Source organism: Aspergillus thermomutatus (genome assembly GCF_002237265.1).
Source record: "Aspergillus thermomutatus strain HMR AF 39 chromosome Unknown NODE_135, whole genome shotgun sequence".
Lineage (NCBI taxonomy): Eukaryota > Fungi > Ascomycota > Eurotiomycetes > Eurotiales > Aspergillaceae > Aspergillus > Aspergillus thermomutatus.
Genome location: NW_020798184.1, coordinates 1 through 68,695, shown reverse-complemented (window position 1 = coordinate 68,695; position 68,695 = coordinate 1). Strand labels below are relative to the sequence as shown.

The 68,695-nt window shown below is 48.9% G+C and overlaps 15 protein-coding genes across 15 annotated transcripts in view; 9 read left to right on the top strand and 6 right to left on the bottom strand.

The window, feature by feature from the left end:
• The window catches only part of CDV56_106860 (NACHT and Ankyrin domain protein), a gene marked incomplete at both ends in the record, with an annotated part of 3,853 nt that extends 2,645 nt beyond the window's left edge, over window positions 1–1,208 (bottom strand). The window contains 5 exons of the mRNA XM_026760479.1: window positions 1–257; window positions 322–346; window positions 406–597; window positions 651–715; window positions 781–1,208. The exon at window positions 1–257 is cut by the window's left edge and continues 298 nt beyond it. Of these exons, the coding sequence (XP_026613253.1) occupies window positions 1–257; window positions 322–346; window positions 406–597; window positions 651–715; window positions 781–1,208 (967 nt within the window). The remainder of the gene's footprint in view (window positions 258–321; window positions 347–405; window positions 598–650; window positions 716–780) is intronic.
• Window positions 1,209–2,646: 1,438 nt separating this feature from the next.
• Window positions 2,647–5,213, bottom strand: CDV56_106639 (SAM and PH domain-containing protein; the record flags this gene model as incomplete). Its single annotated transcript, XM_026760258.1, has 3 exons — window positions 2,647–4,893; window positions 4,957–5,151; window positions 5,211–5,213. The coding sequence occupies 3 exons, from the start codon at window positions 5,211–5,213 to the stop codon at window positions 2,647–2,649; spliced, it is 2,445 nt and encodes an 814-aa protein (XP_026613252.1).
• A 3,979-nt stretch (window positions 5,214–9,192) lies between these two features.
• Window positions 9,193–11,337, top strand: CDV56_106244 (fungal specific transcription factor domain-containing protein; the record flags this gene model as incomplete). Its single annotated transcript, XM_026759863.1, has 4 exons — window positions 9,193–9,325; window positions 9,381–9,505; window positions 9,559–9,622; window positions 9,683–11,337. The coding sequence occupies 4 exons, from the start codon at window positions 9,193–9,195 to the stop codon at window positions 11,335–11,337; spliced, it is 1,977 nt and encodes a 658-aa protein (XP_026613251.1).
• Window positions 11,338–20,257: 8,920 nt separating this feature from the next.
• Window positions 20,258–23,522, bottom strand: CDV56_105394 (uncharacterized protein; the record flags this gene model as incomplete). The annotated part of the gene is made up of 5 exons (XM_026759013.1): window positions 20,258–21,428; window positions 21,482–22,181; window positions 22,232–22,452; window positions 22,508–23,195; window positions 23,267–23,522. The coding sequence occupies 5 exons, from the start codon at window positions 23,520–23,522 to the stop codon at window positions 20,258–20,260; spliced, it is 3,036 nt and encodes a 1,011-aa protein (XP_026613250.1).
• A 6,480-nt stretch (window positions 23,523–30,002) lies between these two features.
• Window positions 30,003–32,056, top strand: CDV56_104692 (glycoside hydrolase family 154 protein; the record flags this gene model as incomplete). Its single annotated transcript, XM_026758311.1, has 3 exons — window positions 30,003–30,484; window positions 30,539–30,837; window positions 30,894–32,056. 3 exons carry the CDS (start codon window positions 30,003–30,005, stop codon window positions 32,054–32,056), a joined length of 1,944 nt encoding a protein of 647 aa, XP_026613249.1.
• Window positions 32,057–33,216: 1,160 nt separating this feature from the next.
• CDV56_104438 (sugar porter family MFS transporter) lies at window positions 33,217–35,095 on the top strand (the record flags this gene model as incomplete). Its single annotated transcript, XM_026758057.1, has 6 exons — window positions 33,217–33,312; window positions 33,362–33,438; window positions 33,494–33,718; window positions 33,782–34,765; window positions 34,825–34,898; window positions 34,956–35,095. 6 exons carry the CDS (start codon window positions 33,217–33,219, stop codon window positions 35,093–35,095), a joined length of 1,596 nt encoding a protein of 531 aa, XP_026613248.1.
• A 382-nt stretch (window positions 35,096–35,477) lies between these two features.
• CDV56_104122 (uncharacterized protein) lies at window positions 35,478–38,169 on the bottom strand (the record flags this gene model as incomplete). The annotated part of the gene is made up of 3 exons (XM_026757741.1): window positions 35,478–37,094; window positions 37,150–37,986; window positions 38,056–38,169. The coding sequence occupies 3 exons, from the start codon at window positions 38,167–38,169 to the stop codon at window positions 35,478–35,480; spliced, it is 2,568 nt and encodes an 855-aa protein (XP_026613247.1).
• Window positions 38,170–38,651: 482 nt separating this feature from the next.
• On the top strand, window positions 38,652–39,565 carry ALG14 (glycosyltransferase family protein; the record flags this gene model as incomplete). The annotated part of the gene is made up of 2 exons (XM_026757602.1): window positions 38,652–38,726; window positions 38,789–39,565. 2 exons carry the CDS (start codon window positions 38,652–38,654, stop codon window positions 39,563–39,565), a joined length of 852 nt encoding a protein of 283 aa, XP_026613246.1.
• A 504-nt stretch (window positions 39,566–40,069) lies between these two features.
• Window positions 40,070–41,369, top strand: CDV56_103814 (SDR family NAD(P)-dependent oxidoreductase; the record flags this gene model as incomplete). The annotated part of the gene is made up of 9 exons (XM_026757433.1): window positions 40,070–40,119; window positions 40,171–40,315; window positions 40,404–40,610; window positions 40,660–40,767; window positions 40,840–40,891; window positions 40,947–41,035; window positions 41,102–41,164; window positions 41,222–41,300; window positions 41,347–41,369. 9 exons carry the CDS (start codon window positions 40,070–40,072, stop codon window positions 41,367–41,369), a joined length of 816 nt encoding a protein of 271 aa, XP_026613245.1.
• Window positions 41,370–41,519: 150 nt separating this feature from the next.
• CDV56_103711 (methionyl-tRNA formyltransferase) lies at window positions 41,520–42,269 on the bottom strand (the record flags this gene model as incomplete). Its single annotated transcript, XM_026757330.1, has 1 exon — window positions 41,520–42,269. The coding sequence occupies one exon, from the start codon at window positions 42,267–42,269 to the stop codon at window positions 41,520–41,522; it is 750 nt and encodes a 249-aa protein (XP_026613244.1).
• An 834-nt stretch (window positions 42,270–43,103) lies between these two features.
• CDV56_103347 (uncharacterized protein) lies at window positions 43,104–45,752 on the top strand (the record flags this gene model as incomplete). Its single annotated transcript, XM_026756966.1, has 5 exons — window positions 43,104–43,348; window positions 43,400–43,493; window positions 43,548–44,812; window positions 44,892–44,949; window positions 45,009–45,752. 5 exons carry the CDS (start codon window positions 43,104–43,106, stop codon window positions 45,750–45,752), a joined length of 2,406 nt encoding a protein of 801 aa, XP_026613243.1.
• Window positions 45,753–47,054: 1,302 nt separating this feature from the next.
• Window positions 47,055–48,012, bottom strand: rho1 (Rho family GTPase RHO1; the record flags this gene model as incomplete). Its single annotated transcript, XM_026756708.1, has 5 exons — window positions 47,055–47,207; window positions 47,265–47,399; window positions 47,500–47,697; window positions 47,820–47,847; window positions 47,945–48,012. 5 exons carry the CDS (start codon window positions 48,010–48,012, stop codon window positions 47,055–47,057), a joined length of 582 nt encoding a protein of 193 aa, XP_026613242.1.
• Window positions 48,013–51,727: 3,715 nt separating this feature from the next.
• On the top strand, window positions 51,728–52,855 carry CDV56_102490 (mitochondrial 54S ribosomal protein uL24m; the record flags this gene model as incomplete). The annotated part of the gene is made up of 2 exons (XM_026756109.1): window positions 51,728–52,144; window positions 52,208–52,855. The coding sequence occupies 2 exons, from the start codon at window positions 51,728–51,730 to the stop codon at window positions 52,853–52,855; spliced, it is 1,065 nt and encodes a 354-aa protein (XP_026613241.1).
• Window positions 52,856–53,254: 399 nt separating this feature from the next.
• Window positions 53,255–54,857, top strand: rtt106 (putative negative regulator of DNA transposition (Rtt106); the record flags this gene model as incomplete). Its single annotated transcript, XM_026755855.1, has 4 exons — window positions 53,255–53,372; window positions 53,477–53,815; window positions 53,881–54,237; window positions 54,292–54,857. 4 exons carry the CDS (start codon window positions 53,255–53,257, stop codon window positions 54,855–54,857), a joined length of 1,380 nt encoding a protein of 459 aa, XP_026613240.1.
• Window positions 54,858–57,823: 2,966 nt separating this feature from the next.
• On the top strand, window positions 57,824–59,383 carry CKI1 (casein kinase I; the record flags this gene model as incomplete). Its single annotated transcript, XM_026755232.1, has 5 exons — window positions 57,824–57,952; window positions 58,013–58,082; window positions 58,136–58,284; window positions 58,339–58,744; window positions 58,800–59,383. 5 exons carry the CDS (start codon window positions 57,824–57,826, stop codon window positions 59,381–59,383), a joined length of 1,338 nt encoding a protein of 445 aa, XP_026613239.1.
• Between the last annotated feature and the right edge of the window lie 9,312 nt (window positions 59,384–68,695).

The following is a 68,695-nucleotide window of genomic DNA, read 5'->3' as shown; positions in this document are numbered from 1 at the left end:
AGAATCGGTTCACTTCGGCGCGGATGGCATTCTGGTAAGCTTTGGGTGATGCTCTCCCTTTGGTCACTGACTCGGAGTAATAGAGAGATGAGGTTGCGTAGGAAAGACTGCGTTTACGATAGACGAGTTGCGCAAGAATGTTTTGGAGCAGACCCATGGATGTTTGTTCCTTCTCTTTCTCGTCTTGACAAAAGATGAACACTGTTGCAACGTCGGGAGAGGCGAAAGTTCTCTGAAGGGAGTCGATAATGACAGACCTATCACTATTAGCATTTTTTTTTTTCTCTCCTTCTGGGTTCATCCTCTGTGGACTAAACTCACGATATAAAGGTCTTTCCCGCACCGGCTAACCAACACGAGCAATCAGCATCGAAGAACAGACGCAACATGACAAAGACTACTTACGAGGACCGACACAGTACAATGTCCGGAAAGAGCCAAGCAGCCATTGTTTGTACTGAGGATTGTCTAATATCCATCGACAAGTCCCCTGAAGCCGTCGATTGCATAAATCTGCGAGAGTGATGAAATGCTCCGAGGATAATTGACTTGTCATGCCAAGGGCATCTTCTTCAAACTGCAGGTCAACTTTAGGTCCTGCAGCAAGTCAATGACAGTCTCCCACAGAAAGGAGAAACGGACGAGTATACCAGAATCTACATCCCGGCACATCCTAAGATTATTTCTAATCTCCCGATCTAGGGAAGCACGCTCACTACCAGATGAACCCATCTAGTTAGCTCACGACATCATCACATCAGCATCGAGGACCAAACCAACCACGAATCAGCCTGCATGGACAGCAACAGTAGAATCTTGTACTGCTCCAGACGCGGCAGGAACGTGCCACCAAGCAAATGCTTTCGGAAATAATACACGCTCACACCCCCCGGCTGAAAATAAAGCTCGACGGATCTGAGCGTGGAACTGAACCACGCGAGCAGCTCGGCGAGTGCATTGAGTCGCGCAGGGTGCACGAGCCATTTCTCCTCGCCCCAGCTGATCTGGTCTTTAACCCGGTATAGAAGATCTAGGATGTCAACCAGCACTGAGAGAGTCTTTTGCGATGATTCATGGGTGTCTCGGCCGCTACTGAGACAGCGGATGACGATGCGGGTGGATTGGGTGACCTGGGCGAGATCTTCGCGGACAGCGTGGACGGTCACGGTTTCGGTCCCCGTGTTTCGTTCGACATTGCTCTTGTCCATCTCCTCGTCTACTCTATCGGCACAATATGCTTGAGTGTAATGACATCGATGCAAAGAAGTGACTGTGTAGCACAGAGAAGTTGAGGACGGTGAGGTCGTGATTGTTGGTTGTTTTTGGTCGGTTGTGGTTGATGTCAAGTGAGCTCTTCCCTCCTCATAATTGAAATGAGACCAAATGGACTTATGGCCAATTAGTCTTGATTCCTTTTAGATTATATTAGCTCGTTTAAGATCTTGATCATAATAAGAGCCACTAAGTTCCCATAGTATCAATTTTCTTAGTGGCCCTAACTTCTGACAGCCGGTTCCCCTCCTGATCCGCAGCCGCTGAATGTACATACTGGTGGCTCATCACGCATAAAGCTGCATCTATCGGCTGATCTGATTTTCCCGAGATAAGTAGACACATTGATTTCAAATGCTATTTCATCGCTTACAAGTTGAATGTTCTCTCACTCGCTCCCTTGCAGCAACTAATCGAGAGCTCAAAATCCATCTCTTCCGGCTTACTGAGTTGCAATACCAACAAACCCAGCAGCTCACTTGAGCATCTTCAATCAAAATCAAAGTCTACTACCATGATCTTCTAAACCCAGAATCACCTGTACACCTCACCACAACCATCCCACAGAAGCGGGGGAATCGCCCAACCCCCCCTGCGGCGCAGTAAGTTGTAACGATCAACGCCCGATGTTTGCGCCCTCCACTCTCCGCCAGTTGTTAAGCGCCGAGCTGGGACCGACACTCTTCCACGCAACCAATAGACGCAGAGTTCGTGTATGACTTAGTGATAGGAGCCTGCAGTATGATCACACTCAGTTTGAAGAGAAGCCAGTCGTTGATTGCTGAAGCCCGGAAGTGTTGGCTGTTGCGCTGGTTATCCACTGGATCATCTCTACCCATAGAATTCTATGTCTCCGTTTCGCTTAGGCTAAGGCCAGGATATTTTTTCAGGACTTAATTTAGCCCACAGTGTACGGAGTATTTTTATTGGGAAAAGAGTTGGTGGTCTGCATATTCACAAATAGAATTTTGCGTCTCATCTAAACCTATACAGGTATTCGTTGCAGAAAAAAATCTCTGTTAAGCAGTATGAGAACCAGCTCAGACTGCCAACAACATTATGTGTCGCCAATACAGCAAGCTGGGCGTGAGCCCTGGCTGACTGAACATGTATCCCTTCTAGCGATATGTCTGTCCGATGTGTAGACAAAGGAAACGACGCTTGATATGCAGAATAAATAACCCAGAATGCCACCAGTTCGTCAAGAAGATTCGTCAAGTCATGATCTTTGCGTTAAATCAATAAATCTGGAAACAAGAGAAGACCCTCGGATGGGGAGAACAGGGTGAAAAAGAACAACTCAGGGGGTATATCCAAAAAAAGATAGGAAAAAAAAAAATAACTGAAAGTTCGAAGACTGTGATAGTCATACAATTAAAGGGGAGCACCGTTCAGATTAACGGTAGCTCCACTCTCACGACCTCGTCGGAGTGCCTTGGCGAGCATCAGCTCCCTCATCCAGTCAATGCGCTCATCTCGGGTCTTCACGGCAAAGTGATGCGCCTTGGTACCCTGGGTGAAGATGTTCTTGCGGTCAGTGCTGCCATTGGGCGAAGGGATCAGAGAGAAAGCAAAGGCCGCTTCGCCTTGGGTGTTGTCCTTGCGCTTTAAGACTGTCTTCTTGAAAGCGGCGGTCAACTTGGATGTGGAAGCGAGAGATGAACACGCAACGGCATAGTCATCCACGTCAATATACTCGAGAGCCTTCGAGTCCCGTCGAGAAGCGTCCTCGTCTGAGTACATGGCTAGCTGAGTGCCCCGCAAGGTGAAATGGTGATCCTCCCACTCGTGACGCAGGAGGCGGGTCGTCTTGCGTTTCTTCATCCAACCACTGTGAATGATATCATTGGCGTGGTGACCACCGGGGCTGAAGGGAGTCTTGCAGTGGGCAGCTCTGGGGGTTCGATCCAGATCCTCGGGGGTATCAATAGGCCCGAGAGCCTCGACTTCGTCCAGAGGGCAAAGTGCAGAGCTGTTCTGGTGAGAAGGCTGCCTGCGATGATTGTCGGCCTTGGTGGACGCCGGCCGGGCAATAGGATCGGGAATGTCGTATCCTTGGTTTCCAAAGCGCATGTTCGGCGGAACTGACTGTGAGCAGTTCCGAGCAACTGGACCCAATGGGATAGCCGTAACAGGGACATCCACCTCGGAAAATGGCGTAGTTTGTCCATAGTGAGGATCTTGCCGGTAGTAGTCAGAGGGAGAAGCTATAGAGGAATATGGATTGGGCGACTTTTGAGTGTTGGGTAGACCAAACGGCTGCTTTTTCCGCAGAACGGAGGGAGTAATGGTACGCTGGGCTGAGTAGTTGGGGGACAGAGTCAAGCTTGCCAATGAGTTGTGAGTGCTGGGAATCCGAAGCTTAGGGAGATGACGAAGATTCTCGGCGAGACTGGCATTCACCTTCGCGGAATTAGGCGAATCCGACTCGGGGGAGGGGAAGAACTCCCTGGGTGGAGTGGCAGGATCATTCACTGGCTGAAGTCTGCTCAAGCGCTGGAAATTCAGGAAGTTGCGCACGTTCTCCTGGGGATCTCTGGGCCGCACATCACTGAGCTTCTCCTTGGAAAGCTGAAATTCGGGGCCCTGGTTTGGTCCTAGAACATCGGACGAGGCAATAACAGAGGGGGTCACATCTGACTTGGGAGTCTTCGCTAGGGCCTGTGCAGTAGCAGCGTTGCCTGGATCGCCGGTAACTATGACAGAGCCACCGAGGGACTCGATTGGGAGACCCTTGGCTAAGCGAGCCAGTTTGGCCTGTTGCTTCTGCCATTTGCGACAGTTCTCTCCCTTAGAACAGGTGTGCATTCGCGGCAACAGTTGTTCGATTGCGACAATGGAGACTGAGTCCTCAGGCACAATATCGGATCCTTGCCGGCGCTTGTGGCGACGACGCTGCTTGTGCTGCTTGTTTCTGGAGCCCGGTCTCTCTTCGTCAGTGATGGGGCTTGTACAGCAATTGGTACCAACGTCTGCGGCAGTGGTTTGAGGTGTCGAGGTGCCCTCGCGGGATGAAGGATCCCATGTGGCCTGTACGTCATTGACAGGGAGCGATGCACTGTTTCTGAGCTGTCGGATGGAGCTCATCAGACGGTGCCGCTTTCCGAAAGACTGGATGTCAAGTTCCTTGAGGTCGTCGGCCTGGAGATCAAGAAGGATTGCACCAGAGATGTCGTTGATGAAGAACTTTTCGACGATGCTGTCCTCGAAACCCAGCTGGAGCATCCACATGACGACATCCTGAGGCGACCAGCTGGCGACATTGGTGTTTGAAGGCTCCGAGGTACGGTTGTTTGACGTGACCGTCTCCGTCCGCGTTTCACTTTTCGTCTGCTTCTTGGGATTCAGTGGGACTGGAGTGTCTCGTCTCTCGGGTTCCAGCTTGGAGGCGGAGCTGTAGAGGGGAGTCGTGGCGCTGAGCGGGGTATCTTCCACAATCAGCTCGACTTCCACAGACTGCTCTTTCAAAGGCGAGGAATCAGTTGAAAGTCTGAAAAGATGTGGTCCTATAGGACCAGCCACTGGGTTCTCATCGATATGGAAATGGAAGCCTGTAAGACCCGTGGAGTCGGGGGTCTTGATATCATCTGGGGTGGAGGCTGTCGTTACACTGCCGGTAAGCTGATTGATCAATCGCATTAGTCAATCTTACCACAGGCAACTGGCTTATCGTGAAATACTTACAGATCCGGAGCTTCTGTGTCCTGAACCAAAGGAGTAGTCCTCGTAGGAGTCAGACTCAAAATCCGTGTCAAGAATCTCAGTTGTGTCTGAAAGAGACCGAGGGTATGGCGATTGGGAATGTAGATAAGGTAGTTTATCATGAGTTCGAAGCAACTGAAGAGTTGCTTGAGTTGCTTGAGTCGCAGTTTTTGTGGCCTAGGAGTGTAATTAGCCAATGCTCTCGTATATCTTCCAAAATGTCAATGAAGGCATACCATTTTGAGTATCAGAAGACTGAAGAGCGAAGAGCTCTCTGGGCCGGCCAACTATTGTCTTCGATTCAGCTCAACAGCTGGTAGTTCCGCGGAGGGGAAGGAATGGCCACTTTGGTAGACGAGGAAGGCCCAAAGTATTAGTAGGGGCAGGGAGGGGATGGATCCGAGAAAGGATACAGAGCTGAGAGAATAAGCGCCCTTGACCCCAAAATGGTGGTAAAATTAGTTTGGATACAGGTGGTGAAACTTCAGGCAGGAGGGGGCGGTTGGCAAGTATATGTAAGTATACCAGCGGCAGTCAAAATCCCTCTTATGGCAATGAGACAAAAAAAGAACAAGCCACCGGCATCGAGAAGAGAGTGAACGAATCTATCGGTGACTACAGAACGGGCCGTCTGAATGGATATCTTCCCAGAAGGAATGTGACGATTTGGGCTTGCAGCTGCATGAAGAGGGGAGCCCTGGAATATGTGGGATAGATGGCATCGTGGACTCTCATTCGCTGCTTTGTAGGAGATTAAAGTGCACCAGTGGTTCGAGGAAGCGCTCATCCTGGACTGCACGATTTGGTTGGTTGGGAGATTCAAGGTCAAGGCACTTGAGGAAGGGAAGGAACAAACGATGACAGGCTGGGAGGGATGACGCTACTGCTGTGATGGCTGATGACAGAAGGCACTAAGGCAGCATCCCCGGACTTAATCACATTTTCTGCCACTAAATCACCCGAAGCAGTCTCAAGAGTGTTAAATATAGATACTTGAGGGACAATTAAGACAGATTAGGGTGTGATACCGATGATTAATTGTTCTTGAAATAGTAGTTTGACCGTCCCTGTGGACGACCTGCTCTGTACCCCTCACCTGACTTTTGCACACAGTCGATTCTCAACCAGACGTTCTTTGAAGCTAGCGATCTTGCTCGGTAGCGTGTTACAGCTTACAATGGTCGAGTCTTCAATGCCAATCATTATATGCCTCATTTATCGGAGAAGATCAAGCATTGGGTATGGGCTTACGAAGACGATAGTAATAGCCTCGAACTATCGATGCTTCCTATATAATCTCGTGTACATCCCGTCCGCGATTGAGTACAATATTTCCTCGATTCGAGTGATCCATAGAATATTAGAAACAACTAAGAAAAGCCAGGCAAAGACGACGAGTCTGACGGAAAGTCCACCTATCAATTCATCCATCTCAGCATCCAAGTACCTCATGCACGCAAAAAACTTGGCCCATGAGTCTGCGTCTTATTTCCTTATCTGGTAAGTCTACCTAGGTGCTCCCCGTTAAGATTAAGCGAGTGGTCACATGGCCGTGGGAGGATGTATCATGCTTGATCCTGGAGGTTACAAGGACAGGGCTTATCACCGTACATAATTCTCCAAGACCCTCATGCCGATTGCGGGAAGATATTTTGTCGGTGTGCCAAGTTGCGGTATGTACATGCAGGAGAGTTCGAACTGACTCAGTCAGAGATCGACTGTCCGATTTCCTTTCTTTCCTTCCCCTCTATAATAGATACTGCCTTACTTTTCAGTCCACAAATCCTCAAATTGGTGGTATATAAGACGCAGTAAGTTCCCCTAGAAGATGTCCCTTCAAGACTTGGAACTCGAAGACCTCGGCAGGTTGGTTAGAGAGATTTAGATCTGGGTGGAGTCCTGCTCAGACTGATATTGTTACATCGACTCGATAGTCTCGGCAACATACAGCTTGTCAGGCACTTGCCTGCACTTTGATCTCTCGACTTTTATCCTTCCCTCATGGATTGATTGTTGTCAGGAAACATATGTTCTGTGAAGGTGAAGATCATCATCCTTTAGTAATCCCACATTCTCTTTCGTCCTTGTGTTAGTAGCACTAAATGCTTCCCAATTTCTATCACACCTTGTCTAAATCTATCAAGATGTACTACGTTTGGGAGTCATAGAGGAACGTACTCGCCCTTAATGAAGATTATGAGTAGCAGTTGCTGATGTGAAGTGGCACACCCTTCATAGTTTTGTAGAAGTTCTCATAATGTGGGATAAAACAAGACCACCAACGAAGCCAGAGAATAGGTAATTGCCTTCAAGAATTGACTCGTTGAATGCCCCTAGGTGCACTATGTTCTGCTTGTCAGGATTCAGAAACATGTACAAAAATGCAAGTGATCCGGAACAATCAGGCGAAGGAGCTTCACCAGAAAGTCCTCAGACAACATCCACATGGCTAATCTGGCTCAAACACGCGACAAGAGCGTCAAACCCACAACACTCTTGCATGAGCTTAATTGGAAAGCATTGATCTGATTCTGAGGCTGAAGAGATCTCAAGTCCGGCGTCTATCGTATGTCAACAGATGATAAACTGAGAATCCGTAACAACAGCTATCCTGAAACACAATACACAAGAAAGAGCTTAATACGAATTTCCTATTGACTACGGGGGCACTTCGTCGACCATCTTGCAGAATTGTTGCTAATTATGTAGCTATTCGCGCTGAGGTTGAGTGCTGGGCAACTCAAGATGACAGCGAAAAGGTCATGAGCTAACTTAGATAAGCGAGGCCATCAAGTAACCGTATTGAAGATCTATTAATAGTAGAATTAGCGATTAAGTCGACTAAATTATGGCGGTTAGGGGAACTCTCAATGATTGATGAATGTCCAAATTAGTACGAATTAGTATGGAGTAGGCATTATTTGGACTTAGCTGTCGCCTACCTCTCACTCCGCGTCTATTTGCCTCAATTCCAGTCGTGCTTTACATATATTACCGCCGACTTGAGCAATTAAGGAACATTTCCAATGCAAACTGGCGGTTAAATGTTGCTAATTCAGGTGATAATATACAATTCGTGAGATCCACTCCTCCTCTTATGGCTGGGTATGATTGGCCAGTTCTCAATTTTTGAGCTTGCTTTAGTGTTGCGCTAAATCGACTGAACCGCTGATGGCCCGGTCTAATAGCCAATAAAAGATCGAAGGATAAAGCTTGGCATGCAGCAGCCGCCGCCCTTTCACAACCGGACAATCTGGCATCGTTTCAACAGTCGCTGGATGGTCCTCCAGAAAGAAAAAAATGTCTAATATGAAACAGTCAATGGCCAATAAGCTCCTTTTTTGTTTCTTTTGTCTTTTTCGAAACTAGGACTAGTATAGTCCATAGATATGCGATGTTAAAGATATATCGATAATCTGCGTATGATGAAACTCTTATCGTTAGTTGGACTTTATAGAAGAATGGTTGTCGAGGCTTGATTGCAACAGTGTAGGGTCTCTCTGTGGCACAGGGAATCGAGCCCGGACCCAAAGCAGTGCTATAGAAATGGAGGGCAGATGCACCATAGTGCTTTCTGTGAGAACTTCTGAGTAGACTTACCAACCAGAGTCTCAAATCATATCAAGGTATCATGCTCTATCCTCGACTTAGCAGCCGCTGCACTAGTCGCTAGCTGCAGACCCCAGCGAGGGACCCTGGTCTCCCTATTTCTAAATTGACACCATCAAGTTGGCAACAACCCCAGGCGCGTGTTGGCTAATCTCACCTTTTTTTCCCCGCTAAGAAAGTAAATGTTCCCAAATTTAGTCGTTAGTCGCCCTGTCATTCGTTCGTGTGCGTCAGATCTGCCCCCCGCGGTTCGCAGCCATCATGCATGCAGCTCCTGCTCTTGCTACCGCCTTCATCGTCAAAAAATAGAAGCATCTAAGCATCTAAGCATCTAAGCATCGTAGTTTATCGCATATTGAATCTATAAAGACTTCATCTCCAGAACATATTAAGGCATCATGTTCAGCACCAGCTCGCTCAATCGCTTATCGGCAGACGCCTCGTCTCCTACAGCTTCAGGGTTTGCAACGGCTTCTTTGCAGTCGCATTGCGCAGTATATCGAAGGACACGACGCCATCGAGGAACGTTATAAGCGTTTGACGGAGCGACATCCACCTTTGATCACCTAAAGCGGTTCCACTTCAGACACAGTGCACTTCAGATCAACAATGTCTGGCGCAAGCGAGCCTCGTACACAGTCAAATGCGATCACGCGGTCAAACAGTACCTCGAGTAATGATGCTCCAGATGCCGAGTCCAAGGGGAAATCGAATGGCAAATTCTTTCGACGTTCGCGTTCCGGTCAGTTCCAGAAGTAGCCTGTCGCATTCCCTGTTGGTTTGCTAGTGCTGCGGAGACAGTGTGAAGTGTAGTGTTACTGATAAGAAGAATATTCAGGCTGCTACACCTGTCGTCTACGAAGGAAGAAATGTGATGAGGCACATCCTGCTTGCAGGAATTGTACCAACCTTTGCGTCCGTTGTGAGTACAAGCGGCCGGATTGGTGGGCCAGCGCAGAGCAACGGCGCATCCAGAAGGATCGAATCAAGGCTCGAATCAGGCAGACGAAAGTGTTGGAAAGAGAGAACAACCTTCAAGGTAGGCATACCTCAGTCGGGTTGAGCGTCGGTCAACTTTTTCTGAACCTGCTCACTCCAGATTTCATCGATCGTCATCTACCGCCACGAGTCACTGTGGGATATGATTTCAGTCAACCTGTGCTTGTTGATCCACATCACTTGTACAACCCGCATACTAGTCAACTGTCCACTCCCAATCTGATGTCAGGGGCTGATGCTTACAATCCATATGAATTTGACTATGAGACCGAGCAAAAGACCATCCTGAATGGTATACCCCTACAGGGACATTGGGGGACACAGCAGCCTCATATGCCCCTGTTCAATTCAACCAACTATGAATGGCCCCAAGAAAGCTTTCAGCAACCCCAGCACTACGTCTACCACAATTCCCTGCCACCAGTGGTTGAGTACAAGAAAATACCGTTGTCGTCTTACCTCCGAACTTTGAATAAAGTCAGCGAAAGTGACCGAAAATTACTCGTGCACTTTGTCGACAATGTTCTGCGATTGATATTTCCAGTCCTCGATCTTCACCAAGAAGGCCCTGCACGTTCACGGGCAATTCTCCACTCGTTGGAGACGAACATGTCCTATTACCATTGCTGCCTGAGCGTTGCCGCGATTCATCTCAAAGCCAGCAGAAGGCTGAGGGCAGATAAGATTGACCACGACATCATGCGACATCGGTACGAAGCAGTGTCTCAACTCTGTAGAGCGCTCAACAGTGACAACGGACATGAGCAAATCTTGGACGCGACGCTGGCGATGATCTTTTTCCACGGCTCTGTGGGTGCCCCGGATGACTACCTCCCCGATATTCCTTGGAATGAGCATTTTCAAGCAGGTGCAAACCTCATCAACAAGCTCGATCTTGCGGACACTGGCCCTTTCACTCAACCTCCATTCAGCATGTCGCTCGCGTCATGGATTGACATCTTGGGCGCTACGATGCTGCAGACCACCCCTCAGTTTTCCCACACCTATCGTACAAAACACCTAAGTGGGATATCTTCCGGGCTCCGGGAGCTGATGGGATGTGATGACCGCATCATGTATCTCATCTCAGAAATTGCTTGCCTGGATTCGTTGAGAGTAGACGGCCTTGTTGACGATATGGCTTTGCGTCATCACGTCTCCGCCCTCGGTGCGCAGCTCGACTATACTGAACCGGCGGACACAACGCTGGAGAACCCCTACTCGTCTTCGGGGGTCATTGATTCTGAGAAACTTACCAAGAACATGAGTGCCGTGTTTCGGCTAGCGGCTCGGATCTATCTCTACAGCTTGTTGCCAGAATTCGATCGCAGCCATATCAGCACTATCAGCTTGGTCACTGCCGTCGCAGAAGTGCTCCGGTTTATCCCCACGGGCCCCTATGGGTTTGACCGCTCTCTGGTTTGGCCATTGCTGATTACGGGGGCATTTTCCACCCCATCTAGCTCATTCCGTAACACCCTCGCTCAAAGAGCAGAAGCTCTAGTTGAGTTAGGCGATTTTGGCAACTTTGGCAGGATGTATCGCTTGCTGCAGGAGGTCTGGAGAATCGCTGATGATCCTGTCGCGCCAACTTTCGCCGAATCAAACATTCTCCTAACTTCTCCGGACCAAAAGTATGAATGGTCGCCTGCGCCTTCACCTTGCATTGAGAACTTTGGAAGATCAATCAAAAAACAGAAAGTTCACTGGCGAGACGTCATGAATCGCAAAGGATGGCACTACCTGCTGATATAGGCCCACGTCACTGTCCAACAAGCGGGGAAAATCTGTCATATTTTCGGGTTTGACGTACCCAATCTGCACAGCGTTGGCACAAATCCAACAGATGCTATTCGGCGCTCTTGGTGGCTAGGCGTTTCGGGACTTTGGTTCGGGTGCTTCTGTTGGCCTATTGTTGAGATTGTTGCTGTTGGTTATGGTGGTGCTCTGCTGCTATTCTTTGCGAACCAACCAGTTGACGGTGTTGTCCACTATTTCTGCAGCAGTCAGTGAAGTAGGCAGTATAGTTAAGAAGAAATCACATCAAGGTCTTGGGAATAATCAAATGCTTGAATTCCTCAACGACAATGTGCCAGAAAAAAAAGCACGTGTTGCCAGTACGGAAACTAGCGAATTTCCCCATGTCCTGCCTGTACGTATTCGAGTGGCGACATGATCACCCGCATCGACCTTTCTGCTTGGGCTTTCTTAGAAATCAAGCCCAACATGCACCCTTTGGGTGGTGAGAGCTGATATGACTGAAGGCTTTCAAGGATAATTGAGTCCACGGGATGGCCTCGCGTTTCAGCGTGAGAGGTAAGCAGCGTAATCGCATCGCCAAAAATTTTCTAAACTGGAGCTAATTAGCAGGGACTCACTTGTATAGAGCACAAAGTACGGGTGTAGTATAAACATCAAGAAACATCAAGACTTCCCAGAGAGACGTGAGTCTCAGTCAAGGAAGGGTCCGCCAAGTATCAAAGGCAGGATATTGAGATATCTCTTTCGTTCTCTCCGCTTCTTTTGGCATCTTCGCATTCGTTCGAAACATGTTCCGGTTCATGAGAATGGAAGCTACTCTTATGCCGCTCAACATATGAATTGATGGTCGTTGCTAAAACAGCACGGATCATGTTCTCAAGGCGCCAACTGAAACGATATTATATTCGTGGAAATCATTCGCGACTTTTTTTCAGTCGATCCTTAGAATGACGTAGACAGGTCTCAGAAACATGGTTTCCAAGCATTCGGACTCTCATCTTTGTGTAGGCGTAACATTGCGCATGGCCATTCACTCTGATGGAAATCGACCAGGGGCCAGTGACTCCCTGAAATATTGGTAACTATTCTGCGCGTCAATTTTGAATTAGCTGAGCAAGCTAATTGTTGTTTTGAGGCAGCATGAGCACTCGCGCGGCGACATTTTCAAGCTCATTGCCGATTTCTTCCACCATCGAAGGCAAACTGGACGTCAATCAAGCTTTTTACAACAGCATTTCAGGTATATGATATGAGCCTGCTGACTTTGCTTTTAGGAGGCTTGCTTTGTTCACGCCAGGGGCCGCTTGCATGGCATCAACGGGAATCCGCTTAGCCGTTTGGTGCAAGTCTGATAGCCGTGAGAACAGTTCGAGGTTCAACAAGCCAGCTTGGTAAATTTCTGAACTCGACATTAGCTGATGGCTGCATAAGTTTAACAATCTAGAATTTCGAAAAGTGGCATCTACTGACCTATTTCGCAGCATGCAGCCTCTGGTCTTCGCTACAGAATGACGCAACACAGATATGGAACGCTGCCACTCGGTAGCATTATCCCACTGGAACCAGACTGATATATTCATGCTGTACTGCTGCGGACGCGATATCAAGCTTCCACTATTGGCCGAAGAGACATGTGGCCTTGAACCCTGAAGGGCAAAAGAGTCTTCAAGCAGCAACCATGTGCTTGCAATTTTGCGCCAACCAAACGTGCAGCGAAAATCTAATGCAGTAAAACCATATTGTGAAATGGAGGTTACTGTTGTGACTTCGTCGGGCACATCCACCCGCTCACAATACACATTCGAAATTCTTCGGAGGATCAAGATCAAGACCTCAACACTGTCACCTATGAACATGCACTCGGTTAGCTGTGTGCACATTGGACAGAAAGGTGTCAGGAACTTCAGCTGAAGGTGACTTCTAGACAACCCGGGGAGCCAAATGGTCTTGAGCACCTCCAAACAGATAAAGCTCTTACAGGAAGACTGGCAGAGACCTATGATGTCATCCATCATTCCATACGAGAGAAAGAAATGGATGGAAACCGCTATGCACAGTGAAGATAACTTGAAACCACTAGGGCTTCTGTATCAGCTCCTGAACCGTTCCTACTATATCGAACATTTCCAGATAGCCTTCGTTGTGGTGGAGTGATGCGACATACAGGGGCATCGGAAGTCATAAGAAGGGTTCAGCGAAAGGACTGTTTCGAAGCGCTTGAAAAGACATTCGCAGGATTTGGGTTCAGCGATATGTCATGATTTTGTTGAGTCACTCTCCGCGGAAGCCCACACTATGAGTGGTAAGAACAAAAGCAACGAAGAGAGATAGAAGATAAGAAGGCCCGGGGACAGAAGGAAGAAAAACCGAGACATTTGATAAGACGTGGACGATCTTGTGGATGAGGAACAGAAGAGACCAGCAAACACGTACCATGAAGCTTTGAAGGACACCTCAAAGACAAGGAGGAACCAGGCCTATCTCTTACTGCTTTGAGAAGAAATCAATGAGGCATTCGTAGTGAATCATTCTCAGAATAGAACCAGTGGTAACCAGTCACTTCAGTCCCTTTGTACCCTCTAGCGCCCGTGCAAAGAGTCAAGTGACACAGTATGTATGAGTCCATTGCCTCTAGTTGATTCTGCGTATCAGATATGCCAGGGAAGAAACGAAGTCGCGTTATGAAGAAATGGAACTTGGGAGCTATGACTGGGCGGCAGCGATGTGTTTTGACCAGGTCGGCGTCTCATTTCCAAGCGAGCTATACTTGGTCTCCTCGGAATTGAATCGTGTCCGATGGTGAGCAAGCCTATGAAGGATCACAGCCAACAATGTCCATATCCGGCTCGGGCGACAACAAGATGGCAGGAAGCGCCTCCGGATTGAAGGAGCCGCGCGCCTTATGAGGAAGAGCACTGTGCTTCAGCGAATCGCGGGCATGCTCTGAACCTGAGCACAGGAGGAGAAGAAGGAGGATTCGACAGGTAAGTGCAAGCGTTTGAAATATAGCAGTTCAAATGGCGCGCGACAAAAAAAGAAAGTCATCGCCAGCTCCAGTCTGCCACAACAGCCCCTCCGTTGAAGAAGATGTCTGCAGTGTATAAGATAGTCGCCCAAAGCAACCAGGAGTTGTGGCTTCCGTTGCATTACTTTCTGTTCTGCTTCTGGCTGGGATTGAGACATCCTGAGTTGACTGTTGAGTACCATGATCTCTTAACTTCTTCCAAACAGAAAGCACGACCGCCTGGAGAGAGTCAGCAGCCCTTGACGACGCGACGTCTGCACCACGTCAAAGATAGAAGCAAAACCATCTGTTTTTCAGTATTCTGATTTTAGAAAGCGACGAAAAAGTCAAGGTTCTTTTTTTACACTTCTTGGCCAGGGTCTAAGGAAGTGGCAGAAGTAAATTGCTGGTATTTGTTACTATTTTGGACGAAAGGGCGGCGCATGAGGATAGCTTGCATACACTAACCCATCTGAGATTAGAACCGACACTTAGGAACTGACAGATACCTGTACGTCTCGATACTGTTCAAAACAACAATACTTGTGTTTTACCGTCACTTACTGAAACCAACTGCTCCGCCATAGTCCTCACGCCTGAGATCTCGGATATATTCAACCCTGCACCTCCAAAACTTCATCATAACTCAGATTGTGCTATTATTATTCTAAAATTGGTGTTGGTTCTTTTCTTCTGTCTCTACTAGGCTCTGTGGTCCCCTTTTAAGTTGTCATATATTGAGTGAAAGCTCTCTTCCTCTCACGTCCTGCCGATATTGTCTGGGATACATTCGCTCCTTGAGGCAATTGCTCAACTCAGTGCCTTGCGAGCACCCAAGCATCTGGACTCGTCAGCACTTTCCACAGTACCATGACTTCATCGAAAGCATCCATCCCACCCATCAAGACTACAAAGAATATGACCTTTCCGTCAGAGCTTCGGGAAAAGCCCGTTTCGAACAGACGGGAAGAAAGCAATGGACCATCGGTTCCACCTCCACGAGCTTATACAGAGTTCCTGAGAGCATTGAGTCCTGTCTTTGCGGATGCAGAAGGTGCTGGAGCTTGCTTTCCAAGATGCACGTACGTCAGACGTCGGCCTACACCTATATCTGTCCCGTCAAGTGCCTCTACTGGCTCTTCCTCAATCGGGACATCAACAACGTCAACTCCTAGGTCAATCCCTTCTCTATCGCCAGCGTCTGCTCCTCAGTCTGCGAGAAGCCTTGCTCCTCTACGACATCTAGGCATCCCTCCTCCTTATTCACCAGCAAAGGCTTCTCCGTACAGTCCGTATTCGGTTCGATCTCCCCTTTCTCCATCAGAGTTACGACTTAGATACACTGAATCTCCAAGAAGCGCACGGGAAGGATCCGTCAGCATACAGCACATCGTTACGCGTACGGTAACCTTTAAGCGTGCGCCGCCTCTCGATCCTCCGCCAAAAGGAAAGAGGAGGAGAACCAACGAGTCAGAAGAAAGATAATTGACTCATTGTTTTTTTTTGAGATACTTGCACTTGAGGTATCTGAGAATGGAGCTGTGCTTCATTCGAGTCATTGCCTATTGTTCCTCTATTATTACTACGACGGGAGTTAGTGTTTGGTTTTGTGGCATGCAATGTTCCTCTGCATCTGTCTTCTGTTCTTTGGCCACTATACAATATCTTATGTGAGCGATGAGCAGCGTCGATATCCTGGTGATGTACGACGCTAATAATTTAACATGCGAAGAGGGAGTTCAAGTGGTGCTGGTTGTCTGACGTTACTGAAAACGGGAGAATGGGTCTACTTCACGTTGTTGTTTACTTGGTGCTGGGACCTGATGGCGTTGGACCACTTTGGTTGCAAAGACTCTGTGTATCATGCGATCCATAAGCTGCAAATGAAATCAATTGGATAGTTGTGGTTGCATGCATAGTATACGGCCTCGATCTCATCTCCGGACCTGAAGTACTAACGTAACATCATGAAACCAAACTCTCAAACACGTTTCGAACACAAAAATAAACCACAACAGTAGGCCCATGCAGCTATGAATCGGTTAGTTCTAGCCCTGGAGAAAGCAACAGCTTGGCGGAGATATCCCAGCCTACTGGATATGTTGGACTGTCAAAGGATTCCAGTAACCTGCCAATCAGAACCGATTTTGCATTTGGGTAATTCCTTTCCCCACGTGCTGACCGCATGGGCCTGTGGCCTTACAATGCCAAAAAAGGGAAGCAGCAGGGATTGTTGAAGCTATCGCGTCTACTAGCCAACTAGAAGCAAAGTCGACAGATGCTTATGGAGTGGTTATGTATAGATCTGAGCTGAGCCTCACCGCCACCAACATACTATGGAGTCATGTTTGGACTATGGACAACCTCCCAGCCCAAGTCTATCCTCGAAGGAACATGGGTAAAGCTGCAACCAGGATTGAGGAAGCTTTTTCGAAATGAACATGAGTCTATCCCAGTATTGCAAAGATAGCCATCATTCAAATAACAATTTACTTTGCGCAGATAGCCCGTACGGAACTGAGCAGGTGGTATTGTGGTTACATACATGTCACTGTAATACTAGGTATTACATGAGACGTGATACACCGAATTTTGGATATAGACAATGACAGGTTGAAGCTATCACAGGAGACCTTTCTGTGGTTTCAATTATAGTTTACAAAGCATATCTTACTTGTGAAGCTCTATTTTTAAGCATTTCAACTAGAATTTGAGGTTGTCCAGCGGTTGCTGCGTTGCGGTAACTGGCAGAGAACGAAGATATTGGCGGGAGTCATTTAGCAGGCCGAAGCTAAGACGTTTCCTCCTGCAATCACCAGGAGAGATTCGACCTGAGTGCAACTTTCTAGTCCACAATCTCTGTGTCTGATCCTAAAATAACTACTGCTAAGCGGTAGAATGGAAACTTCATGGCCATATCGTATGAATGAATTGTGTAGTCCGGAGTATTAGCTTGAGGAACGACCTGCATGTGCAAGGATTAAGCTGCGACGGCATTCTTCAACCCTTCTGGTGGGTCTGATGGTCGATCGATGCAGATGAAATGAGACGGATTTCCCGAAGCGGTCCTGTCCAGGGATTGGTCACTTTTGTAGGAGTACGGTAGGTTTATGACTGTCCTCGGGAGACCGTTCTATGGAGGGATGCAGTCAAGTCTACATGATTGGAGAATTGGAGAACAGCAAGCGCTGGAATGAAGGAAGATTCAGTCATCTTGACAAGCTGATTCCATAATTAGAGTATCCTATGGGCCATGGTTGAGAATAGTCAATCCTATCCAGAAGGAAAGATGTAATCATTTCCTCTCTGAGAGTACAATTGATGTTCTTTCTTGCTGCAAATCTCAGCCAATTAAACAAGTGAGCTTGATGCTGTATTTCCATTTAGCCGCATGGTCTTTACTCAATTAAGCACTAGACTCATTTTTGCCAAGCTATCTATCAAGGCCTTGATATCTGATTGGATTGTCAGATTGATTGCACATGCGGGGATCAGTTGCTCTTGACAAGGATCCTGGCATTAACAACACAAGTCACACCGTCTGGTTGGTTCAACTAAGCAAGCTATTGACTCTAGCTTGCAGCTTATGCCTAAGAGCGTTCTATTTTTGTCTTTTTCTGGTTCTGACTGCGGGAGAGATAGGCACCTCTAATTCCTGTTCCCCAACTCCAGTATCATTTAATGACGGTCCCTCTCACATTTCCATCAACAAATCAGAGGCCCACTTTAGAAATGCAACTCTCTAGATACCTAATTATAGACTCGCCAGATCGTTTCTGTCACTTAAATTAGATCTCCCGGCGCTTCCCTTGCCAGTAAAGACTTCCCATGACGTATGACATGGATGCTCACGCTTCCCGCAATCAGATCTCCCTCAATCTCTGTACAGGCCGGCAGATTGTGAAGACTCCATTTTTAGCAGTCTTCCACCATGCTAGCCTACCATGCAAGGGACACTTCCTCTCTGTCACCCATTCCACCTGCACCTTTGGAAACCTAGCTCCCTCAAGTCATTGCATCGAAAAGGATTCCAATGTCCATTGCATTCTTCTGGTCTGTCCAGTAGAACTCAAGCCCCAAGCGCCGTACTCGAATCTAGTCAAAAGAGTCCAATGTCTACAGATATCTTCGACTCAAATCAACAGCTAGGCTCATTCTTACCCGTACACACTACACACTTCATAGCCTCATAGGGCACGTAATCGGGTTGCCGGTCCCCACATCCAAACCCCTCTGGCAGGGATATTATGCTTGTCAGAAGATATTTTTGGAAATCACCTCAATTTCAACCTCACTTGATTAGAGATCACCACTCATGCTACCACACCATCATTTGTACTCGATTTCAGGTTGCTGCGTAAATGTTTCCCAACTTGAGAATGGATAGGAAATACCAGGCTGAAGATCAACCATGCAGCCAGGCGCAGATAGTAGATACATTGACGCCGTGTCTGGTACGCAGTACTCAAGGCGAGATGAGACGAAGCTTATTTGCAACGCTGTGGTCTGTAGGCGCCTTGCCTTGAACCACCACCGACAACGAGCCTCTCGACCAGACAGGCACAATCTATACTCTGTACGGAGTGCTAACATGAAGGGTCTTTCTATTCTTACCACATCCTGATGCAGGTCTATCATCCCCTCCCTCCACATGGGTTCGGTCTCACAACCGGCAAGTACCTACATACCTACTGCATCATCCACCCGATCTGCACAGTGCACAACTTCGTAAACTGTCTACTGATGTTAAATTTAGCATACCAGAGAGTGTGCTGCTGGTTCTTCATGCTTTGGCAGACCGTCCCTCTGCATGAGTTCCCTCCACCTGAACACCTGCCATGTCCTCGGTGCAAAAGTGTATGATACAGTATCATACGATGTCTTCATACGACCATCGACATGGGCGGACTGGGTGCCTGATACTCACGGAACCTCATTAGAGTCTTACATAGCGGCGCTTCGCTGTGTTGATCATCGCTACACGATTCAGTGATGTGTGCATGCTTCCGTGCAGGCAGCTTGATTCACTTCCAAGGCGGCTGCTGTGCTACTTGCAAATACCGTCCTTAAGAAGACTGCCCTTTTGAGTTTGATTGACCTTGAAGAGTTTTATCTGGACCTGCGCAAGGGTTGTGAGTGCGAAGTTTTTGACCACTGAACACCTCATTCGCTCCTCATGCGCCTCAATACGTCCTGGATGTTTCATATGGCGATATCATTCAGGCTGGCGGCTACAACATATTTACGTCAAGGTGCTGGTCGGCGGCATTGTACCTTCAGGGTCAATGTCAGACTTGAGTTGTGTCAAAGGACCCTCGAAGGCTATCTAGACAGTATGGCCTAGTCAATCACGCTGAGGCCTAGCCGAGGACGTGCAGAGGAGCTATTTCGCTATGGCTTTCTGCAGGCTTGCAGCAGACGAGGATTAAATCGTAGGTTTGGAATGCGCTAAAATAACGAAGAAGATCATTTAAAAAAAAGCAGAACAGTTTGAGGAACAGCGAAAGAAACAAACGTGATGATCAAGCATGACTAACCTCCCACCACTGAAAACGTACAGGTCATCCATATCCATGATCCTCACCCACTGCTTAACCAAATGGCATTAAGATAGGAGAAATGATTAGGTGATTTATACACAGGTATATTCGTCACAGAAAGAAAATTCAGATGGAGACAAGGCGATAGGGAAATCCGTGGTATCATGCTGCGCAGTCATGGTCGAAATGGTCGAAACAAAGTGGTATCATAAAAAGAAAAAGCCTGCCCACTCAGCCGGGTAACCAGAGAGAAGAATGAATATTAGGTAAAACGGGGCTGGGAAAGGGGTAATTGAATAACCAAATAGTAGAACAAGGGGAAGGTAAACACCGTCAAGAACAAGGAAGAGAAAATCATCCGAATATCTGACTACTCCTCAGTCAAGGCATCGTCTCCAGTCTCGCGCCACTCCTTTGACCGCTCGGTCAATCGTCGGATTCCCGCGACTCGCTGTGCCCAGTGAGCCTCAGATGGCGTGCGGTATGTGTAAGCGCGCTGCGACGAGATGACTCCAATCGCCTGCAGCACCGCCTTGCGCGAGTCTCGCCCAAATACGGCAGGGTGATTGATCCACTCCAGTGCTGACATCAAGTCCGCATCCAACGCTGTGATGGTCTGTGCGTCGACAGCGGCAACAGGGGCGATGGTTGCGGCCTCTGATGCAACGGACGACTGACTCTCGGTGAAGTTGGAGGATCTCGGCGAGGTCGAGGTGGGAGTCTCACCGCGACTTCCGGCATCGCTGAGACTGGCCGGCTTAACAGCACCTGGCGGTAGCGGTGGAAGGCTACCCTTACCGAGACCCTTAAGAATGCTTCGTGTTTCGGTCAAGAGATGCTGTGCACGATCATGTTGACCCCGAGTCACAAGTGTCAAGGCTCTGGTCAGCATGTCAGACGTGAGCAACTCCATGCGCCGCTGAACGATGGACGGATGAGGAGGAATGGGTGGCGTCGAAGGTCGGCCACCCTTGGCTCTCGAGTTGGATGGAAGCATGGGTACGGTTAGCAGTGATGGTCGAGGCGAGTGCGTCAGGTGGCCATCACGGAGAAGATCGCCGTAAGTGAGATCCGCCTGGATTAAAGGAACCTCCTCGACGCTCAGCACGCGTTGCTCATCTGCATCGGAGCCGCCTCCGAGAGCTTCCAATCCAGACACCAGGCTTTCCCAGGGATCCTGCGGCATGCTTTCCTGCGTGGAGTTGTCTGGTTGGATGACCAGCTGTACCAGCACATCACGCTTGTCCCCAAATCGGAGGTCTCCGAGAGCCGCCTCGGCATCTCTGCCTGTAGCGCGCTTGGTCGTATGGAGAGCTCCGCTAATCTTAACAAATTTCGCAGGCGAACCCTCTGGAAGACGGAGCTTCAGTTTGACGTTCTGGTGCGAAGTGGTTTGCAGTGCGCCTAAGCAGCCGGCAACACATTCCCGAAGCATCATCCAATCCTTGACGTACAGGTACGAGCCTTTTGTCCGAGTGGACAACTCGATCATTGTGTCGGGCTTGTGAGTCAGTCCGAGGCCGAAAGAGTGAATACTCACTCTGCATGTGGTCAGTCATCTATGCTCTTGATTTCTGGTAATGGAGGAACTCACTTGGCAGCTTCGGCCCTAGACACAACGAAATCGACACTTTCGGGGTCGGAAGTGGAGGAGTCGCTGATCAGGAGGATTGTGGAAATGGGATTGTTGGACTTGCGCTGCATCAGCAAGTCCATGGCAACATTAGCACCTTCGACAACATCCGCCCGAAGGCTCTTCTGTCCAACGGGTCGAATGGAGCAGAGGATCTTGTTCCATCCACCCCACGACTTGGTGGTCATTCCAACAAGGGGCACACCGCCACCGCTGGAACCAAAAGTTACCAACCCCATACGATCTCGGGGTCCGAGATTCTGCACGAGGAACTTGAGTGCGTCACGCAAGAGGGTGATCTTCAACCCCTGCATGGACGAAGAAACGGGAATGACGACCACAATATCGAGAGGTATGTGGACACTCAACATGGGCAGATTATCTGCACCGGTGGTGTAATCCGTGATGGCCGTATTGTTGGACCGTCCGGCTCCGTAGGATGAGTTGATTGACGCCTGTCGTTTGATCTGGCTGGCCCGGTAGTCCTCCTCCTCAGCTCCAGAATGGTCCAGGTCATAGTCGGTGTGTCGGGGCAATGCATCAGAGTTATGAAGGTCGTGCAGGGCTCGACGCCAGATCTCCAATTGATTTCGGCTCTGGAAGCGAAGGTAGAAGCACGGAAGTTCGCTAACTGACAGATTAAGCGTGAGGACAGGTTCATCTATGACGGTCAGCATCCGGTACCCTTTCTCAAAATGAGTCGCAGCTTACCGGGGGACGCTTCAATAGTCTTAAGATGCTTCTTGATAAGAATCGAGCCTTTCAGCGAACTCCGAGGCTTACGCTTGGACTGGTCATCATACTGATGAGCATTCGTCTTCTTTTCCTTGATACAAATAAGCATCTCTGCGAAAAGATAGCACTCCAGGTCCTGCCATGATTCGCGATCCTTGCCCACGCGCATGTGTCCATGCAGGCGGAGTTTTCCAAACCTAAAGATCAATCAGTATTCGCGAATGGAGAATTCCATCTGGAGGAGAAACGTACCGCGAAAACTCAAGGCCGTGCCAGTTGTCGACCCGTGTTCGCAAATCCTCGGCAATTTCGTCAAGGTTCTCCTGGGGTTCGTATTGGATGGATCGAGCATCGTGCACAGCGGGAAAGCGAATCACACCACCGTAAGGCTCATCCTGCGGCTGCGACGCACCCGACGAAGTTTGTCGCAAGTCGTCCGAATCCGGATGCCATACTCCCTCGGGAACTTCCACCGTCACCAAGCACGTCAAAGATTGCTGTTGTCGGGACCGGTTGAGCGTGGGGAATTCGCTGCGAATGGTCACCGTGGGGGCGGGGATGGGGTTCTTCATGGGAGCCGCGCGAGGGCTAAGATCGGATTCCATGGCTTGAACGTCATAATCATGTCGCCTGCCGTTGCTCTGCTGCTGAGCATCGTAGTCGCCCGAAGACCCTGCGGCACTGCCATTTCTGGAATGCTGTTGCCGTGATCCTGTGGTCAAGCGCTCCACTCGCTCGCGCTCACGATGACTGCCTGTATCGCGGCTATCCCTCCGGGCCCAGAGGTCCCGGCTGTCGCGATTGTTGTGTGACCTGCTTCCCGTCTCGCTGGGTGCTCGCCCACGGGCTGACGGCTGATCCCACGGAGTTGGGGTGGTCAAACCACTGCGTTGCGTGGCTGCATCGCTAGTCACCGAACGCACAATGTTGCTCAATTTTTCTACGGTAACCATTGTCAGTATCCCGGCGATTACAAATTACTCTTCTGTCCAAAATGCATCTTTCGCTTACCGATGTCAAGTACATGACCCCCGCGGCTGGTATCCAGCCCTAATGGGGCATCACAGGTCGGACAATATTGGCCCTCAAACTCCTTGATATACTCGTAGAAACAGGCTTCGTGCGCCACGTGTGTGCAGGAGAACTGGAGGACCCGCTCTCCGCGCAAGGTATGCTCTAGCGGCTCCTCGCATACGGCGCATTCACTACCGACAAACGTCCTGTCCCGCCGGGTACGGTTACGGTCAACGTCCATCAGCCCCGCCATTGGTCTACCTGATCTAGAGTTGAACGATGCTCGCGAAGAGTTTGTGCCGGTGGTCGACTGCCAGCCCAAGCCAGGACAGTCAGGTTGAAGCGACGTGCTAACAGTGGAAGGAGCGCGAGATCGAGAAGTGTCCGTTTGACCAGATGTACTGGTCCCCGGCCGATCTGCGTGGGAACGGGAGAAGGAACGGAAGGGTCGCAGAGGCGAACGTGAGGGGGTATCTGGCCGGGAGGGGAAATCTGCAGGTCACGCACAAGGTTGCAGACACTCGTCAGTAAGTGGTAAGGATGATCCGACCTGCAGCGAGGACACCAATGGCAACAAGTCCAACAACTGAGGGTCTGGTGATACGACTATTTCTTGACTGCTTGATTTCCCCGTGTCGAATATAGTTGGGATTGACAACGCAAGAGACAAGAGGATGGAGGGATGGAAGCAAAGGAAGAGGAAAAAAGGGGAATAAAGTTTCGATGTAGTAGTAGTAGATTGTAGTAGGCAGTCGTATATAATTGACGCAAAAGAAAAGTACAATTCAAGGATAAGCGGGAAAAAGGTGGAAAAAGAATTGCAAATACAAAGAGAGAGGAACAACCACGAGGCTTCCGACTATTGTAGAAAATAGTAAGGTAGGACTCACAAAGCGGAGATTTCTTCTTGGAGCGACCAAAGAAGCCAAAATCAGACAAATTTAGATGGCCTGAATCGACGTTCCCAGACTTGGAATCCGATCTGGAAGATGGTCGATGATGTTTCCACATGGACCACGGAAAGGAGAGAGGCTATTCCTGGAGGAACAGGAGGATCATGAGTAACCAGGAGTGTCAAGTTTCAAGTATCAGTAGTTCCTCGTAGTGGTGATGATGGTTAGGGCGATAGAGGGGAAGGGGCAACTAGCTAGGTAGGAGGAATTTACTTTTTAGGTGAATCAAGTGGGGAGAAGATTCAGAAGAAAGTTAAGACGAGTGGGGAGAAAAGGAAAAAAGCCCTGATGAATGGATAGAATCTGGGAAGTAATTGACCAGGGGTCAGGGAAGACGACAGGCAATTGCTGGTGATTGAAGCTTGAGGGATAGAATGATAGGGTTCAGGAGTCAGAGGGCAGAGGATTGCGTACGGAGTAAGAGGGAAGAGATCAAGAAAGACATTTGAGAGAGTAGTGATACTCCATACCTAGACTAGAGAAGAATGTATGATTGCGTAAAAGGGTCAGGACCAGGACAAGAAGAGCCTGGAACCTGGAGATATCCTGATGGTGGACAACTTTTTTTTTGCGACGGTGTCCGAGCCAGTGTTCAGGAGGCCGTTGATAGTCGATGGGGCTGAAGATGATGATTGGAGCTGAGGAATGGAAAGTTCATACGGAGTAGTATCAATTATCGGGAATCCTGTAATAAAAATATAATAATAATAATAATATGATGGAATGCTGATAATTCGATGGGTAGAGAGACTAGAGACTACCTAGATAGAGAGAGGAAGAGAGAGGAGGGACAACGGACTAACTCTGCAGAGTCAGTCAGTATGGGCTAACGACGGAGGAAGTTCCCCAGTTGATTTTCCACCATCATCAAAATTCCCAAAAGACTCTAGTTCCGACCACCAGAATAAAAGGTACAAAGGTTAAAAAACACCAAGCGAATGCAAGTCCCAATCTTTTACCAGTAAAAGTGCAGAGAGAGGATGTTGGTGGGGCAGGAAACTGCACGCGAGTTTTTTCTATGGAAAGTCAAAGGAACGGGAAATCCATGGATCTAGTGAGACTAACACCAGGAGGCAGTGGGTCAACTACGTACATATCAGGAAAATAATAGGAGATGCACCCCTGACTCTGAGTCTCTGGTTCTTTGACTTCTTTGTTGATTCCTGAAGAAGTGAGAAGTTGATAGATAGATAGAACAAAGAAAAAGAAATTATTATCCCCTGTATCTTCATACATTATTTCAGTTTAAAAAAGAGCCTATGATGTAATGTCCACATTGTCTTTTCTGCAGATTCTAATCCTTAGTCTGTACAATGCAGGAGCTCGCTTATGCTGGGCTGGGCCTATGTCAGACTCAGTGCCACAACAGTCCAGGTAACGATGTAACCATGTGAGGTCCAAAGTATCTAGTACACTTCCTGAGGAGCATCAGTCTACGGAAAATCTCAGACAGTCCTCGGAAGCTATTCGTATTAGTCTTTTACTGCTCCAATGAGCTCTGTTGTAGATCAGTGAAGTCTCAATTCCCCCTTAGGATCGTTACCCTTCTGGATGACCTGCATGCAGTCAAATACTCCTATAAACTTGTCAATCCCCGAATTCCCTTGCTTGAGGTTGTGACTACTGGCTTTAGGAAACCAATATCATAATTTGACCTGTCAGACCTCAGAAGTATCAATCAAATCGAAATCAAGTTACGTGAGTGCATTGTCCTAGTTTCTGCAGGTCATTCGGCTGAAGGGCGCAATAATTCTACCCTCAATATCTACGGAGTACAAGTTACAACTGCCCTAATCCGGAAAATAAGCACCGATCGGATTCAAGCGACAGCGATAGAATCTAAGATCTGCACTTGATACTCTGGTCTTCCTCCAGAAGATGGAGACCATTGACCCATCTTCATCAAAGTGACCCGCGAGCTTTTGCACAATGGAGCAAGGATTGACCACTCCTCCGGGAACCGACCGTCGATCCCGGAGCGTTTTCTGTCAAGCGCTTGTCATTGCCTTGGATTCTTGCTTTTTCTCGACTCGTCAATTGTGATTTTATCTAGGATCTTCATCGCTTTACTTTTTGATATTGCAACTTGAGGAGTTGATGGTGACATGTCAGTAGTAGTGCTTATTCGTGGGGATAGTCCTACCGTCTACGAAGTGGTCCTCGGGATTGCCGTAGCACCTACTCCGTACCTCCTCTGAGTAATCGAACACTAATCTCGTTTAACGAGTTCCAATATTAAAGGATTGTTTAATCTGAAGATATTAACATCCTCAGTGCCCTTAGACTTCGGATGTCGCCGGAAGTAGACACTTGGTTACCGTACAAACCTCACTGAAGATGGCCAGCAATGCCTATCGATTCTGTATGCAATTGACATCTATCATTATTCGATTATTATCCATCAACTCGGCCATCTGCACTGTACTTTGGAATGCTTGTCAATAATTCAATGATTATCATCATAAGACCATGGTACTGGTAAAGGACAAGTAGCATCTTCTACCCCATGTCTGTCTGCAGAAGGACGCAATTATGGCCTAGACTATGAGCCAGCTGTTGGCCCGGACCCTACTCAGTCGAACCGACCACAATCTATTCATCTAAGACCCTTTGATTGAATTAATTACGCTTGGGCCTGGTTTGATTGCCTCATAATCGATCATTTGATCCTTTGTAGATATTGGCCATGCTGCTCCGAGGTTCGGCAATCCAATATGGCTCCTTCTAGACCAGAGAACGTCTAAACTATGTGCCTTGGAGTCTACAGAGGAGGATGCAACAATATCCCATCATGAACACCTACTTACGCTATTCTATCACATTCCTCCTTCATATTGCAAGTCAACAATATTGAATACCATGTGAGAGAAGAAAGTATCAAATGCCGGCATTTTCGAATACTCAGCTTGAACAACCCGAGTAGCTGTTTCATCTTGCCGCTACGGAGTAAATCCCAGCTCTCCTCTCATTAATTAGACGAGACTAACTCGCTTTTCCACGCGACAGGATCCAAAAATCATCCAGGACCAAATGTTCGAAATCCGTATCCCTGAACTCGGGCCAACCAGTTGAAATCGCTCGGGTCGCATCCTACTGGACAAGGCAGAAAGAAGCTCTCCGCGACCGGGGAGCAGGATGGTTTCCGATCCGCTGTTTCAGGGCATCAAAAAGGAAAATCTACCATTCAGCTTGGTCAACCTTGGAACTGAGTAACCGGCAAGTACCCATCCCATCTTGAACTTGAGCAATTACGTATCGCGTCTCAATATTGGGTTGTTCGTTATCTGACTATTCGCTGCCAAGGATGTTCCAAATATTGACTTGACTGAGACACCTGAGTTGACTAAATGGAGACAGCAGTTCAAGATCTGCCAGCCTCACGCCGATTATTCCTCCCTACTCCTAGTATGATGATTCTGTATCAACGAAGCATTGCCACAATGTCTGGAGGAAATTGCCCGGAACTCGGCAGACACCCTAAGCTAACACTCGCTCCTGTGCTCAACTGATCATGGCACTCCATACTGACTCAAGCACGAAATCACTCCATTCGGAGAATTGGTACTGCAAAGAAAAGCTATGAGAAAAGATATCATATAATGCATAACTAGAACTATAATACTCCATAAAATAATTTAATTAACTAGTTCTTTGTCACTATTAAGCAGCAATCATGGTGTACATAGTCCTGTAAAGTGTACACACATTCATCAGCCACACGCATATCTACAAAATCTCCACAACAAGCAGCTGTACACTTGTGTAGATTGTACTCCGCAAAACTGAATCAACTAACTCGTGAAAAGGTCCGCCTAGTACATCCCAGAGTCGACAGTGCAGGGTCTCAGTGGACTACTGAACCAGTTGCCCTACGCACCGATCCACAGATGGGACAATCTTCGACCAAAAGAGCAAAACCACAGTTAGACTACTACTCTGTAGGTCCGAGTCGCATGACGAAGACTTGATAATGCCCATTGCCCGCCGTGGCCAGTGCTTGAGATTCGTGACTGTCTATTGACTTAGCCAAGAGTCGTTTGTGTCTTGCCTAATAGAGCAGTACCCTTGCTCTTTGACAGTGTGTGAAACAGTCATGAAACACCATGCTTTTCGGAGAATCCTTGGAGTCAAGGAACTACTTTCGAATCAGCTTTATCGGGATATGTCGACGACTCTACTCTACAGAATTCCGATGTGTGAGTGCTTGTTCTGGATGATTTATATTGTTATGATTACCAATGAAGCAAATACAGATGAGTTCTAGGTAGAGCGTCTCTGCCCCAGGCGGTTCAAGCCTTCAAGCCTACTGGTTGTCCCAAACTATGTGTGTCATCTGCTCATCGCATCTTAATGATACATCCATTTGATCTGTATCACAATTGATTATCTCTTGTTGATGTGACATATCCACCGTGCTTTTGCCATTTTTACGACTCCTGGCAGATCAGTCTCATTATGGAATACTTAATTCGAAATACATCCGCCAATTAGCTAGCCATGCTGTTGGTGCAGGCAACCTCACATATGCACCCTGCTTGAAGCCTTGACGGCTGCAGTTCTGTGGACTGGACTGGATGACCATGCATACTGCATGGTCAATCCCATTCATCTTTGTCACTGCGTTCTCAAGAAGCACATTGATAATCGCCTCTCTTCTTCATTCATATTGAATTTTGATAGCTCTTGACTAACAAGAGTCGCATCTCTAGAGTTGACAGAGACCAGACAGCATGATTGAATTTCGGGCAGCCTCAACTGGATCAGAGGACCTGCCCTGCAATCTGATATTTCCATGACGGATTCAACACAATCTCCTTATTCGCTCTGTATCTGATCGAACAACTTTTGAGGGGCTCCTCCTACACAACAGGACCGGATGGAGTTGAGAATGAGTGGGAAGTCGTTCGAAACGTCGAACCTTCCTAAAAGTCCATCACGAGCATTGTTTCTGTGGCCTGGTCATGTGTTCTTCAAAAGGTATGGTCCATCGTCTTGCGCTCTGAGATTTAGTTGGCGTGTTATTCCAGTTAGACCCCTTGAATAAGAGTCAGGAGTGTTGTTTTCGGAATTCTCTGGCGATGTATCAACATCCCAAGGACTCTTGCTTACTCCCTCACGGTTCACAGAAGGGAAGAAGCTGGAGCACAGGCTCGGGGGCAATTTGCATGACTCAAATTCAGTAGCATCACGAGTCAAATTATACCTATCGGTCCTGGCCCTCCTGGGGTTATACTTGGTGTCATTGCAATGCCTATCTTGGCCTTGAACTAGTCCATGGCTAAAGCTGTAGAGAATTGCCAGTGATAATATCAGAAATCTCGAGAACTATGTTTATTTCAACAGAAAGATGCGTCACTCTAGGTAGAAGGTAGATAGTACACAGTCTGATGCAGAGGTATCCACTTCGGCTAAATTGGCCCCGACTCTACCTCGAGCATCTCTGTACCTCCCATTTACCCATCCAATAACAACTGCAAAGTGCAAACCCTGTCCTATCCATGGGACAAGCTTAATCTGCATCAATGATTTATCCATCACTGAGAGCTGTCAGACCATTTACCCCTCGAGTTGGTCACATCGGACTTCACTCCGAAACCCGATCGCCCTGCCCACCTGCCCCTCCTCAAAAGTCCTCAGACAAGAGTGCCAACTGTGCCATGCAGAGGACATATAAACATGAATGGGCATCCAAGCACTAAGACAGCGATGTCACGCAGCACTGACGACTGTTTTCTCGCATTCTCTCGTTTTTGACCAACCAAACAGGTCAACCCATCACAATGTCTGTCCATGCGAATGGAAAGACTCCTCCCCAGGGGTTTAGTCGGTCTCCGTTTCGTACACGCAGCGACTTCCAGGACGCATGTCGAGCGCTGCTCGATCCGCTCATCCCGCGCTTCACACCCGGCTGCAGTCGAGTGAAGATCGGCTCGTCGACCACCCGGTTCGATGAAGGTGGCGCTCAGATCGAGGGCTTTGCACGTCCCCTCTGGGCCCTGGGCTCCTTGCTGGGAGGAGGCTATGACTATGCAGAGGCAGCTCGTTGGCGTGAGGGCTTCATCAGCGGGACCGATCCCAACAGTCCGGAGTACTGGGGCGACATTGAGGATTTGGACCAGCGCATGGTGGAGATGTGTCCTATCGGATTTACGTTGGCGGTTGCTCCTCACGTCTTCTGGGATCCGTTGACGGATGAGCAGAAGGAGAATATTGCAAACTGGCTGGCGCAGATCAATGCGCGTGAGATGCCAAACACCAATTGGTAGGTCTTCCATTACGGATGTGTTTGGGGGCTTGTTCTCACCTTATCGAACAGGCTGTGGTTCCGGGTTTTTGCCAACCTAGGTCTGCGGAGGAATAATGCTCCTTACTCGCTTGCTCGTATCGAGGCAGATATGGATCATCTGGATACATTCCACGTCGGCGGAGGCTGGAGTAATGATGGGCCCAAGAGTCATCACCAGATGGATTACTACTCGGGCTCCTTTGCCATCCAATTTCTACAACTGCTGTATGCCAAATTGGCTGGTGATTTTGACCAGCCCCGCGCTGCGAGATACCGTGAGCGTGCGAAGCAATATGCTCAAGACTTTGCCCACTATTTCAGTCCAAATGGTTGGTCCTCCACTTCTCTTTTTTGGGAACCTTTCCAGCCATGCTGACTAGATCAGGCAGTGCTATTCCATTTGGGCGCTCGATGACGTACCGTTTTGCCATGGTCGGATTCTGGGGTGCACTGGCTTTTGCAGACGTTGAGCTGCCTGCTCCGCTGACCTGGGGAGTGGTCAAAGGTATCTTGCTCCGCCATTTCCGTTGGTGGGCTACCCAGGAAGACATCTTCAACAGTGACGGGACGTTGAACTTGGGATACTCCTACGCAAACATGTACCTGACAGAGAACTACAACTCCCCCGGATCTCCTTATTGGTGCTGTCTATCATTTGTTCCTCTGGCGTTGCCGGAATCGCACCCCTTCTGGGCAGCGGAGGAGGAACCCTACCCGACTGCCTCCCTTCCGGCCGTCGCAGCCCTTGAATACCCCAAGCACATTATGGTTCATCGCGGTGGACACTGGTTCCTGCTGTCGTCCGGTCAGGCCTGTCATTACCCCCTGAAAGCTACCCAGGCCAAATATGGCAAATTTGCCTACAGCGCCTCGTTTGGATATTCCGTTCCCACTGGCTCCTATCAGTTAGAACAGCACGCGCCAGATAGTATGCTTGCTCTTTCTGACGATGGGGGCGATATCTGGCAGACACGGAGATTGGCACTAAATGCCCGGTTTGAATGGCTTGATGATGTTCCCATGCTCGTCTCCGGCTGGAAGCCGTGGAAGGACGTTGACGTCGAAACGTGGCTCATACCCCCAATCGAGTCCGACAACTGGCACCTCCGCATTCACCGGGTGAGGACGGAGCGCGAACTCTTGGTGAACGAAGGGGCATTTGCAGTCTACGGCTGCCGCAGCGACAACGGCCGTATTCTCGGCCCGTTCACTCCAAGTTCAACCGAAGGGACCTTGCAGGAATCGCGGCGTGCGCTCACCGTCTCGTCCGTCGGCGCCGTAGGCATCGTGGAGCTCCAGTCAAATGTGGATCGAGAAGGCCGGGTAGTACTGGCAGATCCCAACTCGAATCTGATCTACGGTCGTACTCTGCTCCCTTCGCTAGGATCGAAGCTCAGCCCCGGGAGCGAGACTTGGTTCGCGACGGCTGTGTTCGCCTTGCCAGCTGAAGGAAACGGCGACGACTGGCAGGAGAAATGGCGCGAGAGATGGGAACGGGTCCCAGACATTCCGAACAAACTGAAGCAGATCATGGCGAAGCAGGACTGAAAGGCCAAGCAAGCATCGCGACGAATTACTCCGAGCTTCCATAGACTATCTGCGTCACTACCATATCTATCCTGGAGTTTGAATACGCAAATGACATCGATTAGCAGCAATCGCATGATAAGACAGCTAGCTGCCAAGGCGTGTAGATTACTTCGTATCAACTCCTGCTCAATGGCCAGCACCGGATGAATGGACTTTTCTGGCTAAATCATCCACTAGCTCAGCCAAGTGAGCCAACGTGCCGCACTAGAGCATCTTTGATGCGACCTTTCATCTCGAACAAGTCGAGTCGATGCTGATCCCCCTACTTCCCCGCAAACTCGCTTGCTTTTCTCTTTCCCCTCCGCGTTTCTGCTTGGCACATCATCGCCATTCCACCATTCGCATCGAGCCTTGGCCATCCTCATGCTTTCACATCATGTGCCGTGGATGGCTCAGTGGCATCAGCTAGCAATCTCAGGCTGGAAATAAGCTCTAAACAGCGTGGTGAGCCTCAATCATCCCATCTCATTCGTTGCCGCCCTCCAAACTACCCCGGCCTCCAAGAGCAAACGGCATTCCCCCGGTTATTTTCCCACATCAGCCATCACACAAAGACAGGGTCAAAGGGCCACCGGCTGGCCTGGCTAAGTGAGCAACAGCCTGATGCTATCATACTACCGAAGCTGATAGGTTCCCATTGCCCAGACGGATATACACCCTTGTCCGCTGGCCTTTTCTCCCCCCATCCAACCCGTCCTAACCACGAGCTCAGGGCATTCTCGGCGTCTGATGTATCTTCACCTAAACTGCTCATTATCTGCTGTAATTCGTGGAATGATTTCAGCGCGCTGGTCGTCTTGTTTTTCCATGGCTGGCAGTCATGTTACCACACGTTCGCAGGGTGACGGCTACTGATATCAGACACCGTCGGTTATATATTCATCACCAGGTCGGTTGGTTAGTCGGCAGATCTGTTGGGGTTGAAGAGACACATAAACATTGCTATCCTTGGACCCTTTTATCTAGGACTGTCTTTAGTTTTTCGCATCGGGGACCTTGTTCAACCTTCTTGTCAGGGATGAGCGTGGGAAATTAACGCATTCCAGCCGTCTTAGACCATATCGACTTTTCTTCGTTAATTCTTCACCTCTGCTGACGAGCCTACTGTCGTCGTCAACATGTCCGCCATCCTCAGGAAGCTCGTCCACAATGAGGCGATGCGAGAGGACCCCAAGGAAATCTATGGGTGGAGGGTGTATATGCTTGCCTGCTCGGTCAGTTGTCCGACAATATTCCAGTGTACAAAGACTGACAATTTTCTAGGCATGCTTTGGTGGTATGCTTTTCGGAATGGAAACAGGCATCATTGGCGGTGTCCTCACTATGAAACCTTTCATGGCGTGCGTCTACTTGTAGAAAACAGAAATCGTGGAGAGCTTGTCTAACCGTCATCAGAAACTATGGCCTGAACGGTCTCAGTTCGGTCGCGCAGGCAAATCTTTCTGCCAACATTGTGTCCACGCTGCAGGCGGGATGTTTCTTTGGAGCCCTCATTGCTTCGCCGGTGGCTGATCGCTGGGGAAGAAAGCCCGGTCTGATAACGGCATCGATTCTGGCGATCCTTGGTGTGATCATGCAGGTTGCCGCCAGTGGCCATCTGGAAGCCATGTACATTGGACGGTGAGTGGCCCGGGCCCTACGTGACACTCTTGCGGAGCATTCGCTGAATGCTTCGTCTTGCAGACTGATCACCGGCTTCGGTGTCGGGTTCGCCTCGATGATCAACCCCCTCTACGTGTCCGAGAACGCACCTCGTGCCATCCGTGGCGGTCTGACCGGGCTGTACCAGCTCTTCATCACCATGGGCATCATGCTGGCGTTCTGGATCAACTACGGCTCCCTGCTGCACATCAGCGGCACGGCCATGTACCTCGTCCCGCTGGCCATGCAGGGCCTCCCCGCCATCCTCCTCCTGGTCGGAATGCTCCTGTGCAACGAGTCCCCCCGCTGGCTCGCCCGCCAGGACCGCTGGGAAGCCGCGCGCACCACGCTCTCCCAAGTGCGCCACCTGCCCGCCACACACCCCTACGTCGAGCGCGAGTTCCAGGACATCGTCGCGCAGCTCGAGCACGAGCGCCAGCTCATCGGCGGCTCGGGCTTCTGGGACCTCATGAAGGAGATGTGGCTGATCCCGGGCAACCGCAAGCGCGCGCTCATCAGCATCTTCCTCATGGTCTGCCAGCAGATGACCGGCACCAACGCCATCAACTACTACGCGCCCCAGATCTTCAAGAACCTCGGCGTCACCGGCAACGCGACCGGCCTCTTCGCCACAGGCGTCTACGGCATCGTCAAGATGGTCGGCTGCGCCATCTTCCTCGTCTTCGTCGCCGACTCCCTCGGCCGCCGCCGCTCCCTCCTCTGGACCTCCGTCGCCCAGGGCCTGACCATGCTCTACATCGGCCTGTACGTGCGCATCGCGCCCCCCAAGACCGGCGAGCCCGTCATCCCCGCCGGCTACGTCGCCCTCGTCTGCATCTTCCTCTTCGCCGCCTGCTTCCAGTTCGGCTGGGGGCCCGTCTGCTGGATCTACGTCTCCGAGATCCCCACCGCCCGCCTGCGAGGCCTGAACGTCTCCTTCGCGGCCGCCACCCAGTGGCTCTTCAACTTCGTCGTCGCCCGCGCCGTCCCCAATATGCTTGCTACCGTCGGTGCCAATGGTTACGGGTACTCCCCTCTCTCCCTGGAATCCCCCCCGAGACGAGATAGATGCTAACCCATCAAAGAACGTACATCATCTTCTCCTGCTTCTGTTTATCCATGGGCGTGTTCGTATGGTTCTTCATCCCCGAGACCAAGGGTAGGTTTCCTCTGTCCATATCGTCTTGTATCAAACAGTTCAAGCTGATGGGAATAGGTCTCTCGCTCGAGAAAATGGATGAGTTGTTCGGCGTCACGAGCGCCCAGGATAGCAAGGTGGCGGATGCCGAGCGGGCCATGAGTACGCCCGACAAGGAGGCCGAGACGGTCTCTGAGACAAGGGTTGAAAGGGCGTAGATAGCTCTGCTTGTAATGTCCTGGTGACAGAGTTCAGGTAACTTGACTTGTGAATCAGAGTGTACAGTTTGATATACGATCATGGTTGGTCAAAATTAGTTAATCGCATCAGATACTCGTAGGACTAAATATTTGTTCATCATTGGTCGTAAGTCGTATATTCCTGTCGTTATGTACAAACCCACAGCAGAGTGACGAAACAAGAAAACAGACTGGGGTAAGTGGATGCAAACAACATCAATCAATCAACCTTTGAACGCTTCCTGACACAACCCAATATCTTAATGAATGCAAATATGTGGATCTCAACCCAATGCAAATCCCAACTCCGCTAATGTGCGTCAGCATGTAAAGAAGAAAATAGTTGAAGCTGTCCAAACGGTTACTTCAACCCGCGCATCGAATATTTACGAAGTCCCTCATTTCCGGCAAGTCTCTGCGTCTGACTGCGAGTCACTCGCCGGGAGGGCTTGTCGTCAAGGCTCAACCCTCCGATGCCAGGACCAAGCTCTGAGCGTCTCGGGGAGAAGAATATATCAGTGGGGTTCCGTCCGTAGCGGATATTCCTGACCGTGTTGCTTGTGGCTGTCGTCGCCGTCGTCACGGTCGTCTCGGTGTCTGAATCGCGATCGTAGGCATCGGAGAAGTCGGATTCATTGTCCTTGAGACTATTCAATGTGAAGCTGTGATCACGTTTGAAGCCTTGATTCTGGCTCGGAAATGCTAGTTGACACTGTGCCTCTGGTGACCGAGTCATGAAACTGGAACCGGCAGCAGTCGAAGAAAATGAAAGAGGAGGAACAGGGGGCTCAGAAGAAGTGAAGGATGAAGATGACTGGTCGGGCCGAGCATGGCTCCCGAGTGATGGACTGCCCGAAGCCCTTTCGTCCGGCGACTGGCTGGGCTGCTGCACTTGAGAGCCAGTATCGTTACTAGGCGCGATACGATAGAGAGCCAACAGCCCCAATGCTTCCTGAACGGTCATGAAGATCAACAGAAGTTTCCCATATCTGTCAAAATAATGTCTCTCGAGTGACACATGTGGAAGGTGCCCCCCAAGGTGGACAGCCGCCACAAGCTCGGCAAAATAAACCAGGATCTCCATGCCGTTCCATTGCACGATAGGCTGCTTGAGGGCATCCAACAGTGCAAATCCTGCAATCAGACTTGCACTTCCAAGAGAAGCCACCTCGACGTAATTGCCAGGAATTGAGAGATGGTTATACTGTGATAGAAGCCAGGCAGCAATAGATGCAAGGAGTAGGCCCACCCGGAAGTACTGAAACATAAAGAATGTCTGCATATCCGCAGAATAGCGAGAATGCGCACTCGATGCTCGCTGGTGTTGCTGCCAGTTCTCGTTCCCCTCATCCTCGGGGGACTTGATAGTAAAAGCCCGATCAAACAAACTCTCCAGCCCCGTTGAAGCAGCATGATCACTCACAGGAAAGAACTTTGGAGGTGCAAAGACCGAATCCGCCTGACTGACGGGGTTACGTTGCCAGGAAGTTGGCGACTGAGTGGGTGTACGGTGAAACGGGTTGCGCTCAACAACCTGCTGAATAGGCTTCGGACGCGAAGGTTGAGTCCGAAGGGCCCATGATGGAGGTTTAGGAGCTGCAGGTAGTGATCCATAGAACGGCAGAGGTCCATTGAGGACGGATGGGGTGTCCCTCTGACGGACGCTAACGGTCGGCTTGATTTCATGCCGTACAGAAGGGGTCCAGTCCATATCGTCCACCTCTGGAGGAGGCGTGGGAGGAATAACCGGCTCCGTTTCAGGTACTGCTCGGGGAGTTGCCAGCTTCTCAAGCGGGAATCGCGGAGTAGCTTGCTGGTCGGTTCCGCGAAAGCTGGTGAAGCGCTGAGTAGCAGTGCTCGACTGCACAGCGGGTGACGTAACGGCTTTCCTACTAGGGGTCGCCGTTGGCGTGCTATCCGACCATGCGACCAGTGGGCGAGTGTCGTACTTGACAACGCGTCGAGAAAGAACGACAGACTTGAGCTTCTGTCAGCGTGCGATTCATTCGTTCCTCAATAATGACAAGACTTACCAGGATCGTGAAGAGTATCATGAACAGATGCAGAGCCGGTGGCAATGTTGGTTGTAGACCACTCGAAGAAGGGTCTTTGAGTACAGCCCAGAAGACGCATCGCGCCACCATGACGATGAGCTGCACCTGATAGTATTCGCCCAGCCCGACAAAACGGCCTCCTCTGCCTTCGACCTTGAGTCGCAGTTTCGGGTTCCACCACAGTGACAAGATCCCCACAACTAGAGCTAGACCAGCGTACGGAGACAAATCAACCCAGCATGAACTCGGCAGTTGGCGTGTCTGTAATGTCGCATGAGCGCACGACGCAATGGACGGCGATGAGAAGTCATCGTACATCTCGTGGAGATGATGCTGGGTACTCAAAGCACCCAAAGTATCCCAGGCTAGTTGACCAGCAACGCTGCCCGAGTAACCGATGGCACCCGCTGACACCAGCAGGTTCCTCCAGTTCCACCGCCGCGCGTGTCTCGCCGCCCTTCCTGCTTTGCTCCTGTCCATCATCCGTCGAAGATGGTCCGATTTCGCCTCATATCCAGCTTGACGGATACGTTCCTTCACCCGAGGTTCGCAGCTTGCGCAGACTTGCGGGTATCGTTCCTCCAAGTTCCTGCGAAAATTGGGATATTCTCGTTCATATGCGCTATAATTGGGGTCCTCTGGCGATGGGAAATAAGAGGCAAGTGCACTTGTGAACAGATGTTGGTTGCGAACACACTGAGCACAGAAGAGGTCGGATCCTGTAAGATCAACCGACTCAAAGGGAACGTCTGCGGCCCCGGGACCGTAAACATCAGGATTCGTTTCAGCGGCGGGAGGGTCGGTAATCTCTCCTTTCTAGTAACGGCATCTGTGTTAATTCGGAATATACCAAAAAACGAAGGGCAAACGAAAGCAAGCACATACCTCGTCCAGGTAGTTGACCGCTTCGCAGTGTTTGCAACGCCATTTACGAACGTTTTTGTCAGCCTGCGCAGAGCGTTGTCCGCAATAGAAGCAGCTTAGTCGCTTGGAGAACATGGTTTAATATTTCATGTGAGATTCGATGACATTGATGATGATTTGTTCCAAGGAAGAAACTAGTTCTGTTGAAAAACAATTTACTTCTGGGATGACGATAAAGGGTATCCATGTGTTTTCTTGTCTATCGCAGGAGTTAAGACAACAACAGGAAAATAATCGCCGAGAACCGCACGGACCACGTGCCGTCTCCAAATAGCTCAATGACATAAAACTATGGAATGTTGACACTCCAGCCATCCCAAGACACAGTGGCTCACTGAGTCTAGAGTAGCTGCGACTGAATGATAATCTGAGGCGTATTTCCAGCTCTGAGTATCTGTCAAAGCTAGAATGCCAACAAAGACATGCGAACAGGTTTCGGCTTCTGACTACCGTGTCTTCAAGTGCACTACGATGAGGATGAGATCCTGAGCTACAACAGGGACTAACATTACCTTCAACTGGCAATCTTCGTCTGACCTGGCGAATATAAGCTCCCCATGGCTCTGCCGTGGGTCAAATTAATCCTCCATGCCCTCTTATTTGTGGCCATATGCGGAACTATCGCACTAATTGTGAGGACACTTTTCAATCCGATCGCTCCTGCTTTGCGGCGTGCTAATGACTCTATTTTCAGCTCTGCATTCGAGCTCTATCAATATCGCAAAACTCCAAAGTTCCGAAATGGCGACGGAAGAATAGTCCAACTCATCTTCTGGTCGTCCTAGGCAGCGGTGGACATACCGCGGAGATGTTCTCTATGTTGCGGCGCATGAAACTCGACCCCTCGATATATACCCATCGCACCTACGTTGTCAGCTCTGGAGATAATTTCAGCGCTGCGAGGGCCGTGGAGTTTGAGACAGAATGGCTGAAGCAGAATTCAAAGCTATCGTCTTCTGCCAATGGCAGCGACTTCGCAGAGTCCTACACCATCGTCACGGTTCCTCGCGCGCGCCGTGTGCACCAGTCTTACCTGACTGCTCCTCTTTCAACCCTCCAATGCTTCTACGCTTGCCTTCTTGTACTCCGCGGCCGTCATCACGAACAGAAGTCGCCGCTTCTGAGAACAAACTCGCCATACCCGGACGTTATCCTTACCAACGGTCCGGCTACTGCTGTCTGTATAGTTTTAGGCGCTAAATCTCTGCGACTGTTTCACTATCTGGGGTCTTACATTAATACCTCGTCATCATTTCAATCGAAGAGATCAGAGGATGCACCAGCACCAGTTCACTTTCAGTTGCGTACCATCTACATAGAGTCATGGGCGCGAGTCACAACATTTAGTCTAACTGGAAAGCTATTGTTGCCTTTTGCTGATCGATTTCTCGTGCAATGGCCTGCCCTGGCAGGAAAACAGGCCTGGAGGGGCATGAGGAAGACCGAATACGCCGGTACGCTGGTAGACTAACAATACCACTTGCATTCTGATGGCGTTGAGGGGCAATCTACCATATTTTATAGAAATTGTATACTATGACAGACACTGCGAGATAATGAGAAACGATATAGCTAAGTCTATCAGCCGCCATACTTACAGCAAAGCCGAGGTTAGTTATGCAGGCCCAGTGCACCTCCTCAACTAGTCAGTATATACATTCCCCCAGTGCATGGGATGGTCAATGGAGCCCTTGTGATTGACTGCTGCCTTTCTTGAATAGGACACTCGTACATATGTGGAGACGAGCAGGATCAACATCATACCTGTCAAGCTAGAGAGCAACTCATAATTCCGCGCCCATGCAGATATCGGAATTATGCCGATATCTTCCCCATAGCTCAATGCATTACCCCGCGTAAGTCGCTCATCATGCTGTTGATATCTCGATAATCATTCTTCCTGTTTCAATCGTTTAGAGACTGGCTTCCTAAATCCTCCACCAAGATAGCTTTGAGAAAAGTATCTGGTGAAATCATGTCGTACTCGTTAAAAGGCCGCAATGCCCTGATCACTGGTGGCTCTCGGTACATCTGCTATTCCGGCTTCTATTGTTGAATGATGCTGACGGTGTCCAGAGGATTAGGAGCTCTAGTAGCTCAGAAGTACGCTGCCGAAGGGTGCAACGTTGCGATCAACTATGTTTCGAGTAAAGACGTTGCGGAGGAGCTTGCATCCAACCTACAGAGTCAGTACGGCGTCAAGGCAATCACTGTTCAAGGTGTAAGTCATGCTTGCCTGCTGTGGCAGTTCACAGTGCGCGCTAGATAATTCACTGAGCTGATCAATTGACGGAGGCCTACAAATCTAGGACGCAAGTCGCCGTCAAGACTGTAGCAATGCAATCAAGACCACGATTGAACGGCTTGGAGGTCTGGATATTGTGATCTCAAACGCAGTGGGTCCTATCAGTGTATCTTTCTCACTATATTGCCTCGGACTAATGGCAGTCAAGGGTTGGACCAAAATGACTACATTTAGCGATTTAGACGCTATGGATGATGACGATTGGGATAGGGTAATGAAATTCGCTCTTATGGACAACAATAGCTGACAATTTCACACAGTGCTGGTCAACAAATGTCAAGAGCAGTTGGTATCTCTTCAAGGAAGCCCTTCCTACATTCAACGCAAACCCCGACGGCGGTGTCTTCATCATCACTTCATCTACGGCGGTAGGTAACCACCCGTCCCATCTTTGGGTCAAATTTGTATTGTGAAGGTTGGCGCTTACTGTAGTCATTTAGGCTGTCACACCAAGCGGAAGCAGCATACCGTACGCTGTGACAAAGGCAGCAGGTAGGATTTATAGGCAAAGTTCATGGGTGAACCATAACTCACGACTTCAACATAGGCCTGCACCTTATGAAGTGTCTCGCACAGAGTCAAGGTCCAAAAGTCCGCGTCAACGCTGTGGTGCCTGCTCTCTTGCTCACTGAATGGGTAAGTCATACTTGAATATGCTCGATGTTAGAATGCGGCGCAGAACTCGAGCTAACCGAACTACAGGGGCAACGATTCCCTCCTGAAAAGATCGCAGCCTTCAAGAACAAAGCGGTACTTGGGAAATTGGTAAGACAGGCCGATTTTTTATACTCGCCCCTCGTTAGCTAATTGAGTGACCGTTAGCCCGAGGTGGAGGACGCTGCCAATGCATATGTTATGCTGGCTCAGAACTCGTCCATGACTGGACAGTCCATCCAAATTGGTAGGCGACCCCATTTATATCATTTATCGCGATACTGATGGCACAGATGCCGGTTTTGCGATCAAATAAGTGTTGTGGCCTCGAAGACCAGCTGGAGTATGGGTGACGGCTGCCAAATATATAGATATTGAGACTTGAGCAACGTTGTAAGTGGTATCATATTGTTAGAATAAAAAAAGAATAAAAAGTAAAAACTGACGACGCTCGTATTTCTTGGGTTCATTGCAAAGGATTGTGGAACGGAGTGAAGTCGGCAGCGCCAGAGTTAAAGGTTCGATCGCTAAGCATCCGAGCTTTGAGCGCGGCGCGAACGCCATCTGCATTCTGTTCTCCTTCGACCTTCATTTGATGAATCCGAATCAGTTTGCCATCTCTTGTGAACACGTACAGCCCCTTCGCTTGTTGGCGATCAATCGGATGGGCGCTGTCCACAAATGGCAAACCAGGAACAAGAGAGAATGCCTCGCAGCCCTTCAGCGTATCTACTTCCTCCATCTCGCTAAGAATTACTCTGCGTTGTTGGAGCGAAGGATTCCCGGAAGCAGGATCGCCAACTGCGAGGGTTTTGCTCCAGAGCGGACCGAGCACGCGTTTCCGCCTGTTGATGTCTTCCCATGACCAATTGACCCAGTCGATGTGTCGATCCTCTGGCTTGATCTTCGCCGCATGAATTAATGGCTCATCGCTCTGCGATGCACGCCAGCCTGCGTCTTCTGTCGGTGGGACAAACAATCCTTTACGAATGCCGTCCAAGAGGATCTCCGCTCCCTTTGGGGCAACGATGTTCAAAAGCTCCGGAACGGTGCATGCGTCAGGATTCGGTATCTCAAAACCGGGGGCTGGGGTCTGCTGAAGGATGACGCCGTGATCGAAATGCTTGAGATGTAGGGTTTGAAGCGTAACGCCGGTTTTAGTTCTCCCTGCTAGAAGAGTATGGTGTAGGGGGGCCGGACCACGGAAACTAGACATTCGCACGTTAGGTGAAGCCTCTTGAGGAACTGCCCAGGATTTTGAGGTGCGTACTCGGGAAGCAAAGATGGATGAACATTCAATCCACCGTACTTGGCGGCATTGAGGATTCGCGGAGGCACGAATAAGCCGAAGGACACAGCTACTATCAGATTGATGGGACCTCCGGGCAGTATTGGGGGCTAGCAGCGTCAGTACATAGTCTACCGAGTCAACGAGGACTATCAATTACCGCCCAGCCTTTGAATGTATCTATCTCGTGAATTGGAAGTGAAAGTTCCGTTGCGACCGCCTTGATGGGGACTATGCATCAGGTTGAATGAGTGAGCATATTTCCATGCACATTGATCCTTGACAGTGGACAATGTACCCTCCCGAATTTTCTTCAAACCCCTCCCTACTCTTTTTCCGGGTCTGCAAACAACGTCAATCGACGATATCCGATCTGGTCGTTTGAGATGTTCTTCGTGTAGAGCTTTCAAGGAAGCTATGCTGAACTCGTCAGCTCCGCAAAAGAGTATACGGAGAGGCTCGTATGTTTTCGTCGCAAGAAATCGATATCCAAAGCTGCGCTTCGGGAGAGCGCATCTGTAATGGCAGAGAGCCTCAGCTCTCGTGAGATGAATCATAGTCTGAACCTGCCCATGTCCTCCTGGGACGGGTTCTGTATTTGACTGTCGCAGTTGCAAAGCTCCACGCAGCTTTCCCGATGCTCGGCCACGTGATGTCACCATAACAACATGCCCAACTGATCTGCGCAACTCGTCTTCCAACAACATAGTCGTACTCAAGCGTGCCACATCTCTGTGAGCAGTGGCATGATCTGAACATGCGATGCCAGATAGCGACTTGACTTCAGCGGTTCCCGCGCAGCTCTCATTTCTTGCGATATACAACCCCCTCCTCGGACCGACAGACGAAAGTATCGGTGATCAGGTCGTTTTTTATACATCCAGAGCAGAGCGATTACGACGAAATGAACGATCTGCTGTTGGTAACGATGATGCAGAGTTTACTGAGGGGCGAAATGAGAGGTTGCGCCAGATAGGACTGGCGCAGGGAATGGTCAGCTTCGCCAGGTTCGGATCACACTCTTGCAGAGGCTGAACCAAGCTGAGCTGGTACTCCAGGAATTTCTCCGAAGGTAAATCAGTCGATTATGTGGAGACAGAAAAATCGACCGTTATACTACACGAATTGGAGGAGAATTGGTGGATACTAGCAGTAAGTAAGGTGTCGCCGGGCGTTCTGACTTGATGGCTGACGATGTGGTCACAGTCAATAGATCTCACTCGGCTTCCGAATGATTCAGCGAGCGGCGCTGCCTCCCAGCACGATACCTCTGGTGGTTCTCCTTTCTACTACTCCTCGAGAGAGATATGTCCGCCGCAACTCTTGGAACAACAGCTACGCCGGGCTCATTCCACGTTCCTCCTTCACCATGACTTTACGCTTCAGCGTCTGTACGACCGTGTTGGAAGATCCTCGTTTTGCAATTTTCTTGAGCGCTTTTGGGGCAAATTTGCATGGAGCTGGGACATTCTCCTGACCGGGAATCCCGCCGTTGAGATATATAATGGCATAAAGCTTTCTGCTGGCGGCGAGCTTGGAATCGGGGTGGGCGAGGAAGAATGGGGAAGTGGGGAGAGAGAGGTTCTTGAGGACTATGTGCTCAGAACAGATGGACTAGTGGATCTTGTCGTCTCCCGATTCGGCGATACTTCTTCCTCGGCGGAGAATTTAGCAACGTCAAAGAGGTCAGAGGATGCTGCTGATGCAGGTGAAGATCGAAGAAGTTGGCTCGGTTCGGACGTCTACCCTCGCCCATCAGACGGTGTCATATTCTCCGGAGTTGGCAACATCTCAAGATCTTCTCTGGTACAGGTCTCTCAGTGGATGGAATGGATCTTCAGATTTGGGTATGATGCGTATGGGGTGGGTGAGGACCCGACATCACCGCGACGACGCAAACGCCGGCGAGGACATCGTGGTCGATCAGCTGCGAAAGCCCTCAGTGTCTCAGCTAGTCGTACCGACAAATCCCAACTGATGACGACAAATCGCAGCTTTACCCCAGGGATACCTCCTCCCCTGGTAGTAGGAACATCGAAAGCTGCACAGGAGGCTGGACAAGGAACACGCCAAAGTAGCAGTGACAGCTCTCCTTCCAGGGGCGACAAGGGCAGTGATTGGATAGGTCTTGGATCAGACACTCTGGTCAAATATCTCACACTCGGATACGGCTCGTCTTGGAGTTTTTCGTCCGGCACAACCAGCACACATCCGCGCGTTGAGGCACTGAAGCGGGAAGAGAGTTCTTCAGACGCGAGGAAAGAGCACCAGTCTTCTGACTATGCCCAGGAGGCATCTGAAGAAAGCGCACCGAGGGTTAGCAACGACACTAAAGCCAAGAACCAGGCCAATGGAAAGTTCATTATTGGTCTACGTGATGACTCTGATTTTGTGGACTACCAATCCCCTGAAGATAATGGCCGGCATGACTCAACAGCCAACTTGACAGAGAAGATAGTTCAACGGACTCTGTATGTCCAACGAGCTGGTCGTTCAGGACAAAGTGCATCAGGTGAGCCTCGCTGTCTGAGCGTGACTTATTTGATACAGGAATGACCAAACGGCAGGTGATGCAGAATCCGTTGAGCTGCGGGTAGTGGTTTATGTCGTATGTTGAGTCCCGATACCAAGCCTCTTCATCGAGATGTCAGCTAATGTAACGAGCAGAATCAACCTTTTATATACACATTCCTTTTTGACCCTCAAGCGCCGTCCTTGAACGATGTCTCCCTCTACCAGAGCATTCGTCACCAACTCGGTCCCCTCCAGAAGCCACTGAGCAACTCCACATCACCTGCGAATGCCGCAGAACGCATTCTCATGTCCGAGAATGGGCTCGACGTCAACAAACGCTTCTCAAGCAAGAGCCTACCAGTCTACGATCTCGTTTACGATCTCGTTTACGACCCCACAAATCTGACCGTCCGGTCTTCGCTTCCGAATATTCCAGAGCTCGGATACTACTCTCTCGAGACCTCGCCATGGTCTCGCGTCGAGAGTCTCAACATTCACCAGCGCCTTTTGAGCACATACGCCGAAACCAGGTTGCGTCCCCTCGAACTCGAACGAACATGCAAGACCAGTCGCGGCTGGTGGATCGTTTGGGTACGAATCACTGACGCACAACCCCTGAACCATCAAGATGATCACGATTCAAGTATTAGCGAAGGCGAAGGTTTCTCTTCCCCTCCCGCTCGGGAAGCATTCCTGGTCCGCAAAGCAAGCGACCACGTCTCGCCAGCGGGGCATGCCCGCGGTGGCAGCGGGACACGATTCTTCAGAGATCTCGGGGGCGCCTCATCACCGGGACTGCAAGCCTCCGGCTCCGAGACGGGGCCGGGGAAACTTGTAGAGGGGCTGGGCCTTGATGCGAGACGATATATAGAGAATCTATTAAGCCTGAATAGATAATGTCATATACTCGAATTTAGGGACTTTTCTATCAGATTCCACATTTCTTCTCTCCATACTCACAGAAAGGCCCTCAATATCAAAAGGAGAAAGCGCGGTAAAACATGCACGACGGTCTCTACGCAGTACATGATTGTACTTTGACAAGTGACAGCAGATCTCTGCAAATATCCAGTTAGCCATGCATTTATCTATTTGTATCGATCTATTTAAATCAAGCACTATTGGGTCTCCACTCGTTAGACCGCCGCAAGTCCCCATTGAAAATAACACATAATCTGCTTAGTACTCTGTGTGGATGCAGGGATGGGTCTGATTCAGGAGTAATCCTGCTTACCAGAATACCAAAAGTGTCGTAGTACAACGTAATAGGTGTTTATCATGCTGCCTAGTTCTCCTGAACACATGGCTCTAACATGAACCTACGGAACTACCTCCAGTGTAAGATCGCATCACTCATCAATCCATACCCCAGACTTGGGTTGCCAATACACTACGTTGTCAAATGGAAGATAGAACTATCGACGTAGAAAGCAGTCAGGACGCAGGTAATACAAAATGGGTAACAGCATTATTATTAGTTGAGAGCCTGTGTACGTTGACACTTATCGCAACCATCTGACCTTGAAATCACTCGGACATCCTGAAACTCATGGACTATAGGATTGAACCTAGATTTGACTGACGGGATGTGAGCGTCAACGATCAACGACAGTTCCATGCATTCTCTTTAACCGAAAAAAGAAAGTATGAGACCCTTGCTGGAAATACCCGATGCGATAGGAATCGTCTATCATACCACGAGATTCCGACTCCCTTCCTTGATCAATTTCTCAGAGAGTATGTTGGCGGGACACACGCGAAAGAACGCCATCCTCAAATTGCTCACTTCCGAACCATGCGCCCTCTCAGTCGCGGGCGGCCCTCTCTTTCCCCCGTTGCTTGCTAGAAACCAAGCAATATTTCGCTGCTATAAGCAGCCGGGCAGCCCTGTAGACGCTAGGAGATCTTGAAGCGAGAGAATAAGGAAAACCCACAAGGTTATGAAGACAACGCCTCCCTAAGAAAATAATAGAAAGTCTGCAAAAGAAGAAAGTCGACCAACTGCATAGCCAGATAATTCCCATGAAGCTCTTGTGCCCGCAGTCGAACATTATCCACACTCGCACACAGGCACATTTGAACACGCCAACGGAGAGAACCCCCTCTCAGTGAAAAGAAGCAATCAGATATTGGAGACGCTGATCCGTTGATAAAATCTCCGAATGAAACACACCTTTTGCGAAGGAGACGAAAACTAGTTTACAAAATAGTGCACTTGCCCTTCTTCTTGTGGGTCTTGGTCAAGAGGGCAGCCCGGGTTGCAGCCTCGAAGACCTCACGAACACCCTCGTTGGTTCGTGCGGAGCATTCGAGGTACTTGTAGGCTCCAATCTTCTTGCGAACTTCCTCACCCTGAACGAATATGTCAATAATTTATAGAACAAGCTGATTTCCGTGAAGGACACATACCTGTTCAGTAGTGACTGGCTTCTGAGAGGTCTTGTGCAGCTCCTCAATGGTCTTGGGGTCATTACGAAGATCCTTCTTGCAACCAACGAGAATGATGGGGAGGCCTTGGCAGAAATGAAGAACCTCGGAGATCCACTATGGACGCTGTCAGCTCAGCCCCTATGTATTTGCACATGAACCACTGTCCCCCTCTTTCTTTTGTGTAAAAGAAGGGGACGGCTGGGCTAATATTCACCTTCTCCTGGACGTTGTCAAGGGAATCGGGGGAATCGATGGCGAAGCAGATCAGGATGACGTGGGAGTCGGGGTATGAAAGAGGACGAAGACGGTCATAATCTTCCTGACCAGCAGTATCCCAAAGGGCAAGTTCAACGTGCTTGCCATCAACCTCGACATCGGCGACGTAGTTCTCGAAAACAGTGGGGACGTAGACCTGAAAAATTGTGGAGTGTCAGATGATAAGAGTTCTTCAAGTATTGAACGGTGAAGTTGACTCGAATCGAGTATCAAGCATCGGAAGTACGATGATGGACGGCAAGGCTGGGGAAAGCTAACCTCAGGGAAGGTTCCCTTGGAGAAGACACTACCCAAAGAAAATCGGGATTAGCACATGCAAGAGAAAAGCTCGGTGCTGTTGATGATCATGATCGCCATAGGCTTGGAGAGTATATGAAACTTACATCAGAAGACAAGTCTTACCACAGGCACCATCGCCCACGATGACAAGCTTGCGGCGGATTTCAGCCATCTTGAAGAAAGGAGACAATGATCAGCGAATGATTTAAAAATCTAGTGATTGCAACGCAAATATGATGGATGCGTTGATGGGAAGTAACAGCAGAGGAGGCAGGAGTACTGTTGTAGGTAGATAAGTGATGGAATAGGCGGAGGGAGGTTGAGAGTAGAGAAAGGGACAAGTCAGGCGCCCGAGAGCAAAAAGGGTTATCACATACGGTGCAGGGGAGCAACAAGCGCAACGGCGCGGAACACTAAGAGATAGAGAGGTGTTGGAAAGAAAAGAAGAGGAAGAAGAGACAGAGAGGGAGAGGGAAACTTTGAATTAATTTGAAGCTATAGACAGAGAGAATCCCAAAAAAAAAACTGAGATGGAAAATGGATGATGGACAGTCTTTGATGAGGAAAGACAGTTGGTGGTGGTGATGGTTGGTGTCAAGTTTCAATGCTAAAGGGAAAGAGGTTTATCGGCGTTAATAATGAGGTTAGGTTGGTCTAACCCAAGGACTCGCTCTTGTTTCGTTTGGGCAATGTTTCGTTCTCCCAGCTGGTCCTCTTTCATTATTACCTAGGTATTATTAGAGTCCTATCATCCGCTCATGCTGCTGACTACTCTTTCCATCCTGTGACTAAGGCCAGCTAACCTTAGCTTAATGGACAGGACCACCTCATGAAACAAGTTGGCAAAGGTAAAATGGATGTAATTTTACCAGCCCCATCCAAGCAGTATGTGGCTGAGCCAGGAGGTGTTTCTTCCTTTCTACATTATGCATTTTATTTACAAACAGGATTTCTGATGTGTATTATAGACACAACTCTATGTGGTTGTCACTAGTCAGAATCTATGATGATAAAGGACACTACGGAGTATATCAACATCCTTTCACTCTGTGTCTATGGGATGAAGATGCTCTCCTTGATTACCTTGAGTCAGACTTACATTCTCACATTCAGATGCCTTCAACTGTTGCCTTGTCTCCTTGTTAAAGCCACTGTGGCTGAGACCCATCTGCTTACTCCACTTGGTTGATACATGCCTAGTACATCACAATGGACATCCGAGCTTGGATAAGGTAAGGTACTGTACTGTATGTATCATACCTAGGTACTGTAAGATGGGATACTTGGATCTCTCGACAGTCGACATATACAGTAGATAGTTGAAATATGTTCTCTTGTCTTGCTACTTATTCTTAAAGTAAATATATCAACTGTTAAGTAGTTACAACTTTCACATATGTCATTATTATTATTGCTTTTACTGATTTAATTCATGAATATGATCCTCATGATGGACCTGACTTGGGAGCATCAGGCATCTAATTGGTCCTTTCTATGCCTACTCACTTTCTCGAAACCTGAAGCTCTTCACCTGGGGCATCAGCTCCTCTGTATACTTCACATGTCAGCCATGAAGATTATTGACGCAATGATGGTTAAGCGGGTAGGGGTTTGCTGTTTGTAATAATATCAGCCTCGTTGGCATGTTGCTTCCTACTTCTCCAAAAGAATCAATGAAATCAAGCGCTGGAGTCCGTCTGGAAACTAAGACCAGGCGTATCCTTACCTCATCTATACCTGTGCAATGCCACAGCACTGGGAATATTTATCCATTTTGACTTCTGCTGTTCGTGCTTGGCAGTGACTTGCCCGATGTTCCAGACCTTATGATTGCTGCCTTGAACCGATATGAGTTCGATGACTTGACGGGATCTGCATTGGCTGAAATGATTGTTCTGCAAATGTGCAGACGCCACAGAATCGTTTTGCCTTATTCCTGCTCAGTATATATACATTGCCAGGTCCGGGTCTAGGATGTTGGCATGTTGCAGTGAAGCTCGAGGCGTTATTATTATTAGTGTTGCTTTTCCATCCTGATTGCCTGTCAGTTGCCATGAATAATGCTTATTTCATCTGAACGAACAGATGATTACTGGTATCTTACAGAGTATACTATCAAGAAGAAATACATGGCGGTGCAGAATCATCCGCCATAGCCCCCTAAGCAAGTGCCATACACTATCAATCCCGTACAAACTAACGTCATCACTGGAATTTATTATTTGGCTACCCCTTTAGCATTACGTTCCCCTGATAGAAGAATAACTCCTTCAGTGTTTGGTTATTTCAAAGTGGCTTGAGCACTCATGCCCACAGTCCCTCACTGAGTGGTCACACAATACCGAGGGTATTCATTCCCCAATAGAATGCACAGCCACTGATAAAAGCACAAGCAGGGGTCCTGCATCTTACATCGCTTTTCTTCTAGTCCTGATAGGAGATGAGAGGTATGCTATTTCTGAACAACAGCATACGCTTGGTCCAAAAGACAATCCCTTCATGCTTTTTGATTTGTCAAGCCGCATTTATCACTACATATGTGGTCATGCTCTAGTTTGTAATGAGGGCGCATTACACGTCAGAGCTTCAGAGACCTCTGGTTCGTCAGAAGCCTTTCAGCCTTTGCCTCATTATGCCAGAGGCCTGTTGAGCGTTTCCTGCCAGCGATAGAATGGATTTGCTCCGCTGCAGTATCTATACCGGATCATGAAGACGAGCGTCCGTCCTTGAAATTGTTCATAGTCGAATGCAGCGTGACTGTCTACACTGCTTGGTTCTTGGTTGGGATCTGTTCCATATACCAAAACACGGTGCTCTTTTCGATGATCGAGGTACACTCAGCTTAGGGTAAAACAGATCTACACATACCCGTTTTATCGCCTGATCAACCCGGAGAGGAACGTCTCTCATTGGGGAGTACTTCCACTCGGGATGTACGGACTTCAGCTCCATGAGATAAGCCATTGCAACCGGTCCATGGCGAACTGTCCGGCATGGATCGTGTTCCGTGCAAGGTGATAAGGCCCTTGACATGCCGCGTCGCCTCCGTGAAACTGGATTTGCTGTCATATCACCTCTTCTAGAATCCATTTATCTGGCAATGGCTGTGTATGCCAGGTGAAAAGCCTCGTTCTCGCAGATTTGAGCTGGTTCGAGTCATTCCAGGTCATAGACGAATTGCACTGGATGAAGACACAACATGGTGTGATCGTGGGCGTAAGACCCTGCATAAAGTGCGGTTACGATAGAGCTAGCTTGACTTATAGAAAAACTTTTGATAATGATAAAAGCTCTATAGAGCCAGAAAGATATACTAGTATGCCGGAAATGCAATCCTTCTACTGTGTCCGATGTCGAGGGAACGGACCCATACACTCCAGGATAACCGTCTGGCTGGTATGATTATAATGCTTTCTGAGTAAAGTGTTTATCGGGGAGGTCGTGCAATGGTGTCCGTGATTTGCCGGGAGTAGACGATGTACCGCGACATTTACGAAATATCCAATTGAATGCGAAGTTGGACTTCATCCATGATCTATATATTTCGTCGGTATCTTCTGTCATAACCAGTGATAGGATATAAGAGATTCGATAACCAGCATAGAAGTTGTCATATCAGTCGAAGGGTTTAACTACTATTACAGAAGGGTCCACACTGATCTGAAAAGCACTAGGATAACTCGAAGACTGGAGACAAAACCTTCTTTACACTGTTGATAATGCGTTTGGAGGAAGTAGAATATCCGACGCCTCCCATTGGTCCTTCATAACCTCCAACGCACTGCTGGTCACGTGCACCCAGAAGCCGCAATTTTCCCTTCCCGAGTCATATCTCAGGAATTGTTGGTGATCCACAATTGGCCATTGCTAGGACAGCATCATTCAAGATGCAGAAAATTATCCGCAGGACAGCCTTAGCGAGGAATCAGGCTCAGCGAAAGGCAGTTCGAGCGGCCAAGGATGCCGAGCGTGAAGAATTCAAAGATGCGTTGAGACAGCGCTTCGCCTTTAACCGCATAGAACTCGACAATATCCGCGCCGAGAGATTACGACGCCGTGAAGACTGGATGCGAGGACCTCTCGCTCCAAAGCGTGATGCGGGCCTTGATGGAAAGACTTTTGGTTCTCTGAGCCCACAGGCGATGAATCCTCCGACCATTCCCAAGCACTTGCGCAGAAAGTACATCAACGTCGCTGCGGGAGACCGGGTGTGTATCATGAAGGGCAGAGACAAGGGCAAGATCGGCGAGGTCATTAAGGTGGATCCAAACAATGAGACTGTGATGGTCAAGGACCTCAACATGGTGCGTTTTTACGGTTGCATATGATCGCAATGACTGCCTACTAAGAACGGGTCATTTCTGCAGGCCGACGTGCATTTCCCCGAGTGGTTGAACGAGCAGTACGGAAACAAGACCCCCTTCAACTCAGTAAACCTGCCAATCTCGCTTGATGATGTCCGACTCGTGGTCGCTCTTGATGACCCGGAGACGGGCATCACGCGGGACGTCTTGGTTGAGCACGTTTATGGAGGAGAGCCCATACTCGAGAGAGAATACGGCACAGACACGCCGAAACACACCAGATATATTGCTGGCGAAAACATAGAGATTCCATGGCCCCGCAGCGAACCCGCCACAATGAAAGATGAAGAATGGGACACACTCCGTATGGAAGTTGAGACGCCGACATGGATTCCTTCATTGCACAACGCCCCGTTCCCTCCTAGCGTCCTCGACGAGCTCCGCAACCCATTCTCCAAGTACCGGACGAGGCACGACCCTGAATGGGTTGAATCGAAGAAGATGGAGGACCTCAGAAGGGAGTATCTTCAAAGCAGGTCTTTGATGACACCCAAGGGCGAACTCCTCGCCATGTTGCGGGCTAAGAAGGCCGAGCGTATGAGCGCCAGACGGGACGCCGACGGAAATTTTATCATGGACGACCAGACGGCTGGTTTCATTGAGAATTTCATGAAGCAGAATGCGGCGAAGAAAGCTGGGTCTTCTGCCTAGATTCCATATGATGTTCTATTGGGGATACTGTATTCAACCTTTCTTCTTGTGATTCAACTGCGTGTATACAACTGTACTGTAGCATAAGGCAATAAGATCAATTTGACAATGGAAACCAAGTACTTTTGTTTGCTCAGTGCGCCATGCCAATATTGTTGTGATGCAACACAATGGCTATTCAATAGCTTATCGCGACCGTCATATGAATAGACTGGAGATAGAGGAGCGATCATCTCGAGCGATTTGCCGCCAGGAAGGCCCGTGGACCTTTATCCCATCCCATCTATCCGCACTCCGAATCTGTCTCTCTCATCCTTCCTCCCAACCCACAAAAAAGCTTCAGCCCCGTCTTCGCTATTTCTTCAGTTATTTGGGGCTGTAGCTTGTAATTATACCGTCATGTCTTTTGCCACAATTAACCGATCTGCTACGAAAACTCTTCTGGCCAGTATCCCTGCCATTGAAGATGCCTTCGCTGCCGAACCTTCTTTGAAGAAACGAGTTTATGATGCGATTGGTACGCACACTCTCGCAATCCTGGATTTCTATCAGGCCTTTGCACTTATAAGATCCTGCTGGGAAGCATAAGCTAACATGTATCATTTTTTTTTCCCTTAACAGAGAATACCCCGCAATATGTACCTCTTTTCGAGGATATCGCTAAATATACCACCAGCCTGCTGGCCAGGCACGCAAATTCACCCACACAGCCCGTAGAGGCCGACGAAGGCCCTGCCGCAAAGAAACGGAAGCTCCAGAACGGCAATGTCGCAGGCAATGCACAGTCTCCAGGCGATGTTAAGGCGGAAGCGTCCTTACAATTCTACATGCAGGATGTGTCCTTTGCTATACCGCAACGGAAGAAGCTCACCCTCGAGGTAACTGCCGGGCGCGGTTTTCTGCGCGCGCGGAACCAAACATCAAAGGAAGTGGAGTTTGGTGTTCCATTGGATAGAATACGTGAGTTCTGAACGCGTTGTGCTTGGTCGCTAGAGAGTGCTGATGTTGTCCGTGGCGGTTGATAGGACATGTTTTGTGCCTTCCAGTGCCCGAAAAGTCTCAACGGCAATTCAACTTCTGTATCATCCCGCAATACAGCGATGGCATCAATCCGCCTCCGGAAGGCGAAGAAGTGTTCGAGTCTATGGTATGGACTGTCTCCGATGGACCGGCTAAGGCTGCATTCTCCGGGAATGGGCAGCAGGTTGGCACTGGTGATGGAGAGACAGCTGAGGCCTTGGTCCGACGGATGTTGAATGAGAATCTATCGCATACTAAGGTCGTCCGTCCGGATGAGAGACAGTTTGTGAGTGCTATGCCAGAGGCGCATCGAAAGGGGGAGAAGGCCTATCATGTCAAAGCCTTCCGTGGTAGCAAAGAAGGTATGTGATCTTTTTAATACTGATCCTCGTCGGTGAGCTAATCATATCCTTCAGGCTATCTTTTCTTGCTCTCTACGGGTATTTTCTTCGGTTTCAAGAAGCCGTTGGTCTTCTTTGCCTTTGAGAACATTGAGTCGATCTCATACACTTCAGTCCTCCAGCGCACTTTTAACCTCAACATCGCGGTGCGACCCCACAATGGTGCTGAAAACGAGACGCAGGAATTCGAGCTCTCTATGATTGATCAGGCTGATTATGCTGGTATTGATGCATATATCAAGAAGCATGGTCTACAAGACGCGAGTCTGGCAGAGGCGCGACGTGCTAAGCGCTACAATCTCAATGGAGTCAAGGCGGAGGAAGATGCCGCTGGCACCGCTGACGGCAATGCTGCGGAGGAGAGCGAATTACAAAAGGCACAGCGCGAGCTCGAAGATCAGGAGGATGAGGATGAAGAAGACTATGATCCCAGCAGTGACGGCGAGAGCGATGGTAGTGGCTCGAGCAGCGAGGAAGACGAGGACGGGGATGAAGAAGGCGACGAAGACGAGGAAGGGCAAGACCTTGTTGCGGCCGAGCTTGGGAGTGAAGCAGAAGACGTAGCCGAGGACGAACTGTGATGTTGGTCTCAAATCTGTGCCACTATCTCTCGTCCGCTGGGTGCAAACAAGGTCATTGTCATGTTTGACTGGCCCTTTGCGTCCTTGCAATTGATACAAAGTGCATCCGATGCTTTCCCCTCGTTCCTCACTAAATCATCTTGTCTACAGTAACCTTAGTCACAAGCCGCGTAGATAGATCGAGTCCGGTTCTTATGGAACATGAATAACTGATGTGTGACAGTAGTTACAAAGACATCATGCATGATCAATGCGTGCCCTGGCTTGCGCAGGTAACCATCATCCAATAAGATATTGATATGAACCCAATTCCGCGTTTCGGGTCAAAACGGTCTGATAGATTCGAATGGCCCACACACAAAGGGACAAGAACAGAGATGAAGTTATTATGGCATCATATAGTGGGTCAACGGACGTGTCAGATCCTGCTTGCTTTTGTCCCATTGATGATACCGTGTACATTGATGGAGCTTGCAGGTTCACTTATCAAAAATATCGTGCAGTCGGACGGTCAATCTTTTCCTGTCAATTCCTCGTCTACATTCTGTATTTGGATCAGGATTTCTATGAACCACCTAGTCGATAGGTATTATTATTTGGGGCTCTTCCCGTTCGACCATCCTTAATGAATTGAGATCCCGCCGAAGGAAACATAACATACCCCCAGAAGTGCTTCCAGATCAATAAAGAGTCAGAAGCATCCGATCGTTTGTACCAGTCAGTATTAGAGAGAGGTACCTTAAATTGAGTAGATAAAATACACTCATTTGCCGCCCTACAAGTGAGAATAGGTACCTTACCTTCACCTCCGCTGGTCAGGTACACAACGGTATCAGGGGCTGATCATCCATGTCTGAAGCGTCTCCGCCGCGGCAATGCCAACTCAGGCTGTTGTTGTCGCCATACGAACAACTGTCGATTCGCAAACCATCGATTGCTGGCGCTTATCAACGGTCCTTGAACTGATAGACTATCACTGGTACAGTCTAGGGAAGCTGAGGGCAGAATCATATCATAAACACATACAAGTAGGTGTATGTACTCCGTACTTGCCAGGTCGAGTCAGGTTACACAATGTTACATACCATACAGGTAGGTACTGACGAACCTAAATACCATGTGACATTCCGCAGCACAAGCAAGTTGTCTGCAGGGACCTGCTTGATAGTCTCAATATGATGAGAAATGATAGTAACCACAGTAACAAAAGGTCCTAATCAGTTCAAAATTCTAAATCAACTCCCTTACACAAATCTGCGACTTATCAAATTCAAGATCTTATGATGGCTTCTGGATTGTTTCCTTTTATGTACTCAATCGGGATGACTGGATCCCACTCATTTTTAATACTCGGAGTGCTACTTCACGCACTAGATAGATAGTCTACAAGCTCGGAGCTCCAGCTCTCTGTTGAGCTAGTCTCATTATTTACTGGCTCATCACTAGCAGACTTGAGACTGACTAGACCAGCTCCCGTCTGGCCAGAATAATCCACTCCGGCTTTTCCATTGTTGATTGTTATGAGCGCTAAATGGTGAGTCCCTGAGCCAAAGCTGTCCCGAGTCCAATACATCGGACAAAGTACGTACGGAAAATAATTACGGAGTGTCAGGTTACCGCTTTTCCTTTCCTTAACTGTCCCCTGTGAGTTTGTCCATCGCCCCCTTCCTCACTGGGTGATAATACTATGGTATGGTCGCTTTTTCGCCCCTTAACTACAGGGGATTGAGGGTCTCAGCTGATAGTACCCAGGAGGTACCGTAAGGTAAATTGATTGAGTAATGTACGGGTAGATACAGTACGGAGAACATGCATGGATTTAGATGATATTGACACATCTGTTGAAAAATTACTGTTCCGTGGCTGTACAATACTGGCCGGTACATCGGGGGCGGTACAGGAAGGTACCTCTAACTCGACCAGTGACAGTCGCTCTCAAGAATTCTTCCGCTCAGCCAAATCATCCAACCAAATCCCTTTCTCTGCCTGAAAGTCTGCTGTCTTCCAATTTCTCGCTCACTCTCGGATCTTAGGTACTTGGTACGTATTGGCAGTACTGTCTAGTCTCAGTTGGGTCTCTCTATCCAAAGTCCAAACTCTGGCTCTCCCTCTCTCCGCCTCATTATTTCCATTTCCTTTCCCTCTCCCTCCTCCTCCATAGGTACCTACTAGTAGTCTAAATCCTGTCCTGCGCTTCTGACTGGTGTACACTGCGTGGTCCCCCCATTCTAACCACTCATCGTCCTCCATCTTTCTCCGTTTCCTCTTCTCTTTTTGTCCAACTCCCCTTCTTCCTCTCTCCTTCTCCTTCACCTGCCGATTCTCCCCTCTCTCCTCCAGCTCTCCAATCTTCCTATCAACCGCTGCACAGTGCGGCTTATCGTGCTGCCACGCAGTTGGTTTGTTGGTTCCTGGGAGTTACCTTTTTTTTCCTTATTTCTTCTTCCACATCCTCCCCATTTTCCACATTGTTCGCCCGACGCTATCATTGCCAGTGTGCAGCCCCAAGTCTCAGTCCGCGGAGTAACCTACTCGACTTCTCCTCGCCCTGTTCACAAGGCCTGAACAATCCCAAACAATTTTTTCTCTTTCCCAGATCATCTGTATCACCGTTGCGATCGTCTCTAGCGGCCCTGGGCTTGTTGTCAATTGTTCGCCTCGCCTTTTGTTCTCAAGACCGATTTAGCCGTACGTCGAACTCGTTTATGAATGGTCCGGCTTGGTGAAGGAATAATACCTGTGCTTATTCTGCGTGGCTCGACGATCCTCTGTGAGTAGTCTAGCAAGTTTCGGGTTCAAGTTGTATGTTTTTGATGTCAATATTTACTCGCCATTTCTTGGTCGTTTCAGTTGCTGACGGCTCAATTGAATGCAGCTCGTCTTCCACGTGATAAAATATCGAAGGGGTTCTCCACAGTCGTCACTTCGAAGTCGATTTAACCTGATATCAAAACACGGTTGCGAACATGGCATCTTCGTCGTCCAACGTTGTTGGAGTTCATTATAGAGTGGGGAAGAAGATTGGTGAAGGATCTTTCGGTGTTATTTTCGAGGGTACAAACCTCTTGAATAACCAGCAGGTGGCTATCAAGTTTGTACGTTTTACTCGAACTCAAGGCTGAATCCTATGACTCCTAATGGTCTGACTATCATAGGAACCACGCAAGAGCGATGCACCTCAACTGCGCGATGAGTACCGGACATACAAGATCTTGGTCGGATGCCGTAAGTCCTCAAAAGAATACGAAGGCCGACCAATAATTCTGACTCGACTACAGCTGGCATTCCCAATGTCTACTACTTTGGCCAGGAAGGTTTGCACAACATCTTGGTCATTGATCTTCTTGGTCCTAGTCTTGAAGACCTCTTCGACCATTGCAATCGTCGCTTCACTGTTAAGACCGTAGTGATGGTCGCCAAGCAGATGGTGCGTGCTGTGTTTTTACACCTGCTGCGTGCTCGATACTAACTGTATTACCAGCTTTCGCGTGTCCAAACAATCCACGAAAAGAATCTGATCTATCGCGATATCAAACCTGACAACTTCCTCATCGGACGACCAGGCACCAAGGCTGCCAACGTGATTCACGTCGTTGACTTTGGCATGGCTAAGCAATACAGAGATCCCAAGACCAAGCAGCACATCCCCTATCGTGAACGGAAATCGCTGTCCGGTACAGCGCGTTATATGAGTATCAACACCCATCTGGGACGGGAACAATCACGACGTGATGATTTGGAAGCTCTGGGCCACGTCTTCCTCTACTTCTTGCGAGGTGGTCTTCCCTGGCAGGGGCTGAAGGCAGCGACCAACAAGCAAAAGTATGAGAAGATCGGAGAAAAGAAGCAAACAACTGCCATCAAAGATCTCTGCGAAGGATATCCAGGTATTTATTGTTCAGCAAGCCGTAGGCGTTTGACGGAACTGACTTTGTCATGCAGAGGAATTCAACAAGTACCTTACCTACGTCCGCAACCTCGGTTTCGAAGACACACCCGACTATGACTACCTGCGGGACTTGCTTACCCAAGCTCTCAAGAACGCTGGCGAAGTGGAGGATGGAGAGTATGACTGGATGAAGCTGAACGGCGGCAGGGGCTGGGAATACAAGTCGTATTCGTCCCAGCAGCAGCTGCAGCATAATCTTCCCAATTCGTCTGCCCGTGAGCTCCATGCACAGCAGCTCCGCGGCGGCCAGAGGCCTGGCGTTACTGCAGACCGTTTAAACGCCGCGCAGCCCCCGCCCCCATCTCCAGCGAAACCCGGAGCTGGGAAGACGCGCGACCGGCCAAGCGCCTCCGGCGGAATGCCGCCGAAACGGCAGAGCGGGGGTCTGGATGCGACAACACCGACAGCGTCGACCCAGGCGCAGTTCCAGAACTCGAACGCGAATCTGTCCGGTCGCATGGGAAGTCCCGCGAATCACACGAAGAACAGCCAGCAAGGCCAGGGCACTCAGGGCAACAATGACCCGCAGCCTACTTTCGTCCAAAAATTGATGAAAGCGCTGTGCTGCGGTAGGTGATGAATCTGTCAAGTTCCCAAGTGTCATGCCTCCCTGCTTATACAAGCTTCCAGGTTGACACAAGGTTCATCGACGGTGTCTCTGTAATTCTATATCACGCTATGGTCATGTTGATCATTCAACGCTCTTTTCTCTTTGTGTCACAATTTTGGGGGGGTTGCTTGAAAGGCAGCATGCTCTTGCGATTCCTATTTTTCTACCAGGGATATATTACCCTCCTGGTTCGGATCTAGCCGGCTATACAGGCACCGCTCGCAGATGAGTGCACCATGGCGGGGGAGGTTCCATGCTCTTCTTTCACCCTTTCTCTCTTCTGTCATCATTGGGTCTCGGTTCTGGATCACAGAACCGCCCTGTCTACCTATATCTTGATCTGATGACACCTTTTGCTCGAGCTTGCAGCTTGACCTGCCCATTGAACGAGGAGCTCTTCGCGCCCTCCCTACCGAATACTCCGTCATCCTCACAAACATCATAGTCATCATTCATTTCATGGTGCTACGGCTCGGAACGGCGAACTTTGAGAATTTGTCTTTGCCCTTGCATTTGTGTGTTTTTGTCTAGTTTTTCCATTGCGCATTTCTGGCATCAGCCATTTAATATTAGATCTCTATTTCCGTCTTGTTTGTTGCCGCAGTTTATTTGATCGCAGCCCTGATTCTCGCCGCGTTTCTCCTCACTCGCCTCATCGCATACCACCTCCTACCGTCTCTGTGCGGCTTGCCGTGGCTGTCCTTCGATGATAATTCTAATGACCGAGGAAGAAGCGGCGTTTGTGCATTTGATGGAAGAGTCCTCCCGCCTGGATCGGGCAGTCACTCTGTTTTTTTACGCGAAGCTTAGCATATAAATGTTTGAATATGTTCAACGTGGGATGCGCCATTGGTCATGGTGTTCATCCTCCTAAAAGCGGCCTGTGGCTGTCTCCTTGTCTTCTCGTTCGTCCTTGCTCCTCAGCGTCTGTCCGCAGGGAGTCCCCGGATGTGATTTTGTGCTTGGTTCGTGCTCCGTTGTCCTGCCTGTTCTCCCTCAATTGTGCTCTGTGCTGTTTGTCATGCCTTCTCTTGCTCCTTGTCATCTCCCGAGTCTATATGACTTGCAGGAAAGGAATGAACTGCCACAGAGGGAACATGTTCGATATATGCTTCTGTCCTATAATACCGCGTCTGAATTTAATCTTTGCGCCTGTATTCATGTTTGAGCAGCGGGTTGGTTCTGTGGAGATAGCGTCCATCTGTTTCTTCCTGACGGTGCTTTTAAAATCGTGTCTACATTTACACATGCAACAGCTGGCGAGCGAGAGCTGGCGTAGAGTATCGAGCAATTATTACCTAGTCATCAACCAGTCTGTACTTCACTGACACCAATGACAACCGACCGACTTGCTGAGTATGCTTCGGGATCCCCATAAGAAACCTAGCTTTTTATTGTTTGAGTGGTTAAGTGTTATATGGCCTCTTTAAGAGAATCAATTGTTGGAACCTAGACTATGGAACTGACAAGAGAGGTAGCTAGCTCAAGACATTGGAATCGAAAGGACAATGCTTGCAGCTGGAAGACTACCCATGCCATAGTACGGCCATCCACACTCCACGAAAGTCCTTCGACATAGGTACTGTTTGCTCACTGCTACCTACGTGCCCCGTCCCTCCACCAGAGGACGTAAATGTATGCGCCTTGGGGAAGATCATCAACCATAGGGTGGTCGGGCTGGTCTTTCATCTCCTCAGTCCGTCGACGACTCGACAGTCGACAGTCGACATACTAATGGAAACTTTGTCCCGACATCAGAGGCAAGAATCGGACGATCTTATGGCAGGGATCCTAGATAGGCACCCAGTGGTCTGATGTGACTCTTCAGTGTTCGGCTGTGTTCAGTGCACGTACACACTCTATTGCTAGTAGCTGCTCCATACACCGACGAGAGAACGCCGGCGACTAAATGATGAAGTGCAGCGATCGACAGAGAGGATCCCTGTCTTGGGCGTGCCGATTGGGGATTGCCCACGGACTAACTACCCCCCGTTACTGATGGTGTTGAGGGGGTAATTCTGCAAGAAGTAGTGTAGTGACGCTGATGGCTCACAAGCGGACTGCAGGGGCTGGATTCGCCAGGTCTCTAGTCTCGGCGGAGCAGACACTAGATAAGTGCCAAGTCGACAGGGTTGGGGGTAGTTCTAAGTAGGGTAGGAGTGCAGCAGTCCTCTTGAGCAAGATGGCTAGATTAAAGCCCCTCCCTTTGCTTTGCTTCTTATCTACATACAGGGGTGTCTAGCCTCCGGACTGTGTCTGGCTTCATGCTAGGGCATGGTCATACCGTCATTGTGCATGATATCCCGCGATTGTCTGGGATAGATGAGTTCATGACGTTGCCGAGCTCATTTTCAGTATGGAGATTTATGGTGCAGGCATAGTGACTAGTCAGGTTAGGTTGGTGTTGATACTGGGATGAGTTACTGTGTAGGAGTAGCTCAGACTGCACAGCCTGGTGCCATGCAGCAAAGGTACTCTGTGAATCGACCATGAGAAACATTGGGTAGATTGAAAACCGACTCGTTGGGGACCTGTGTGGGATCGGATTTCGATCGAGTCGACATTCAGGCTGGTCAAAGCCCTCAAGATGGTAAAACTGGATACCGATGGAATCATCGAAACGCTTAGAAGCGAATCGCTTAACAACTTTCCCACCGCACAATCCATCGGAGCTGCAATGTTGCAAAATAAGCGGAATCTTCGATGGAAGATTCCATGACGTCGTCGGAAGTTGGAAACAAAGAGAGATTATCCACCGTATGCCAGATGCGGTGTTGGTGTGTGTGCGTACGTACTGCACTTCCAAGGTCAAAGTTTGCACTTTATCTCGAAGGATATAACCATATTTCGATCTCCTCAATGTGGAGAGCAGATGAAGTCATTGCCGTGGGGATCGTCCCGTCTTTCTTAGTCCTGAAATTGCTGCGTGTTTGGCGTGGATTTAATTTCCTTGTTTCTGAGGTTCGAGGATCCCCACAGACAGAATCTAGAACGGATCAACAGATGGATGGGAGACGTTGATCCCGGATAGACCTGGCCGTGAAGAATATCTTAGCAATGGCCAACTGTCATGACAGGGTTGATGACAAGGGAAGACGCAGGCTGATCTGCCTCAGAGGCATGCTGCATCCCATTAGTCAAGATCAGACCACCATCATAGCGGGTCGATCATGATATCCGCACAGGTTGAAGATCCGAATAGGCTAGAAGCATGAAGCAATTCAGCAGAGACTGATCGGTTCGCCTGGTTCAGAATCACCCGATTCATGCGCTATTGATGCCCCCTTCTTCCAGAGCTCCCATTGACTGCGCTGCGGACAACGGAATAATTGTGGATGTTGAAGCTAGTAGTCAGTATCCACACCAAGTTTGTAACCTGCAGGATGAAATCTCTGAGTGCACTGTGCAACAATGCCTGACCTGACGGTCCTTGTCTTGACTCTCGACTCTCGACTCGACAACCTTGCTGGGCATCCAGGCCGCAGAGATGTTCCACTCACGGACTCGATAGTCGAGAGCCGAGAGTCAACGCAGAGGCCAAGGTCCTCATCGTTGGGCCGGTGCACATTAGGTCGTGGACCACTGCAGGTTGCATTTAGTCTGATGGTCCAGGAACAGGTCCGAGTCGACCTACCTGCTTGACTCGCTGCTCTGTCGGTCTGTTTAGTGCTTGGCGTTCGCAGCTCGCACATTCTAATGCGCTGGACGAAGGTTGGCCCATTGCTGGCTGTTGATATGATCTGTGCTATCAACAGTGTCAACGTGGCGTTGCCCCCACGACACGTGGATAGACGCATCTCAAGAGAGAAAGACTGCCGTACTGCCGTACCTTGGATAGCTGAAGGGTAGAAGGCAATTCTCTTATCATTGGATGGAAACTCCAATATCAGGAGATCAGATGTGTCCGACTCAAACGCCTACCAGTATGTCCTTCATGCCTTGGCTTCATATGACCTATCTTTTGGATAGCTCAGATGCATATGGAGGAGCCTGGGGTAAGCTCATCGATTTTTCTCTCCTGCATTTGCTGGCCAATACGAAGTAACTATGCTCTGAGGAGTCTACGGTCTATGCATTATTCTAGAAGCAGCCGATTTCAGTAATTGTTCCGAATTGTCTCGGAACAGGAATACCACTGTCCAGTGTTCAGCGTCTAGCTCTACGCTCAAGCAGAAACATATTGATGTCGCATTATTATCAACTACCTAGTATAGCCGAATAGTCAATATCAAGTGGCAAACAACGGAGCACTGACATGCCTTGGGCGCTCAACAAAGAAGAGTTTTCCAGACCAGTGGCGATAGGTCATCTAAGGTGACGACTTAGTGTAACCACATCCCCATATGTTTCAGCCAAGACATACGTACAACTTCGTGCTCCGTCCGTCACTGTTTATCTTTGGCAATTCGTGATCCGAATTCGGATGAGCGAGACTCGTTGTGGAGCTGTCGGTGGGAGATTTGGATCTGATGAGTCAAAAGACTGGAGTCGATATCTACATGTAAGTAAACAAATTCCTCAAAATCATGATAGCGCTAGTGCTGGTAGTTCATAATACCGAGTACATAGTCCATAGCAATCGGGAAGAATAGGAAAAGGCTACACCGGTGATAATGGTGCAATAATATGACCATCGGATATCAATCTCCTGGCGTTTGTATGTGGCAAAATCTAGTGAACAAGGCTCCCGATTGGAATTCATTATTAGTATTCGGAGAAATGCGAAGGTTGCTAGTACTAGACTCCGTATCATTATTATTGACGAACTATTTGTTGATGTGGCTTTTGTAGTCGGCGTCGGAAGCTTCCATGAGTGTTCTGGAAGGCGAAGATTTGTTCTTTTTTCGCCGGCTTGGCGAGTAAGGCTGAATGTGGCTTCGTCCGCTCAAGCCTTTGAGAATGATTCAAATACTATCAATAAATAGTCTACTGCATGGAAAGGAATGATATCTTGGCTGGAATAATACAGCGTTCTTGCCTGATGCGTTCTATTTTAATACTCCGTACCATATAAGCGATTTCTTCTAAGAGACGAAGGCTCAATGATCGTCTAGCACCATTTGCAGCCATTGCATGATGAATCTCGTTGTATATGATTGCAATATCAAAATTTAGACAGCTACATCACGGTCGTACAGCAGAGATAGTATGATGTTGCAATTGTTCGTTCTATATAGTATAAGTACACTACTACTTGGAGTTGTGGCACAGTGACACATGCACTACAGAGTATGATGCAAATAGTATCATTCCCATCTTACGCGGCATTGCCAATCCTCAATCAGTCTAGCAAGGGATGGTAGATCTCGTACATCTTTTCCAGTCGAAGCCTGCGGTGTAACGGCGACAGGAATGCCAGAATGCTTGTTTCGATAGACTAGAATTCTGGATGACGATGTACCTACCATACTTTCCAACGATGAGTGTATACGAATACTAAGTGTCGTAGTGGTCAAACTCGAAAGATCTAGGCTGCCTGGGGACATACATAAGGTAGACACTAGAGGTTAGTGTTTATAGAGGACATGGTACAAACTCCATGCTCTCATTCTCTGGCAGTAGTACGAGTCTGGCTTGAATGGCTTGAATGGCTTCAACTGATCTCGCGACTTGAAAGTTCCAACTTCCAAGTCGACATGAAACCAGTACCACTTGCCTAAAAAAGTAATCCCGATGAAGGCTAGAGCCGTCAAAATAATCGGGGTTAATCGAGCACTCAACCCACGGACAAGACCTGCTTAGCGCCGTATTTCCAGGTCAGATGCCTGACTCTGCAAGCCAATCAGCATATTCTGAAGATTAAATCCAACAGATTAGTGACGAATCAAGCTCGAAACCAACCATGAATGCCAATGATGGTCTAAAGTCTCCAAACAGCCAAACAAAGGGCCAGGATCGACCTCGTGACTTGAGCGCCCCCCCGAGCACACTTTGGGCTTCGTACCTTAAGACCGGTCTTGGCTGCTGGCGACGAAGCCCAGCCAAGGCCCAAAACACGTTGTTTGACTGGCGGGGCTGCGGTTACCCTCGCCGTTCCCTGTCATTCGTCTCCAGAATGTGTGTGGCGCTTTGTGTTGCGGGTCGTATCATCAAGGACAAGATAAGGAGATAACCCACCCCAAGTCCCTAGCAGCGAGCGAAGGGAGTTGATTAGCCACGCGCTTTTGATCGTTATGTACACGCACAGGCAACACGCAAGCCACCCCTCTTTTTTTAGTGGCCACTGGCCAGTAGCCACATTGACAACGACCTTAAGGTACCTTATGGACGGGCTCCGTGGCTCCAAGGTGGCATTCTCACATTCTGATTTGTAGGCATGTAACCTACCTACGTTAGGTGGAATTCTTTGGCTGTTCCCTTGACGTTCTGGAAATGTTCCTCACTTCCCTCGACTGTTGACAAGAGGTGTCAGAATGGAAGGCAGGGATAGCACATTCCTCGAATGGACCTTAACCACGCAGTGGTACACACGCGACTACTTGATTGCACTGTGCAGACTGCGGACTGCAGATTGCAGGCCCTTGCAGATAGTACGGAGTATCTAGGCAAGGAAGGAATTAAGCAGTCTGGGGTGATAGTACGACCACACCCGTTTGAGGAATAGTCTCACCCTGGGCTCCATAGTGGGCGTTGTATAGTGTATAGTTACATGGACATATGTGTCCGTGGCTGCAGAGTGCAGACACAAGAATATGCGATTACAGAAGTACATCAGAGTATTAGACAGTGTCTTATCTGAAACAGTGCGCATATTGAGCTTTATATATCTCTTTTTATGTAGCTATGGTGACTTGTGCAGATCAACAGGCATCGTCAATCAAACCATCAAACCATGCATGAGCTTGGGAAGCTCTCTCTTGCCCAAAAGCAGCACCCACCATAAACTTCACTAGGTTAGGTTACCTAGTAGTACGTACTTGAGTTTCCCTATGATCCTATCAGCACTTTGTGGCCCTTTGCAAAGAGTGAGCACTGAGCACTGGGGTCATTCTTAATCGCCCAGTCCAGCAACACACTAGCAAAGTATGTGGTGTTACTCGCTCGTACCATCCCTTGCTTGTGGCTGCACAGCCTTCTTGGCAACCTGTAGATCTGACTACCTTTGCCAATCAAACGTCGGCATGGGCAACGCACAACTGTTTGTCAACCTCTCGCGCCCTTCTTCCAGTTGTTGCTAAGTAGGTAGTACTTAGCATGTTAGTGCGATTGAACTCTGCAGTAGTCGAGCTATTGAATCAGTGGATGTGTAAACGCGTGCTCCGTATGACTATCAAGTCATGAACTGTAATGCGTGATTTCTAATCCCAGTACTCAGGAGACAGTCAGTACAGATGATCCCAATAAAATGGGTAAGATTCGTCAACTTTGGCCTCGTGCGTCATGATATCGAAGCGTCAACAAAGAAATGGCCTTATCCAGGTACATGAGTAACACAAAGATGACGAAAGTTCACGAAACTCACTAGAGAGTTCCATATCCTTGGATCTCACGATTCATCGAGTCACGGCCACCTTAGTACAGAGAGCTTCGCATCAGGTGTTCTCTTCTGAAAGTTTGCACCAAAAAGTATCCTAGAGCTGTAGCTCCAACGCTCCATATCGTCGGATTCAGCTTAATCTTACTGCTCCTCATTCTCATGAGAAGAGCAGAGCTCTCAAGTACCTAGACTGCGGATACTTCTCCGTACCAACCAAAGCTGGTCTCTACCTTGTTGAGTGTATATAGTCAGACATACATCATACACAATCACTACTCCTGTCCAGCAACATTTTGTCATCTGTGAAACTCGGACTGGGATAAATCCCTCAAGATTCTCTCCCTTGCTGCTGAAGACTGGAGTACCGTTTCAACGACCTCCGAGCTACCAGATTCATTGCGGAAGGTCGCATTGGATCTACGTACAGTATGGAATGAGTAATCTGTCCATCTCCCATTCGTTCACAGTAGATGCGACTCTATTATTTTGCTCAATTTGATGTGCCTGTCTTCCTCGCTCCCCTTTCATCATTCCTACCATGGAGGCTCCTTTCTGTTCCCGCTTCTGTCGGCCATAATTTCCAAACCCATCAATTCATGACTGATGAAAGGCCAATTTCTACGGGAACCAATTCCACTTGTTCGGAGTAGTAGAACAGCAAGAGGGCACGAGACAGACAGATAGGCAGAGAGAACGCAGAGAAACTGGACGGACAGGCGCCATTCTCCACTCCTACCATATCTTTTCTAAGTTTTCACTCCACCAAAAACTCTCTTTCTTTTTTTTTTCCACTTTTCTTTCTATCATTCCAGAATTTCAAATCGTCCGGTACCCAAGTCTCAGCCACTAAGCGCTTAGGTACTACACGGTGCTGGACCCACTTGGTCTAGCCTGCCTGCCCTATTGGAATTTTCTTCTTTTCTTGTCTGGCATGGGTTGTAACCTGTGAGTTGGATGAAGATCCACCTTCTCATCTCCTGACCAGTGGCCGAGCATGATTCAATCGCAGGCTTCCCCACCCAGAGGCTTCCAGATGTTCAGGTTACGAGCACATTTTCCATTCTTTTTCTTTATCTGGTCGCCCAAGGGAGCGAGGCATGACGTGATCCTCCCTCCTCTTCTGATTGTTCTATATTCTCTGCGTTTTCCATCGCAGGCAGTAGTAATATCATTCTTAATGAGATAATGCTTAGGAGAAAAAGAGCACTCCACTGCCAGTCATTCCGCCCTTTTCATCCTCTTGATCGCTTCTCTTTTGTATGTCTCTTTCAGCCAGAACTCCTTGTACAAGCATTGGAACAAAAAGCCCCTCTCGCATCATTGTCTGATCATCACTCTCCCCATAGCCTTGTGTTCCTAGTGGCTCTCCTTATCCGCCGAGGTCGGCTCGATCAAGAACGAGTACTAAGTACGTACATACTAATAGGCACGGGGACTGCCCTTCCCTGCTACGATCGACCGGGAAGTATCGTCATTTCCCAAAGTGAGTTGTGGTGCAAAAGAAGCGCTTCCTTTGGATGGAATCTTTGAATCTCTGATTTGATTCGACGATTGGTCTGTCTGGACTCTGGAACTCAGGATCCATCTGATTCTCATGCCTGAGGTGTGTTCTATTATTTCATTTCATTTCATTTTATTTATTAAAAAAAAAAGAAAAGAAAAAGAAAAAGAAAATATTTTCCCTTCAGTTTCCTTCCTCCTTGGCCTGTCCCTTCTACACATCTGAACCTCCCCATCCACTTCCTCTTTCAGAACTACCTGTCTCACCGCTGCCCCCTTCTCAATTCCTTCAACCGACATCG